Raw genomic sequence first — 72,089 nt, forward strand, 5'->3', positions numbered from 1 at the left:
ACCAATGCACCAAGCACTTTCATGCAGCTCATGAATGAAGTATTGAAGGAGTTTCTGGGTAAGTTTGTCATTATTTACCTACATGATATTTTAATCTTTAGTAAGAAATTGGAGGAGTATTTGACGCATATTCAAAAGGTGTTTGATAAGTTGAGGGAATAAAAGTTGTTGATAAACTTGAAGAAGTTCAATTTTGTGAAGGAGTTGGTGTACCTAGGATTTGTAGTTTCATCAGAAGGTCTAAAAATGGACCCATAGAAAGTAAAGGCTATCCTTGAATGGCTTATTCCAAAGAGTGCTACAAAGGTAAGATCTTTTCATAGACTATCATGTTTTAATAGAAAGTTCATAAGAGGTTTTAGTAGTATTTGTGGACCCTTGACTGAAACAATGAGAGAGGATAGGAAAGAATCTAAGTGGACTATAGGAGAAGATAAGAGTTTTAATATGTTGAAATAGAAAGTTACTTAGCATCATATTTTAGCACACCCAGATTTTAACAAGGTGTTTCAAGTAGACTATGACGTTAGTGGTGGTAATGTTGTTAGAATATATAGTCCACTAATAGAACTTGTTGGGGGGGGGGTGTGGGGGGTGGGGGTGAATTAGTTATCCAACTATCATCACAAAAATTAACCTTAAACAAACCTAACCATGTGAGTAACATAAATTTAAGCCACAACAAGATACTCATATACAATTAACACTAGATATGTTACTAGGAAAACCCTTGATTAGTACCCACAAGATGATGTACTAATATAAATATTTCTTGTTAGAGGATAGAACCTATTAGGAGTCTATTAAAACATTCACTAAATATGAGTCCCTATTAGGATACTTTGAATCCATGTTAGGAGATTCCAACAGTGTTAGGAGTTGTGGAAGATAGCTAGACCCAGTGCCCAATAGCTTCAAGGTTAAGATCAAAGAACCCATTATCCAAATGATCTCTATATTATTCCTTGTAGAATAATAACATTGAAATGTACTTCCTTCCTCTATCTATGTCCTATCAACTAGCCTCCTAATCCTTTAGACCTTGTAACCAGATCTCATACTATGCATCCAATGATCCCTTGGATTGCTTACACACATCCAATAAGCATTCTTTTCCTTCTCGCTCTGCACACTAATATTTCATATTCCACTTGATCTTCTTCTTCAAGATACATTAAAAATAAGAAAAACAACTTTCTTTTATACCTTATCTTCATAATAATTCCTTGAGTCGGCCTTGAGGCTTTCCCAATCAATTAAAATAAGATAAATAATTAATTATGATAGCATAGTCAGCTCACAATCTATACCAAACTTTACACATGTGAAACCATGTCTTATGCATATTTTGGCATCATCCTATGACTTTCCTCTATTTATTATGTCATCCAAAAATATTAAAATGATAAATAAACCATAAATAAACAATCATAAAATTTCCTAAAATAAAAATTACCATCTCCTATACCTTTGATAAATAAAATCTTAGACAAATACCTATCCAACATTGTATACCAAGTTCTAGGTGCTTGTTTTAGACCATATAGTGCTTTCTTTAGTTTGCATACAAAACCTTTGTCCTCTATGAGAGGGAATCCATTAGGTTTCTCAATGTAGACTTCTTCAAGTTCTCCATTCAAAAAAGCTGAATTGACATCCATTTGACAAACCTTGAAATTATTGCTTGTAGCATAAGCCAAGAACATCCACACTGCTTCCATTCTTGCCATAGGTGCATATGTTTCTTCATAATCTATGTCTTCTTGTTGTGAGTGACCTTTGCAAATAAGTTTATCCTTGTTTCTCACAACTTCTCCTTACTCATTCATCTTATTTCTAAATACCCATTTGGTTCTTGTCACATTCTTGTCTTTAGGTCTAGGAATTAATTCCCATGTCTCATTCTTCACAATCTGATGAAGTTCTTCTTTCATATCTTGCATCCAATAATCATGTTTGCATGCCTCATCTATGCTCTTAAGTTACACTTGAGAAATTAGACACAATTCCTCATTGACTCTATTCCTTGTCATCACACCTTTATCCTTGCTTCCAATTATCTACTCCGAGGGTGATTCTTTGTCATATTTATGTTGGAAGCAGGAGTTGACATCTCAACTCTTATCTCTTCCGTAGGTTTAGATCTCTGATCTTCTCTATGCTTGACAAATACATCATTCTACAAGTCATTGTTAGTCTAAAAAAGAACTTCAACTTTCTATTTAACAAGTCTAGAATTATCCTCTTCTTCATCATGATTATAATCTACCATCTTCTCTTTAGTACCAAACTTTTCATCAATCCTTACATTTGTGCACTCAAATATTGTCTTAGTTCTATAGTTGAAACCTTTGTATACTTTAATTTTTAATGAGTAACCAAGAAACATACCTTCATTGCTTCTAGGATCAAACTTACCAATATCATCATCTCTCTTAATGTAACACTACTTCTAAATATTCTAAAATATTTGATAGATAGTGAATGACCAAACCATAACTCATAGGCTGTCTTGCTCATACCTTTCCTAATTTGTACTTTGTTTAGAGTATATAATGCAGTGTTGACTTCTTCTTTCCAAAATGCCTTCGAGACATCATTCTCAAATAACATTGCTCTTGCTACTTCTCCTATTGACTTGTTCCTTCTTTTAGCATTCCCATTTTGTTCAACTATTCTAGGTGAAGATATTTGTCTTTTGATTCAATTCTCTCCATAGAACATGTTGAATTCTATAGATGTGAACTCTCCTCCTCTATCTGATCTCAAACATTTAGTCTTGACAATAGATTCATTTTCAACTCTATTCTTGAATATCTTAAATTTCTCAAAAGCTTCAGACTTCTCTTTAAGAAATGTTACCCACATCATCCTAGTGAAATCATCAACAAAAATCATAAAGTACCTTTCATCATAGAATCCTTTGGTTCTTGTAAGACCACTCAAGTCTGTGTGAACAATCTTTGATTTCTCTATCATAGAGAACTTCATGCTAGGAAAAGATACTTTCCTTTGCTTAGCCAAAATACATTCCTTATAGATAACATTAGTAGGCTTAATAATCTTAGGCAGATCTCTTACTACAAATGTACTACTAACTTTCACAGTATTATCAAAGATTATATGACAAAACCTTTTATGTCATGACCAACTATTGTCAACCTTTGTAACCAAAAATGTTATTTCAATAGGATTCAACTAAAATACATTACCTCTAGATCTGGTTCTAGTACCAATCAACTTACCATCTTTTTCTTTGATAATGCAAGTCTTCTCTATAAAATGCAATAGATATTCCTTGTCTACCTACTATCCAACACTTAACAAATTATCTTTCAAACCATCAACAAAGAAAACATCATCAGTGCTAGTTTTACCATCAAGAGTAATAGGTCCAATCCTTGTAATATGATAGGCTAGATTATTGCCAACTCTAACAATACCTCCATCATGATTTTTGAACTTAACAAATTAGTTCATATCACCAGTCATGTGATCTGAATATCCACTATCAATTATCCAATCTGATTTCTTCTCAATTTCAGTAACTAGAGTTCTCTCTTCTCTTATTTCTCTATCAAGGTCATCTTCCTTGATAAAAACAAATCCTAATTCATCATCACTTTCACTTTGATCTTTCATCATACTTTTTATCCTCATTTGCACATAAATAATTTCTATCCTTATCTCTTCTAGGGTTAAATTTTCCTCTAAAATTTTTATCTCTTTTAGGACATTTAAATGCATAATGACCATATTCATCAGAAATCCAACATTTAAAGATTTTCTTACCATCTTTCTCTCTTCTTACCAGAAGGGCTATTCTTTTTCAATCTTCTTATCTTCTTCATATCTACTACTACTAGAAAAGTATCCTATTGCACTTGTACTTCTTGATAGTTTAGGTCAAATTTTTAAAGCACTAAAAGTTTTTTCAACTTTGGCTAATCTCCAGATTGTCTCATTTTTTCTTCTATAAATTCTAATCTCCAAAGAAATGTTTCTTTGTGAAATATTTGGTGAAGGGCATAACTAGCTGAATCATCTTAGCTATTTTCTTAAATGGTGGTGTTAAAGTTTTTAAGATCTCTCATATAACCTTATCATCTTCTTTAGTTCTACCAAGAGTCTAGATTCCTACAATAATTTTTGATATTCTTCCTACATAGCTTCTTATAGATTCATCTTCCATCATCTTCACATCTTGAAATGCACAAATCCAAATTTGCAATTTCATTATTTTTGCATAAGCATCACCTTCAGAAGAAACTTCTAATGCTTTTCAAATTTCATGAGAAGTTTGAAGTGTCTTTACCTAATTATATTCATTCTCTAGAAGAGCTAATAGTAGGGCTTCTCTGGCTCTCATGTTACACATGAATAGATCTCTTTCTCCCTCACTGCATTCCTCTAACTTTGATTCTTCAACAATTTCCTTCTTAGCTTCCATCAAAAGCCAATATCCTAGACCCATGCATAGAAGAGGAGTTTTCATCTTTTCCAAATATTTAACTATCCTTCCTAAATATATTTTCCATCAATCTCAAAAATTTTTAAGCCTTATCTTAAAGGACTTAATGCTCAAATACGAATTGTTAGAATACATAGTCCACTGATATAACTAAGAGGTGGGCGGGAAGGTAAATTAGTTATCTAACTATCATCAAAAACATTAACCTTAAACAAACTTAACCATGTGAGCAATATAAAGTAAAAGAACGACAAGATAATCATACAAGATTAATACCATATATGTTAACTAGGGAAACCCTTGATTAGAGGGAAAACCTTAGTGGGGATGGTACCCATAAGATGATGTATTAATATAAATATTCCTTGTTAGAGGATAGACCCTATTAGGAGTCTATTACAACATTTAGTACATATGAGTTCCTGTTAGGAGACTTTGAATCCCTATTAAGAGATTGCAACCCTATTAGGAGTTGCAGAAGATAGCTGGACCCACCTCCCAAACAACTTCAAGGTTAAGATCAAAGAACCCACTATCCAAATGATCTCTATATTATTCCTTATAGAATAATAGTACTAAAATGTACTTCCTTCCTCTATCTCTATCCTATCAATTGGACTCTTACTTCTTCAAATCTTGTAACCAAACCTCATACTATGCATCCAGTGATCCCATGGATCGCTTACACACATCTAGTAAGCATTTTGCTCCTTCTCACTCTGCGTACTAATACTTCACATTCCACTTGATCTTCTTCTTCAAGATACATTATAAATAAGGAAAATAATTTTCCTTTATACCTTATCTTCATAATAATTCCTTGAGTCATCCTTGAGGCTTTCCTAATTAATTAAATAAGATAATTAATTAATTACAATAGTATTATTGGCTTAGAGCCTATACCAAACTTTACACATGTGAAACCACATCTTGCGCACATGTTGGTGTCATCCTATGACTATCCTCTATCATTATGTGGTTGTGCATCTCTTCATTACATCTCAGATGAAAGATAGTGATAGATCATCATAACTCTATTTTTTGATGCTCTATTTCTGCACTGCTTCTAGTAAATCAAGTGTAACTTCTGTACACTATTGAATTAGACTTAGTCCCCTTAACCAAATCATTAGGAAAACCTCAAAAACATGTCCTCCATTGAAAATCATCTAAAACATCCTTAGCTTCTATGAATCATAAGATTACTGACTTCTATTCTTCCAGCCTTAACAAAATTACTGCTATGTTGATATTAATGATAAATATAGTCATGAATGTAACATATCAATACTATCCAATGCTTAAGGTACTCCCCTAGTGTAGTATTTTTAGCATTCATGATAACAACTGCAATAAGAGTTGTTTTGAGAAAAGAAGGTAGACCTAGTGCTTATTTTAGTGAGAAGTTGAAAGATGCCAAAAGAAAATATTTTGTTTGTGATTAGGAATTTTATGCGATAGTTCAAGCACTAAAGAAGTGGAGACACTATCTTCTTCCAACGGAGTTTATTTTGTATACTAATCATCAAGCTTTGCAATATTTGAATAGTCAAGGAAAACTAAACCAAAGACATTTGAAGTGGGTTGAGTTCTTGCAGAGGCATACTTTTTTTTGAAACACAAGAGTGGGAAGTCTAAAAGAGTTGTAGATTATCTTAGTAGAAGATAAATTTTACTAACAAAGATATAGATTGAAGTGGTTGGGTTCAAGGAACTCAAGAATTTGTATCTAGAGGATCTTGATTGATAAAGCATGGAAGGCTTGTAAAGAACCTGTTGCACTTGGTAGGATGAAGTTGTTGGATTTCATAATCCAAGATGGTATGTTATTCAAAGGAAGTCAGTTGTGCATTCCTAGAAGCTCAATGAGAGAGAATCTCATCAAGGAGAAAAATAGTGGAGGATTGGTTGGAAACTTTGGGAGAGATAAGATCATTGCATTGGTTGTTGAGAATTGTTACTAGCCACAACTACAGCAAGATGTGAACCAGTTTGTATAGAGTCTTAGAGTATGTTAGATGATGAAAGGAGTGAAGTAGAATACAGCATTGTATTAGCCATTACTTGTACTAGAGAAGCCGTGAGAGGATGTCAACATAGATTTTGTTCTTCAATTACGAAGGACTTAGTGAGGGCATGATTCTATTTTTGTTGTGGTTGACAAGTTTTTAAAGATGACACATTTCATTCCTTGCAAGAAGACTAGTGATGTCGTTTATATGGGAGAGTTTTTTTTAGAGAAGTGGTGAGGCTACATGGTCTGCCAAAGAGTATAGTTTTAAATCAAGACACCAAGTTTGTTGGGTATTTTTGGAGTGCATTGTGAAAGAAATTGAAGATAGATTTGAAGACCGGTTTATCCATAGACTAATGGGAAAATAAAAGTTGTGGATCACAGTTTGGGAAATTTATTGATATGGTTGGTTAGAGACAAGCCAAAAGGCTGGGATCTGAATTTCCCATAGTGAAATTTGCATATAATAATTCTATCAATTAGTGTACTTGTAAATCACCATTCTAGATTTTATATGGGAGCAATCCCAAAAATGCTTCTAAGTTGATGTAGTGGATAAAGGAGAGATAAGTAGTGTTGAAGCAAAATAATTTGTTGAACATTTGAAGAATATCCATGAGGAGGTGAGGAAACACATTATCAAGATGAATACACAGTATATGGCTAAAGCAGACATGAAAATGAGGTATAAGGAATTTCATATTAGAGATGATGTCATAGTTCATTTTTTAAAGGAGGATTTTCCAGTGGGTACATATTATAAGCGAAAATGAAGAAGTTTGGACTATACAAGATAGTGAAAAGGCATGATTCTAGAAATGTCTATGAACTGGAGTTGCCTACTAAATTGAATATTTTACGAGTATTTAATATTTTAGATTTGTCAGAGTACCATGAAGTAGGTTATATGGATGAAATTGTAGAAGTGGAGTGGAGTATTCCAGTAGCTAGTTTAGCTACAAAAGAGGTTGAGGAGATATAGGATAGTCATGTTCGCAAAAGTACAAGGAAAAAAATTTATGAAGAATACCTAGTCAAATGGAAAGAGATGCCAATAAAAGATTCATCATGGCTAGCAAATGAGGAGGTTAACAATCTTGGTTTTCCTCTTAATACTTGAGATGTGACAAAGTCACTTCTCAAATTACCTCGAGTGTTTGATGCAGGAGAATCCTAGGTGTAAGAGCAATCTTACATCACCCAAAAATATTTCCTTTTAGTTGTTTCAATAAGGATTGTCTTAATGTAGAGTTGTTGTCTATGGAGGCTTTCTACTTAGTGAGTTAATCATACAAGCTCAAAATGTTCTAATTTTAGAGGTGAAGGTTCATTTTAGTTATATCAATTTGTTAGTGGAGTTCCATGGCCATATTATATGTAGTTGTGAGGTTGTTATAGATTTTCGATGTGTAATTTTTGTATAAAAACTTCAAGCTCAATTTTGAAGGCCTTAGAGGCCCCAGGTGAGGCCTTAAAACTCGATAGATAGGCACTTGCATGGATTTGAGCTTGTAAATCATGAGATGAGGTTTATGAAAAGTGGTTATAATAGCCAATTGGAGTAATGATTGAGAATTATGGTCTTCCAAAGTTGGGCCACCCAAAATTTTTAAAATAAATGAAAAAAGTGCATTTGGCCAACTCTATATGTATTGTTAGGGTCTGTTGGCCCTAGGTATTAAGTTTGAGTATCTAGAACTTTTGTGGGTGGCATAAAATTGCATATTTAAGAAAGGCCCAAACATTGTCTAGGACAAATTTGGGTGATAGTTTATAGCTTTATCTTGTAGATTTTTGTAATGAAGGTGCCCATGTGGGTTATCATATTATTGTTGTTTCTTTGTTTTTGTTGTGTGTTTATGGTATTAAGGGGAGCACGCTTCATCATAATGACTCAAAACATATCTAATCAACTCATTGAAATTTTTTAATAGATTAACTATATGTGTTAAACCCTTCGTAACTAGATATCAAAATTTCTCTTTTAGTTACCTTCATGACACATCTTCAGATATTCCTTTTTAATATCAAAATCTTCAGTCAATATTACTTGGGAAGGAATCAATGATAGGTCCTACTTTGTCAATTTTCACCACCTTCAATGGATAGAGCTTGTACTCAGGTTTGGGCTCCTATGTAATCTGAATTATGATAGGGGTGTTAATCTTAGCTTCCACTATGATTCTAAAGATCTATTACCTTCAAACTTCATTTTTTTTTCCACAAAGTTCATTGCTTAGGTCAACTATGACTCAACTAGGGTTTGCAATAGCTCAAATTTATCTTCCACAAATTATCACAACAAGTAATTCACATAATAGATAGAAATAGGCACTTGGATTCTTCTCATACAATCACTCTTCATTTAAGTATAATTTAATGTACAATGAATAGGTTAACAATGTATTTATTTGTCAAAAATTCTTCCAATGACTAGTTATAAAAACATTTAATGTGGTTAATCAATTTGACTTCCTTTAGTGACATTCTTCTTCTTACCGACAAAAAAACTCCCCCTCCCTCCTTCCCTCTCTCTCACACTCATCTCTTACTAATTTAATTATATTTAATTATGGAGAGAGATTTAATGTCAAAGTTGATGAAAATCATTATATATAATTATTGAGAAAGAAATTATATGTACCACTAAAAGCGAGATAGTGCATTTAAAATTTGAAGACATTAAAAATATATGTTTGACTAAATCATAGAGCACATTCTACTAATATAAGTGGGAACATGATTCCTTTAGAGATAGGTCTTATTTTTATAAGGAATTTCTCATAAGGATAAAGGTCTTATTGAAGGATGAAGAAAATTATTAAGGTAGAAATATTGTCCACTTTAGAAATAATGATTATAATATTGAATCATGAGATTTTTGGTTGTCGTCTTGACCAATTAATAATTTCTAGGATGAAGCTACATAACAAAACATTATAATTATAATAGTTATTTTAATGATACATAAAAGATTGAAACACAAATTATAATTAAAAAAATGTGATAGTTTACATACACATTTTTTTACATTTGTGAATTTTTCCATTAGCCCAAATATGAAAAATGTAGCATAATATCTATTAGGAATGAGTATATTATAATTTTAGAAAGCACCCTAAAAATAAAGAGAACAACCAATCTAATTTTTTAATCATTGGGAAACTTTTTTTTATTCTTTTAAAATATGCTTAAGTACCTTAAATGATTATTTATTTTAATATTTATTTATTGTAACACAATAGATCTTTTCTCATTCTAGTAATTAATTTTCTAGTGAATTGATTTTTTAGTCATATAGAAGTTTTATAAAGAAAATTTAAAAAAAAAATTATATCCAAGTTTTATAGTAAAGAAATAAATAATGAAAAATTTAGTGCCACTCTTCATTATTATTATTATTTTTGGCTATTATGAGTATGCCAACAAATAGATTGGATATAACCCACTCTTCCAATAAAATATTTCTAGTGAGATGTTAATTTATGAAAAATATTAACTTTACAATTCAAAGTGTTTGTTTTATAATTGATTTGTGTGAGAAATTTCTAATAAAATTCATAAAAAATAATTTTTTGTATAATTTGAAATGAAGATTTAATAAATTTAGTTTTTCTACTTATTTTATCTTCTCTTTGATCACTATTCTAAATATAAAATATAAAGTTTCATGTTATTAAGAAATATTCATCATTAAAAAAAAAAAAGATATTAAAATTGAAATAATACATAACATAAAAAATATTTTTTAATAATTTATTTTGCAACAAAAAAATATTAATATTAGAAAAACATTGCACAAATTTAAAAAAATAAATAAATCAAAAAGAATATTTAAATAATCACAAAAACTACCATTTTAATAAGTTATAATAAAAATTTCATACAAGATATATCCGTAAATTGATAAGTTGCCGTATGATAAAAAAAACCGTTTTGAAGACCTCAATTATCAGTCGTCTACAATTATATCTATGGGCGATTATTAGGAATACCGAACAAGCAATTTTTAGCATGACCATATATTTAAACCAATCATATATTTTTCGTTATAATCTCTCCATCTTTAGCAATCAATAAATATATTTAAACCAATCATATCACACACAGTTACAAATCTCAGATCACTGAAAAGCAGACCCGATTGAAGAGTCTCCAGCCTTTGTACTTGTAGTAATCTTCGTAATAATATATTGCTAAACAAATGTTCAAAATTACAATATTACCAAACAACATATGTTTAACGCTTCTGCATTAATCAGATCCTATTCGGTACAAAATAAATTCTTAGATTTACGCCCTTGAAATCCAACCTGTTAAGCAGGTTCTATTGAGAATACGTATCTAGGAGAATTGAAATGTATTAGGAAATCCTCCAATATAATCCAGGAATTATATAATTTATTGGCTACATCCACACAAAAATTGGTCACCTTTAAAAGCGATAAGAAGTTGTGAACGTGATAGAATTAATTATGTTGAATTAGTTGATTAGTTACAAAATGTTATATTTGCAAGCATTTAAGGAAAACTAGAATCAATTGCAATATTCTGAAAAGCTGATCCATAAAACAGGAGAGTAAGAATCATTTCAACCCATATAAGAAGGCCATCTTGCAATTTTTAAATAAATTTTAATTTAAGATAAAGTTATAAAAAAAATTTTAATTTAATTTTTAAAAACAGTAAAATTTTGATTTGATGTCGACATAAACATTGACATATAAGAAGGCCATAACCGACACAGTCAAACCATTGAACTGTCGCGTGGGACATATAACTGGATGTTCTATGAGATCTTAAGATAACTTACAAGCTTGCTTTCAAAAAGATATTGGATAAAACTATCCGTCAAAGTAAAACACTTGTACCTTGATTTTAGGTGAAAGCACAACATTGCAATCACACTGGCAAAACCAACTCCAAAACACAACCCCACTGACACTGCCCACCATCGATCCATCTCGTCTGCATCTCCATCTGCATCTGTCACTGCTGTGTTGTTCCTTTGTGCTTGGCCACCTATTTCACCCCGACCAGATCTCATTGTTCCATTTTCTAAGGGCCAACCGTGAAGATCGGAGTTTCCCAGATAAGAAGAAGCCTCGAAAGTCGCAAACTGCTTCCCCTGAGGTATAAACCCAACAAGGTGGTTGTGTGAAAGATTCAAAACAGAAAGGAATGTGAGATTTGCAAGATCTACTGGAATGTTGCCTGACAACATGTTTCCTGAAAGATCTAGAGACTCCAGGTGAACCATACCTCCCAAGGATTGAGGAATGATGCCTCTTATATTGTTGTTAGAAATATTGCGAGCAATTAAACCCTTCAGCTCTCCCATTTCCTCAGGAATGCTGCCTGAGAGTTTGTTGTGGGAAAGATCCATAAATTTGAAGGCTTGGACAATCTTAGGGTATCGAGTAGATCTTCCTTTAATCCAAAGTGTTATTTGATTCACTAAAACTATTATAAAATCGGGACCAACATCAAAGCTTCCAAATCCCCCATCCTCGCCCATCTCTTCTTCAGTACCACTTCCAAATCCCCCAACGTCGCTAATCTCTACTCCATCAATTTGTGCCTGATTGGCCATAGCATTCAACTTCCCCAAATTCTCAGGAATAGATCCTGATAAATTATTATGAGATAAGTCTAGAATTTGAAGATTCCTGAGGCTAAGAACCTCCGGTGGAAAAATGCCATGCAATTTATCGAAACCCAAGTTGAGAATTCGTAAATCTGTTAGTTTTCCAATCGCAATTGGGATGCTTCCTTGAATTTTATTATTTCCTATGTCTAAAACTCGGAGCTCTGTAAAATTTGCAATAGAAAGAGGAATAAGACCTTGCAATTTGTTTTGATTCAGATTTAGTGTCTGAAGTTAGGTCAGCTTTCCTAGCTCTTCTGGCATCTCTCCTTCCAAATAATTTTGAGCCAAATTCAAAATTATCAGATCAGAGCATGTCAACAGATTTGTAGGAATGACATCAATCAGCTCGTTTTTTGACAAGTCCACAAATCTCAATTTGCTATCGGCAAAGCATATACTCTGTGGGATAGAACCAGTGAACCTGTTCTCTGACATGTCTATAGCGAGAATCTCTGGAAAACATACTGGGGTAGAACCATGAAAGCTACTGTTATGCAAGTCTACAATGTACATATTTTTGGAAATAACAGGGGGCAGAGAACCTTCCAGGTGGTTATGCGAAAGATTGAGAATTTGAAGTCTGGGAAGATCCCACAACCAAGTGGGAATGCTCCCACAATGTTGTTATCGGATAGGTCCAATGCTAGTAGTGAATATTGTGTGGACAAAAATGCAGCAATCTCCCCTTGAAGATTACAAGATCTTAACTCCAAGTACTGCAGTTCCACAAATTGCGGAATCCAACTTGAAGAGATATTAAGTCTAAGCTGATTTTCAGAAAGCTCGACATAATTGAGGTGAGACATTTCTAATACGGAAGGAGAGATGCCGGTTAAACTGTTGGAGCTGATGGACAACGTCTCTAATTTGACAAACTTTGAAATGGCATCTGGAATTGTTCCAGACGACTGATTGTTATTAAGGTAAAGGAGTCTGAGGTACAGGTGTCTACCAAAGAATGAACAAAACAGTTGCAAATCACCTGTAAAGTTATTGTAGGAGAGGTCCAAAATCTCAAGCATTGAAAGATTTGAAATGGATTGAGGAATTTCTCCTCCTAGATGGTTATGTGACAATTCAACTTCTCTGAGGCTTGAACCGTGCAAGAAATTAGAAGGTAGGGAGCCATTGAGATCACATTCGCACAGATCAAGGGAAACCATGGACGAGGCATTCTGAAACCAAGATGGCAATGAGGAATGAAATGAATTTTCTGAAAGACTGAGGTGGGATAAATGAGTGAGGTTTTGGAGATAAGGAAAAGCACCTGAAAGTCCACAATCATAGAGGTAAATCTCCCTAAGATTGGAGAGGCTGTTAAGAGCGTCACCCCAATCCTGATCAGATGCCATTGAAAGATCCACATAGCCCATATTCAGGTATTCCAAGCTTTCCAAATTTCGTATCCATCCTGCAAACCTCCCACTCTCCATTTCATGTGCTAATGGACCCTCATTTCGAAATTTATGTGCTAACAGATTCAGGTGGCGCAAGGTTGTGATGTTGCCCAATTCCGGAGGAATCTCACCTTCCAATTCAGCACTCGCCAAGTCAAGGAATGTAAGCCTCTGAAGTTTCCCCAGCTGAGGTGGTATGAGAGTACCATTGAAGGGATTCCCGCTCAAATCCAGGTAGCGCAAGGTTGTAATGTTACCCAATTCAGGGGGAATCTCACCCCCAATTCTAGCAGATTCCAATTTAAGGAAAGTCAATCTCTGCAGTTTTCCCAATTGAGATGGGACGACAGTGCCACTGAAGTCATTGCTGCTCAAATCCAGGTGGCGCAAGGTTGTAATGTTAGCCAATTCCTGCAGATGCCAAGCTGAGGAAAGTAAGCTTCTGAAGTTTTGCCACCTGCGGAGGGTCAGCCTTAAACATCACACACTAAGGAAGAAATTAAGTCTGGAAAAGTAAGTCAAATTTTGACTATTTAACACTTTTGCACTAGGAATCAAGCTTTAGTGTGTGATGTTTAAGTCATTCGCCTGCGAAGGTATGGCAGTACGATTGAAGTAATTTAAAGTCGAATCCAAATATTGGATATGCTGCAGCTTGAACAGCGAGGGATGGATCTTCCCCTGCAGAAGAGATTGCCGGTCACGATTAAGGGTTTTGAGGTCGAGGGAAACATGGCATTGACAGCAGTTGAATTTCTGCCACGAACTTAGTCTGCCAGTGGGATCACGAAGGCCACCTCTAAAGTCGAGAAGATAGCTTTTTTCATCATCTCGGCATGCGCTGACAAGAGAGAAATTGCAGAGCAGGAATATCGTGATTGCAATGCATAACTTGAAGGGAGACATGCTTGCATTGGAAAGCAAAGCCGTTGGGCTTGGAGATGAATAACAAGAGCTCTATGACGCTGTAATGACGAAGAATAGATGCAAGTTTCTTGGTTCTTTTAACATCCGAGTCTTCTCTGCCACGCGCCGTCTGTTTCAAGTAAAGGACTTTGTTCCCATTTTCTGCATTTTCTTTAATGCAGAATGGACTTTCTATTCATCTCTACCGCGTGTTTCAAGCGCCTTTGTTTCCATTTTCGGTATACGACTGTGATACCTAACCCTGGGGTCCCATGGGGGGTTTGGGCTCTATATTTAAGGAGCTGGAGGTCCCATGATAATATTTTTATGGGTAAAGCTTAATTAAGAATCTTTTCCCATTAACTAGGAGCCCTTACTTTTTAGTTGAGCGGATGCAAAAGAGGGGGCTGAAAATAGCCCCTATTGTTTAGGGAAGAATTTTGCCACTTGGCAAGAACCTACCTTCATTTTCCCTCCAAATTGAAATCATCCCACCCAAAATTCAAAAAACAACAATTTATTTTTTGAATATTTCCTTCAATTCAGGAGCTAATTTTTTAAAGCAGATTTATATGTAATACCCATGAGACCGCTCCCTTTTAAATGTTCCTAAAAAAGCTCAGCAACACCTGCGCTATTTTTAAGCAAGCGGGTGCCCATGGGACCCCAACCTAAAGGTTTGTTTGGTTCATCGAATTTAAAAAATTCGAATTTCTACAACCCTTGGTTTAGCCAAATGAAGGTTTTACATATCTTCATTCCAATTTTTGGGATTTTACTGAAACATGTTTCACTCAGAAGATGCATGTGAAGTGCGTAAGCTTAGAGTTGAAGGCAAATTTCAAAAAATAGTCCAATCTATTGTTTTTACACTCCTTAGAAAACAAAACTAAGTTTTGATTTTCAATTCCTACTTGCTAGTAGGAAGTTGGAAAATCTGATTTTGAGGCAAAATTGGAAGTCCTATATGCTAATTCCATTTTGCAAATTTTGAAACAAATGCACAAATTTTTAAATCCAGATTTTGAAAAAGCCAATTCCTGTCATCTTCCAAGAACCAAACAGACCCTAACATATTCTTAATTTCTAAAGTGGAAGTCAACTAAATGTCTCAACAGTGGTGAGTAAAGAGAGTAATCACCAACCAAAAAAATTAAAAAATAATTAACTACTAGTACATTTTTTATTGTCTATAATAACAATTATGGAACGGATAATAGAATCCTTTTTTCCTAAACTTGAATATAAATTTTTTATTATTTATTTTACGAAATGTTTTAAAAGTCCTTGTTTGGTGGGATAAGCACATTTCATCAACAATAAAATATTATGTTAAATAATATTTATTATATTAACTTTTTTAAGGGGTCATTTTGTGATTTTAAGAAATTTAAATACATTTTTTTTTTTGGGCACAGGTATATTTTTTGATACACTTATTTAGACTATGTTTATGTTTTTGATAATGATGATTTTATTGAGATCGATAGAAATGATATTCTAGTAGTGATATGGATTTGTCTGAATTGAGTTGGGAGAAAATTTTATCATCATCCTAAACATAAACATATTGATTTGTTTGAGTTGAGCTAAAAGAAAACTTCATCATCATCCTATACATAAATATATCAATTTGGCGGAGTTGATCTAACATAAAACTTCATCATCATTCTAGAAATAAATGTAATACTATATGTTATTAAATTTTATGTAGCATATATCTCTCTCTATGCAATATGTTATAATTACCTAATGTATGTGCATTAATTTTAAAGTAGAGTTTCAAAAAAATTAAGAATTATTACACAATACACTATAAAATAAATTGAATACACATTAAATATTAAATATCATGCACATAAAAGTAGATATAAAATATTATAATTCAAGAATTAATTTGTATTGATTAACATATTAATTTAATATGCTAACAAATATTAATCTTCCAATACGATTATATAACATACAACCAAATGAATATATATTTAAATATCGATAATATCCATATGGGATGATTGCATAGGCAATTCCATAACACACTTTTATTAGTGATGTCGGTTATATTTAAATGCCAACATTTTATTTCAACTTGCAAATTTAATGTGTTCCTACCTTATTTATTTATCATTCTTTTTAACATTCATCCATGATTGTACCTACAAGATTAGATAAAATACAGGGTTCACTTAAACTAAAGAAAAAGGTAGTTTTAAAATAGTTAAATAAAATATGAAATATGCTCAATTACAATTAATATTTAAAAATTAAATAATCATAGTTTAATCAATAAAAATAAAGTTGAAAATAATAAAATGCAAGTTAATAAAAAATAAAAAATTAAAGAAACTAATATTAAAAATGATATAAAATCTAATTTTCATTTTTTCTTTTAATTTTAACTACTTACACCTCCTAGATATGTTGGTACATTAATATTTTTATTATAAAAGTTTCAATTTACAATTTCTCTCAACAACTCTACTACATATTATACAAGTATTTTACTATAAATTAATATTAGTGAACTATTTTTATTTTTTATCGTTAAATGACCGAAGTTTAGATTCATTATTGTTATTTTTTGTAATTGTTTATTTTATTTGTTAAGTGAATTTGAACCCAAGACCTACCACATGAAAGGATCACAAGTTACCCTTGTGTTTTAGGCTCTTGTCTAATACTAGTGAAGTATTAAAGCCATATATTGATAATAATAAAATCTACAATTAACATTAAGTAAGTGTTTGATTCATAATTTATAGCATATTACTTTAAGATAGTGGAATTATGTTTTTCCCTTGAAACTAATATAATTTTTGAAGTTGGGTTTCATTTTCTCTAAAAATATAATTGAAATACATGTGAAAATAAATATGCTATTATTGACATGCGTTAACCTAAAAATATCACATAATTTGAAGGCTAGCAAATAAATTTTCATTACCTCATTTGCATCACACATTAGATTTGAAGGTTGGGGCCTAAAGCATCTCTAAAAATTCAAGATAAAAATTGCAAGTTCACTTTGGTGTGTCCCTAGAAAAATTGAATGGAAGTGAGGGGATCACACACAGCAACAAAAATAATTCAAAATGATAGAAGAAATGACAAGTCTATGAGGTTGAACCAAACTATTGCATGTTAAGTTTAATTAGGGATTTTGCACCAATATTGGCCTTGATTGGCCTAATAGAATTTAATGTAGTAGCATATCAATATACATATACATTTGACTTGTAATCATCATATATTACACATCTATTGGAAAATTATGTCAAGTTATCTTCTATAGATAAAATTAAATAGGACCCTATGATTGATTGATGAGAAAACATCCATTATTGGAATTGTAGTATAGAAAGCCATTTATTTTGTAAGATAAATATCACTCAAGTAGTTCATTAAAGATTCAACTTACTGTCAAAATCATTCAATGAGTTTCATTGTTGTGCTATTTTACTACTATAAAAATTGACAATTAATCATAGCATGTGAATTCCATGTAAAATAGTCAAATAAAAAATATTTGATAAATTAGCTACTCACGAGTCAATCAATCTCTAGTTTCTCACAAGTTTGAACTCATGTTAATAAGTTTAGATCATGTTCAATGGCAGAGTTGTGTTGGTTTGCCTTAGTATTTAGGCTAGCTTTTTGTTAGTTAAACCCTCTATTTATTTGACGTGATTGTAAGGTATTGAAATATGAAGATTTAATGTGATTCTCTATAGAAGAATTAATGAAGAGAATTTTGAGTTTCTTTGTTATGTTATAGCAACATGTAAAGAATTTCTAATTTAATATCTCTTCACATTTATAATGCTTATTGATCAATTATTTATAACCCTTCATCACTTGTAGGTGAGTTGGTTTTTCCATGAAAGATTTACGGGCAACGAAGAGGATTCTTGGGATGGATATAATGAGAAATAGATAGAAAAGAGAAATTAGATTATCTGAAGAAAAATATATTTGAAAAGTTTAATATGTCAAATGTCAAATCAGTTGCCACTCCATTGGCTAATCATTTTCAGTTGTGTTCAAAGACGTTTCCTTCCACTTTGGAAGAAAAATCTAAGATGGATGGTATTCCTTATTCTTTAGTAGTGGGGATTTTAATGTATGCAATGGTTAGTATGCATCAAGATCTTGCTCATGCAATAGGAGTCATCAATGGTTTTATGAGTAATCTAGGCAAAACTCATTGGTAAGCAATTCAATAAATTTTTTGATATTTGAGAGGCACTTCCTCTCATGATTTATGTTTTAATAGAAAGACTCCTTATATTTGTTGATATGTTGATTCTAATATGGCTAGAGAGTTAGATAAAAAAGGAGGTCTACAATAGGCTATGTGTTAGCTAGACTTCTTGTAAGCAACAAGTTGTTTCTCTTTCCTCTACCAAGGCTGAATATATTGCTTATTGAGGGGGCTAGAGAGTTGATATGGTTACAACAATTGTTTGGAGAGTTTGTATTTCAACAATCCAACTTTACTCTATTTTTTGATAGCAAGAGTGTCATTCCTTTGGCTAAAAATTTAGCTTTCCATAGTCACATGAAGCATATAGAAACCAAAATTCACTTTATCTATCATGCTCTTGAAGAGGGAAGGCTACAGTTAGAGAAGATTGATATAAAGGTTAATCCGACTGATGCATTTACAAATATTGTACCTCAAGAGAATTTCAAATTCTATAGAGCTTCTCTCAGCATTGTCACGACATAGCCATAAGCATGTAGGGGACATCTCTATGGAACATTGATTGGCCTTCAAGTGGGAGATTGTAACAGTTTTGGGAGAAGAATATTATAACAATTCTAATTGTTTGATGGTGGAGTCCAATTATTGTTGTCTCTTCATCTTCCATGCCCTTTCATCTTCCATTGAAAGATTGAAAAAAAATGTGTATAACTAGTTGATTGTTGTTGTAGCATTGTAATTGTGATTTATCTGAATAAGAGAAATTCCTCTGCTTGAAGAGTGGATATAGTGGAGATTAGCTGGATGAACCACTATAAATATGTGTGTTAAATCTTATGCATTATTCATTATTTGATTTAGGTTTAGTTCTTATTTAATTTCTAAATTTTCTTTTGCTCAACATTGATAACAATTAAAACTTAAAATAAAAACTACTTGTTAAATACCAAACATAATGAATGTTAATAATGACAATATAGAAAATCTCCAAATCATCGCGACACAACACATGAACAAAAAATAATTATAAACCAATTGCAATATCAACCTACATAAATCTTGCATATATATTCAATTAGATTTCATTTTCTCTCTATAAAAGGATACATATATATACTCTTCTGAATATATTATTATTCACACCATAATTGTTCTTAAATGATATTTTTATATAGATGTAGTAAGAATATACATTTGAAGGTTTTAAACAAAAAATAGAGATAATGTTAAATAGAGAGTGAAGAAAATGAGAATATATATGTCAAGATTATTAAATAGAAAATAAGATTTTAATTTTTTTTTCTAATTAATATTTTTATATAGATTTAGTAAGAATATGATTATGAAAATTTTTAATAGAATATGTCAAACATAATTGATAATGGAGATTTTAAATAGAAAATAAAATCAATTTAAAATCTTCATAAATCATAATAGAATAAAATTTATAAATTATCTTTTGTATTTTGACATTTTCCTTCAAGTTCCTTTGAAGTTTTTGATTGTCTTAGAAAGAGGCTTCTGGTCTACATTTGGTGATTTCTTTCTTCTTTCTATTTCACATTCTCACTAGAACAAAAAAACTCATTATTTCGGGTGCACAATTTTGCATTGAAGTGCAAAGTATAGGGCCACTAAATAAAGCTTTGTGGTGAGACATGAAAATTTTGTAGAAAACTACAAGCTCTATTCAAGAATCAATTTTTAAAAAGACCTATATATAATGATGCTATTGTTTATCTATAACATTTATGATTGAGCAACACAAAATTCATTAGATTATATTTTTATAATCACTTCCATGTGCTTCTTGTTAGTTGCATGGTTATTTGCTCCATTCTTGTTTAACCAATCAAGGTTTGAATGAAAAAAGATTGTTGATGATTGAGAATATTGGAACAAATGGATAAATAGTTGGGGTATCATTGGTGTGCTTGCAAATAAAAATTGGGAATTTTGGTTGGATGAGGAACAAAATAATCTTTCATGGACTTGATTTCTTGACTGAATATTGAAGAGTTTTCTTTCCTTAAGATTCCTTTTTTACCAATATGGAATATGGTTTGCTATACAATTTATAATTAGAAAATGGAAATTAAAACATAATTGTAAGCACTTACCTGCTCTAACTTTTTAATTAAAAGTTTTTAATTTTTAATTTTTCTAATTTTCTTTTAATATTTTCATCTAAATTTGTAGAACTTCTAATATAATATATAAGTGTGATGTGTATTTTTTTAATGAATAGACATTTTTCCATAAATTATAATTTAAAGATACATATTCACAAAAAAGGGGCCATGAGATACTAGATCACCCTGTAGGTTCAAACTACACAAGGCCAGATTAATAGCTATATATATATATATAAATATATATATAAGCAAAAAGAAAAATGTCTTCAGGTTGCAAGAGCAGTGGTAGCTGAAGGTGGGTCCTTATCATTAGAACCCCAGAAGTCCTTGGAGTTGGTGGTTGGCTTAGGGGGAGCCCAACTATCATCAATAGTAGCATCATCATCTTTATCTCCCTCTGGCCTAGGAAGAGAAATGGCTAAGTTCAATCAAGGGAAATCCCATTTAGGGTCTTGTTGCACAGATGGCCAACCTACATCAGGGGCAGTAGGAGGAGCCACCACAAACCAACCTGAGCTCAATCTCCATGGAGGTAAGGCTGAGTGGTGATGGCCACCAAAATCACCACTGGGAGAGCAATGATGAGGTTGTGACTGGTGAGTGTCTGAGCAACATGTAGATCTTCACTAACCTCGCTAATGACCACAAAGAGGAGTGCAGTCACCAGATAAAGTATTTGGAGGCACACAAGAAATTGTACAAGGTGCATTTCCCCAATAAGCTAATAACTCTTATAGGTGAGCCACCTCGAGCACAACTTTGTTAGTTTGTACTTGAATCTATATCATGACATTATTATAGATATGTGCTTTAGACTACATAGCAAAATATATATCAAGAAAGTTGTGAGAGAATAAAACAACATTGCGGTCCTTCCAAATACTAAACATAATCTCCATTCTAAAATTATAAGAAATATCTATATTTTTTTCTTTACTTTTTATTGAATTTGGTCAGGTAAGGTTTTTCTTTTTGTAATAATGAGGTTGCAAAACTTATAAATGTAAATAATTTTTACATGTGAAATTGTACATCTATATTATTTTGGTAACTTTTTATTCCATTTGATTGGATGGTTTTTGCAATTAATTTTCTTCTATAATAATGAATGTTTCAATCAAGTTATACATCTATATTAATAACATTTTATTCAATTTGATTGGATGAGATTTTTCAATGAATTTTATAATATAATATTTTTGTTTAATGATGTTATTTCAAAGAAAATTAGGTTGCAAAAACTATACTTTCCTATTAGCTCAATGTTACATGTGTAAAAACATGGTGCTAGTTATTATTTAATTTTAAGAATATTTAATTTCATTAATTAATAATTTTATAACAATATAAACTTTCAAGATCTTAATTAAGCCGATAGGCTTCTCCTATGGAGCAAACACTCTAAAATAAATGCTTTTCTTTTGTCTCATGCATAGTCAACAGTCTCACACAAAATATAATTAGAATGTATTTGTTTATCGCATTCCCTGTCATTTACAAGAAATTGTTTAAGATTGAGCCCACTAATGACTTAGTCTTATGAACGACGAGTGAGATTCTCCACATCATGTGCACTTCTCCATTGTTTGTGCCTTATTTAGGTCCTTGTTATCCTTTGCTCATTCAAATATTTTGCAAATGAGTAAGTCTTAATATTCTTCATTTATGACACTTTCATCGTATATGACTATCCACTGAGTGTCTGACACATCACCTAGCATGTAAAAAACATTTGTGCTAATTTTCTATTTATTATTTAATGAAAAAGCTAGGAATGGCTTTTTCCTTCTGTAAGGTTGATTAATCATGATGCATCTTAAATTAAATACTATAACCAAAAAAAGAAGGGTGATGGGAAGGAAGGTAGGCTTCAAGGCACCATCAATTTCTCCTCTCAATTCTTCCACAATTCTCCCATTTCCTCCACACTTCTACATAGGGGAGATATGAAAATGTGTCTTGTGTTAAACAGCAACAAAGCACAACTGTGTAAGTGGTATGATGACGTGTTATCTCCCTTTGTCATCTCAATTTTCTAATTCCAATGAAAACCACTCATTTCACAATACTCCAATCTCTATGTATCCATTACTGCATAGGTCCAACTACTGAAAAATAATGACGGATCGTAGCTTTTCCAAAAAAAAAGAGAGCACGTGTGAATGAAAACTTGTAGTGTTTTCAATATCGCGGACTACACGTAACAACTATGGGAGAAAGTGTGCAATCTTTGGGAAAATAAAGTCTCACATAGAAAGGCAGAGAGGCAAGGGGATGGAAAGATTTGTACTTAAGATGGATGAAGATTTGCCACTTGTAAAGCTAGTAAAGCACTATTTTCCTACAATGAATGAGTGTTGGTGGAGATCATTGCTTAGAATCATCATCGAACAACTAGAAGGAGATGACTAGAAGAAAGAGGCTATAAAACCTTACAAGATAGCTTGGGACTTAATGAGCTTTGTGGAGAGTTAAAGTACATAACAACCCAACATTATTGATGTGACTCAAGTTTTCAACTTCGAAGCTAATATGGTGAGTATTGTTGCTAACAATGAATTTATAAAAAATTGAGAGAGTGCACAAGGCATCTAGAACTAAAAATGCTGGAAATGCCTTTCAAGAATTATTGAAAGAAGTTGAGAAGTAGCTAAGAGACCACAAGCTACTAGAAGTTGATGAAACTAGTCAAGACATTGAAAGAGCAGATGGGCTCATTTATGAGGGACCACAAGATTCAAACAACTGGAATGAAATTGTACCAAGTAGCATACATAGAGTATGCAAACGACTTGAAAGACGCAATTCCATCAATATCAAAGAATTATAGATCTACTTGATAGATGTTATCACTAATTGCTTAGAGCATTTGCTTAGCATTTTGGTAAGGAACTTTAAAGAATGGATGTTAGAACACTAGGAAGATATGATGTGGGACGCAATTCACATAGTTGGTAAGTGCAAGCAAGTCATGCAGGAGTGTGGATTGAAGCCCAAATGGAAGACATCAAAGCAAAAGGTTCCTGAATCCATTGACATATAAAACAACTAAAAATTTGAAGTCCATTTATTTCAAAAATGGCATTTGGCTATGCTTTTCTTTGTCTGATCTATAACTGATCTACATAGATAAGTCCAACATGGCCATATCTATATATACCCTGTTGTCCCCTTACTATGTCAAACTTCATTGTCTGGGCTTCAAATTTATTGCATTTGTGTAATGTAAAGATGTTTGAGTCAAATTTATAGACATTCTCTGTTGGAAATGATTGAAAAGATCATGAATGAAGAATAATGGAATTGGTAAAGAATGTTTTCAATCATTGTTTTGTCATTGATGTCAAACTTGCTACTTGTAGGAATGACAACTACTTTAGTGATCCAAATACTATCAATTGGTTGATTGACAAGGAGGAGGAAATCAATAAGATGTAACTAGTACACCTAGAAAAAGGTTGAAGTTATGATGTTGCAATGAAGTACAAGGATCAGCTAAGCCATTGATGAAATAGTGTATTGATGACATACTCTAAGACACAAAGAATGGACACACTAAAACACATCAAAGATGTAAGGTTTAGCTAAGTCATTTGTAAAGCTTTACTAAGTTCATTAGAGAGAGTCGAGCAATCTAGTTAGTGCCAAAAATATTCTCAATTGAAGCCAAGAAAAGTTCAACTTTAGTGTGTGCCAAGTGAAGATCAAGTGCCAAGTGATCTTCAAGTGCTGAGCAGCCTTCAAGTGTCGAGTGAAGATCAAGTGTCGAGTGATCTTCTGCCGAGTAAAGATCAAGTGCCGAGCATGACATAGGAGTTGAGTAACACAGAAGGAGCTGAGCAACAATAAACCAATAATGCCAAGTTGCTGCATTATTTTGAAAAGTCAAAGATTAGCCAAATTTGAGCCGACATGGTTGTTATCTAAAATTTTGTGAACCAGATAGAAGATAAGAATGATGAGCTGGTGGCATAGAACACTATGTGAAACATTTTTTATGAATAAAACTGAATTCCAGACAAATTTTCTAGATGAAGATGAGATATGGGATAGATACACTGTATCCTACCTAATCTATTGAAACCCTAAAAGTTGGAGAGGGAGAATAGAGAAGGAAAAGTATTGTATATTTCTATTTAAGGAGTCATAAGGTCATGAAGAAAAAGGTTGGTCAAGCATGAAGTGCTAAAGAAGGTACTAAGGAGTAAGAAATCACATAAACTCTATTTCGATAGATGACCATAGAGATGATTGCATTGGTATGATGAGCAAGCAGACTCAAGGAGACAAAGCTTGAGAGGAAGACAAGCTATTAGAGCCACAGTGATTGAAGCCAAGCAAAGGATTGAACTGAAGTGTGATCTGAAATCTGCAAGATATGTTGTAAGTTGTATCAGATCAAAAGCCATTATTGTTACTCTCTAGCAATTGTAACAGTTAGTATAAATCCTATGGACTTAGGTTGGTTTAATAGCCATGTTGAAAATCCTTTAACAGGGTGACATTCCAAGTGAATGTTCCAAAGTCCTTTGACCAGGCCCATTCCTAATAGTATGGTAAAATCCTCTAACAAGGTCACATTTAACAATGTGTTGTAAGCCTTTAACAGGGCATCACTTCAGAAGAGTGAGAATTGAGTAGCATGTTACAGGTGGTTTTTTCCCTAATTGGGTTTCCATGTAAATCACTGTGTCATGTGTTGATCTTGCATGCTTTATTCCTGCATGTTGATTTGTTGTAACTTGCTAAGATGGTTGTTTTAAGCTTGGATGGATGAATAGTTTAATGGGCTCACTATAATTAGTGAAAAAATATTATTAGGGCATTTAGACCTTGGATAATTGATTCACCCCCAGCTCTCAATTATTCTAAAGAATTCTAAAAATTCCTCTGTGTTGTGATATTTGTAGTGGTGTATATTTGATTATCGCCCGAGATCTCTTATTGGAATAAAAATTGGTAACCTATGCTTAGAAATATGTAATGGAGTTTCTATCAATAGACTACACATTGTTCTAATCTGTGTCCATTATTTACATATTTATGTTGATTAGTGTTGGGATCTTTCTTCATTGTTTACATATAGGTATTATGGAAAAAACATCACATTTCATTTGTTTTATTTAATTAATAAAGAATTAATAAGGTCAAACTTGTGATTTAAAGATTTTTTTATAATTTTAAAAAAATTATCTCAAAGGAAATTATAATTCTTTCACAAATTTAAATTGTTAAATTACCAAAGCATTGTAAAGCTTAATATTTGATCATCTTATTTAGTCAACAAATATCATTTTCCATAATCATTTGACACTTACCTTGACATCCTAATAAGTAAAGTTCTTAGTAAAGTCTTTTTTTTGTGATGATGAAGTAGTAGTGATTGGTCAATCAATGCCCATCTCTTGAGCAAACAAGCCCTCTCTCCTCTAAGTTTGTAATCCAAATATTCCTAATAGGAAGGCTGCTATAACATTCCACCTTAGATGAGTTAAGAGTATCCCCACAGTAGAGAAAATGTACAAGGACCAACCCTTTTTCTTAGGAGCGTAGATCAATTTCTTGGGGGTGGGTTTATTCCTCATGCAAATCTGAAAATTTCCTTGTCATTGAAATTATCTGCCTTTGGAGATCTGTGTATTCCATGGTAGAAAAGTTTGGACAAAAATTTGTAGCATATTTCTTGCTCGGATTGCAATAGTCTCAACAAGTTGGCGATTTTAAGCAAAAACCTACTTTCAAATAATCTTCTAAAATTTGTCTTTGATCTTAATTATAACATGTGGTACTCGAATCAAAACAAGTAGGGACTCATAAGTTTTACCCATACAAAAACATAGTATTATCAAATTTGGCACACTTACTTTTACTTACATATAATACATATATCAAACATCATGGATGCTTCTAATGGCAATTTACAATTATATTGATAAGCTACTATTCACCTTCACAAATACCTTTGTTGTTAAGAACTTTTGGACCATCCTAACCATTATTGTTTCATGACCAACAACCCTATATATCATAAAAAAATTATGTTGAACCTTTTAGTGATCTATGCAATTTCATACAATGATAATATTCATAAAATACTCTATCAACTTATCCCTTGAACCTCTTACAGGTACAAGTGCTAGTTATTAAATACAAATGTGAATGTTGGAATTGGTAAAGCATGATGCACATAAATGGAAGACAAAGTTTGGTAGGCCATAGGCATTGGCATCTATGTCAACTTTCCTTTTCGAGTAGTTCTTTCAATGCGTCAAATTTGTCAACATGTTAGAGTCTCGTGAACAAAATGTGCATTGAATTTGGCATGAAGTGAACAAAGTCACAAGGTCGTGCCCATTTATCGACTTAGAATCAAGCCCTAGGTAAATGATGCATTCTATGTGTCTATATGCCGACATCATCATTTTTCCTTTCACAACACTTGCTCGTTCAACCTTTCACAACACTTCATTCCACTTCAACACCTTTGGTTGAACAATTTTATCTTTTCAAGTAACGCCTATCTCAGAGGAATTCCTAACTCCATTGCAAATTTTTCAATGTTTCAATGGTTGGACCTTTCATACGATAATTTAACATAGGATTTATTACCATTTGGATCATTCATAGGCTTTCTTCCCTCAGGCATATAGACCTCAGTAACAACTAATTATTTGGATAAATTCCTCAGACTATTTCTGTCATAACCCATTCTTTCTAAAGCCAAAATAGTCAACATCTAAGTTTGAAATTAGATTGGTGAGAGGAGATCGGATATGTGGGTTATTAGTTCCTGCCGTGTAGGAAACTATTGCGAAGGGTCTTCCTTAACTCATTATTAAACTTCTATTGTATAGCCAATATCTATCGCCCACACATGCTATTTTACGTTTCTTAATCTTCCACCACTGGTGAAGGTGCTCGATGTTTACCACTGATAGGGCATATTTATGCATCCACAATTTTCAAGGCGAGAGAAGAGGGAAAAATTGAGGTGCACAGCTTTGTTATTTTACACTTTTTAGTACAACGAGGTCTAGGGCAGCCCGTTGCCACGGGGTTATCGAGAGCACCACCTGGCTGTTAGGGCCTCCACTCCTTCATGTAGGTGTGATGGCTAGCTCTATCTTCTGGCGGCAACAGACCACTATGGCAATTACAAAAATGGAGTGTTATGTGCAAAATACATAAGATATGCGTATTAGAGGAATACACACTGATGTGTAGGCCGCTCAGAGGTATTGTAACCTTTTATCTTATTCTGCTACTTGTAAAAACTTTGCACGATCCGTTGTTGCTTTCTTCTAGTTCTATTCTTTTATCGCCGGTGGCATTTGGCATTAGGGTTTCACGTCGAACACTATTTGTTCTCGAGACTGTTGACATTTCTCCTTCTCTAATCATTTCAGAGCACCCCACAATTGCTTAAGTCTTCAAGCAGGGAGACTCTAATAGGTTTCAATGAGCCTTCAAATATAAATCTTTAACCCTATAAAAAAGTGACTAATATGTTTTTTAAAAGAGCAATGATTCACCGAACCGAAAATGCAGACAAATCCCAAATCCATTCTAAAATTTTGGGCAAGGCTTAGAAAAAAAAAATAGTGAGAGAACCATAGTTTGTATAAATTTGAAATGGGTAGTCTGTCCCATCAAATTTGCCCCACTCACCATCTACCACTGAATTTCAACGCACTTTAAGATTCTGAAGGGAATCTTGCCCAAATTAACACTGTAAACTTTCAATGATTCAACATTCAAACAATTTGTAAAAAATATCATGTGTGGACTGGTTGAGGGTTTGAGACTGAATATTTTGGTTTAGGGTACTACTTGATAACTTTCTCCAGGGATGATTTTTTGAACCTAGCAAAAGCACAATCACGGATAATAGCATTCACATATAAGAGACTAGTTGCAATGACCCTTTACATTCAGATTACTCATTATTGTGATGCCACACAACCTTGTATTTGTTGATTTTAGTTATCAATTGTAGGATACAGTAGATAATACTTTTAAGAACATGCCTTCAGTTCCCTTTGACCTATTACTGAATATTCCACTTTAAGAGGACCTCCACATGTATAGAATGCAAGAAGCTCAACTTACCAGAGCCAAGTTTCTATTGTAAGCGATACTCCAAATTAACTCGTAGGTTGGGGATTTAGACTGCCTAAAAACTATTACACTACAGAGATTCCAGCACCATGGAAATCCCAGAAATACTCAAATCTGATTCCATCTATAATTTTGGCACATGTTTTCTGTATATAACATTTCCAACAGGATATTGGTCAGTTTTCCTTCTTTTTCTAATAAGAATTTCACAAAATAGTTTGCTTGGTAATTTGAAATTTGAATAAACAATTTCAGATATGGCAGTTCACTACGAAGAGCTTTTTCAAAGTTGGAAAACCCTCAAATTTTAGAATGGAATTAGTGTCTGAACTTTTCTCTTACCAATGTCAAACCAGCAAAGCTTTTTATAGTCCATTTTGTAGATTCCAATAAGAGAAAGCGCACTAATATCCAAGAAAAGAACAGGCTACTATGCTATTTTTTGTCCATCGGTCCCTCTAGGGCATAGATCTGAGAGCCTATGATAACTCAAAAGTAGAAACTTGGCATGCATAGATCTGAGAGCCTACGATAACTGAAAAATAGAAACTTGGCATTTTGGGTTTAACTGCAAGATTTGAGGTGGATATTAACAAAAAGATTAGGACATAGAGTCATCGAACAATTATATTAGACTGATTTGCACATACCCAAGTTGATGTCAATGCAACAAGACTACTGAAATTCTTGAAATTTAACAATATCTCTAGGAATCATATAGTGTATCCACAGGTAGGATGTACTTTATCTCTTGTATGGTATGATTCCATTGCTTTCGTAGATGCCATTACAAAGTAAAATTCTATTGAGACATTTACAATATTGAGGAATTTTCAATATTTAATTTTATTATTTGCCAATTTCTTCAATTCATGTTCCTGTAAAAGAATTGATTACCCTCGGTCAAAGTGGTAATAAAATGGGTGGTTGCTTTTGAAATTTGCAATCTTGACAGTCTTGGCGTCTTCACTATTCCAAATTTGCAATATGCCATATTTGAGATTGAGGAAAGTGCAATGGCTTGTCTAAATCTAATAGTTGAAATCTAATGTCTAACCTAGGATCTATGTTGTCTGCCTGTGCTGGTTTAAATTTGTCTGATTATTAACATTTCAACCTATTTTCATTGAACTTGTTTTTTCCAATGGAAATTTTGAACTCACGAGAAACATTAATCTTCAGAGTGTCAACTTATGGATTGCATTTTGTCTACATGTGAAAGTGCAAATAATAGATTGGCTTAGATGATGTATCCCAGAGTTTGTTCTTTTTAGATTGAAGTGTTGCTCATCCAGAATTTAGCATCGTATGTCTTTGATTTTTATACTCAGAGGCCATTGTCAATTCTTCCCTTTTCAATCATTTCGCAATATACTTCTTCTTAAATGTTAAGGCATAGGACTTGTACTTTGTTGTTTGAGGTGTACCTCACTTAGAATTTTGTGTAGTATATTTTAGAATTGTACAAATTTGAAATTTTAGGGTTTCTATTATTTTACCCTATGAGTCTATTATGCCCTTGTGTTGCAATTTTTACAATGCAACCTAAGAGAGCATCACCTTACCGAACTTTAGCTCACCCTAATAAGAAATTCCATGACTAATTTTCTATCTTTAAAAATAATTGAGATTTTGGGTCTCAATAAGCTATGCTAGCTAGATAAACATCTATTTTGGTGATCGGTTAAACTAGAACCTCCTGTTGTGTATATAAAAAATAATTGAACTTTTAGTAACATGATCTCCTAAACTTAATATGTTCACTTCCCTTTCTTTTTTTCTTGCATCAGACAAACCACAACCTTATTTTTCTATTGTTAACCTTAGACTTGATGATTTTTATCTGAAAACCTCTTTGGTTGAATCTAAATTCCTTTCTAGATCTTTTGGATTAGATGAAGCAAGAAAATCTTCTCTTATGAAGAAGATGAATTTTTCTCTTCTTCTTTGATATTTGCTTCCCAAGTCAATTGTGTCATATCAAATTCTTTAAAACTGGTATCTTCTTGGGCCTCATTTTGCCGAAAAGGTAGGCTTTTATCATCAATTGTTTGGACCTTTTTCTACAAATATTCTATGTTTTCAGATGAAAATTCTTATCAAAATTCTCATTTGATGTCAAGCAACTCTCTTTTGAACAATCTACAACCTAAAAATTCTAACAAAGGTTGTTAACAGCTTGCACTATATGTTATCATTGAAATACCTCATAAACTTCCATACAAATGAAGGGTACACAAAATGGTAAATGCAACACTCGGCTACTTCATCAAAGGCCTAAGCAAAAGTTCCTCCATCTTCTTCCTGCATAATAGAATTCTCATAACAATATAACAATTCTAGTTTCCAATAAGTTAATAAATTAAAAGAATACAATACTTCATATATTTGTGTTAGGATAGACAATTCTCCATAAAAACTAAAAAAAATAGAACTAAAATTATTGGTCCAAAAGATAACTAAAAAATTCTATCTGAACCTTTACCTACAAAAGAGTACATGAATAGGTCATCAACCTTACATACCTCCGATAATTCTTGAGAAGGAACATGTCCTTGTTCCCTTTCTAATTTGATGAGGTTGGATAATATGTCTCCCTACAATTCATTGCCTTCCTCTAGCTCCTTAACATTACCCCTCAAGATCTCAGCTATAGAGTCTCTTACTATTGCTTCAGTTGTTTTCAAGCTCTTCTCAAAACCCACATTGAAATACCTCATAAGCTTCCATACAAATGAAGGGCACACTAAATGATAAATGCAACACTCAGCTACTTCATCAAAGGCCTAAGGAAATAAGGCCATAAAGAAATTATGTCCATGGAAAACTCAACGAGGACATGTTGGAGATCAATTGATATTTTCCTCTCTTTTACTTCTTCAAGAAAAGGTAAGAGTTTCTTCTATAGATATTTTTGCAATAGTTTTAAACATCCATCTTTATTTGCCACTGCTTACTACCATTACCATGGGCTTTCTTTGGCACTTCCACAACTCACCATCTATAGTAAATAGACCATGGCCAAAACACTATTTCTTTCATATTTTCTAGTAGCCAATCGACCTGACTATGTTCTCATATTTAGCAACAGTTGCATTGTGTTTTTAGATCTACTTTTTGTTTGTTATTTGAAAATGATCAATGTAGCATATATAGACATATTGGCTTTGGTTCATCTCAAATTAGAGAGTATTATGCTTCCAATTAGGCTAAAAGATCATCCACAAGTACTCTTGACAATTTCAAATTTTGAGTAGATTTACAAAAACTAGAAAATCGGGTGTTCTTTGTTATCGTGTATGCTATCTTTCATTTACATTAATTCTGGATTATGTATTTATGCTTTGGATATATGTTATTCTTTCACTTATTGTTTTGAATAGATCCTATACTACAACAAGAAAAAACACATAATAAATAAGGATTGCAACTTTCTGTATATCTTTTTTGTTTTCCTTGATGGTTAATGGAACACATATTTGGCAATTGTTTCTATTTTACTCTTGGAAATGCATCAGTTTTGCTTGAATTACATTCTATTTATATGTGACAAAGCTTCATTCCCCAATTTGGCAACTTTTCAAATGTTTGGCACCATAGTTTGTTGTGCACAGTGCAAAGACAAGAAGGTAATATTGATTGCACCTTACAAAGTGATCTACTCAAGCAACATTTCCCAGAGATCACAACAACCCCATATGACCAATACCAAAAAAAATCTCAAAAATTGTATACGAACTACACAAAGTCCAACTCTATGGCACTTTCACATTGGTTCTCAAAAACACCATTATGAAGATTGTAAAGCATTAACCCAAGGGCTGCAAAACTTAAATCATTCACTATATAGTAGTGTGCTAGTCCCAATAGAAACCTTTTTAAACTCTATTTTACATAACATCACTATGCACAAAACACTTGCCCTCAATTTTTGTATGGCATATGGAATAGCTAGTATGGTTTAATGAACTAAAATGATGAACCTTTTTGTATGTATCACTCTTTTTCTTTCATTTTATTATCATGGCATATATCTTTAAATGTAAACATGGATCTAAAGATTTTAAATGGTTTCTTGTAGAGTATGGTTTAATGAGCTAAAATGATGAACCTTTTTTTGTATGTATCATTCTTTTTCTTTCCGTTTATTATTATGGCATACATCTTTAAATGCAAGCATGGATCTGAAGATTCTAAATGGTTTCTTGTAGAGTTTTTTTCCTCCTTTGTATATAGACAAACCATGTAATTGATGTGCTCATCCTTAAAAAAAAAATTTGATTATTTTGTTCCAACAGTGGATCAAGGGATTTGTATTCAATATTTATTGTTTATGTTCCTTGCTCAGTATCTTGGTCTCTTTCCAATTTGAAAAACTCTATTTGTTGTATGGTCTATATATTGTTGTGCATGTCCCATTTTCTATTCAATATATGAATGCAACTAATAGTAACTTTATGTTGCTATGCATGTCCCATTTTCTGTCCAATATATGGATGCAATTTTGTTCATTGAAGTTTCAGTCTAAAATTTCAAAACATTTAGAGTGAAACAAATTTCTTTCAGCTTTAGAGCTTTTTGACACCTCACATTATCCATCTATTACTTTCAGCTTAAGGGCTTCATTTAGTTGGGTTTGAGTCTTTTCATAGCTAGAGTGTGTTCACCAAACAAAAGATCTTATTTCCTTCTATTATTACCTAATATAATGGATTTTCTGGGATTGATTTTGGTTCATATCTTTTACACAAACTCCCACTATCATAGTAGAGCTAATATAAATTTTTATATATTTTTTAGCAATGTCAAGATGCAAAGAGAATAAAAGGAAAAAACCAAAAGCTTCTTAACCGCAGCGATTTCTCATAAAAAAGTGTTCCTATTATCATTTATATCTAGTATAACTTTTCCACACTTAATTGCCATTGATATTGGAGGTTTTTGTCATAAAAATCTTGCATATATGAACTTATAATATTCTCACATATATGAGGTTACTGCTCTTGGTACATAAAATTGTAAATTACGATTGGGCAATAATACATCTGCTCTTAATGTTCGTATATTATGATGCCTCAAGTCTTATTGTTGATAAATTCTCAAATCTAGTAAATTTTATAAGTTATTTTCTAGCTCTTCTAAACACAAGCCTCTATAAAATTGGATTAATTAATACCACCAAGCTCTTACGGAAATTGGATTAATTAATACCACCAAGCTCTTACAGTTCTCTTCAGTCTAGTCTAGAAAATCTTGAAAATTTGATTCAACACACTTCAAACTAACATCAATATTACCATTTCTTGCCATCATTTTTTAAGTCATTGAATGTTACAACACCAATGAGGTGCTTGAGGGTAGTATTTACATTGAAGCATTTAGCTTCTGCAACTATTGTTGCAATTGTGTGGCATGAACAGACTATACTCTAAAAGTAATTTGCCTTTAAATCTGATACATAATCAACCTTATCTCCCTCTATCCCTCTTTCCACAAGGTAGAAACTAAGATGCTTTGTGGCTCTTGTTTTAAAAATGCTTCTTTTACAAAGTAAAAGTGAATTAATCAGTCATTACAATTTCAAAGCTTTCTTTTCTTGCACATTTGGACCTCAGTAATAACATATTGTTTGGAACAATTCCACATACTACTTAAATTTTTTTTAAATTAGAAAAGTTGTTACTCAACTGAAACAATTTGAATGTTCTACATTGGAAACAACTCACTTCAAGGAAGTGTTTTTTTTCTAAAAATATGCTTACACTTAGTATTGCCTCAAGTTGGCTTATGTAATTCATTCAATTGGACTATTTGGGGTTGGCCATCCTTAAATATCACACACTAAGGAGAAAATTAAGCTTGAAAAACAAAAGTCAATTGGGACTATTTAACACTTTTAGTGTTGCAATGAATCTTAGTGTGTGATGTTTAAGCCATCCGCTTGGGATTAAGGTCTTGTAATCTGTAAGGTAGGGTTCCAACATTTAGAAGTAGGTTCCTCTACTTGGTGAAATATAATTATCTCTCATGAAGGTTTAAATTTTTTTTTGTTTGCGAAGTTTTCGTCATTAATTTGTCTAGCTCCTAAGAGATTTGACTAACAATATCAAAGGTCTTGTATAAAAATCTCTAACAAGAATTGATTTTAATGGTACCCCATGGTGTGCTTATCTTTACTTATGTATTGAGGATCTTGTAGGAGTTATTATAATGTTGTATGTGGTTAATTGGATACATAAGACTTATGTTGCTATGATATATATATATGATCATTATTTGTGTTTAATTGATGAAACATATGGATAAGTGCATCGAGTTGTTGATTACAAAAGTGGCTATATGGCACAAATTAATGTTTTTTTCTTAGTGTGTTCATATTATTTGAGTTTTTAAATTTTTAAGATATAGGAAAACAAGCCTAAATTAAGGAATTAAAAAAAAAAAGTCCATAATACACTCACATTATAAGAATTATATCTATTTGCATTTCCTTGTAGCTAGCCCCATTTTTTTATGTGAAAAATTGAGTTGACAACAAGTTGAAGAGTCCATAAATCATCAACACTTGAGTGTGTTTTGATCTAGATTATAATTTCTCCAATGTTTGGACTAATTTCCATTCGTGCATCAAATAGGTAAGAATTTAATGTTTTTGTTTGAATTTGAATTGGGCTAGTGTTTATTTAATTAATTTTATGACATATTCTAAAAATAATCCTTGATGACAAAAGAAAAAAGGATAATCTCATCTTGAAAAGCAATGCAGAGAGAGAGAGAGGGGGGGGGGGGGGGGGGGGAGGCGGGGGGAGAGAGAGAGAGAGGTGGGATAGATCTTAGGAAGGAGGATATTTAGCATTTAAAATAGACAAAGATAGCTATGGGGGAATGAAGACGAGAGAGGGAAAATGGAGAGAAATACATATATCTATATAATAATATGCACACATATCTATGTATACATAGATATACACATGTCGTATATGTATGTAGATATATCTATATAGGTAGGAAAAGTTTCCAATCATTTTTTTCTTTAGTACTCATACGAGTTTTGTCAAACTAAGACTTGTGCTTTTAGTTGTACATAACTTTGCACATGTTACTTAGAAGTAGGAAATATACATTTGGTCTTTCAAAATGTGTGTAGGTTTTATTTAGTAGTAAGGAACATGCACACATTAGTTGAATAATGATGCAATATAATACTGTTGTATCCCTAAAGGAGATGACCAAACCCCCCAACAAATATGACACAACAGACAAGATACAATTGAAAACTAACTTATTTATTAACAAAAAATAGAATTCTAGGCCTTGACAAGTCACCAAAAAGACCAACCTTGCTTTGATGCCATTTGATGTAGTACATGACTGGTTTATCTCCAAAGGAGATGATGAAACCCCTCGCAAATACAACACAACAAAAGTATAACAAGATAAAACAAGCTCCTCTATTAACAACAGATCTTGAATTACATCAATTGAACATCATACATGTTAGTTGTGGTTGGATATTTCACTTATGTGTGAGATCCTTCTCGTGTAGAGATGCATCTTGATCAGCCCATAGAATTGTAGGAGCTGATTTTGATATTTATCATTGTTTTATTACTAGGCTCATATCTCATCTGATTCACATATGTAATCAATTCTTGTCATTTAGAAATTAATATATTTTGTTTGACTGGTGTTTTGGTGACTATCTCAAATTCTGTGTACACTATCATCACTTCCCTCCATCTTCCCTCTTCCCCGTATGCTATCAAAACCCCACTCCATCTCACTTCATTGTACGCCATTCCTTTGTATGACACACTCCCTCATCTTATTTTACATCTCCTCTTCACCCATACCCCTTACAACACATCCCCAAGTAATCATCATATGACACCACTTACCAACTACCTTTGCAAGTCTCTTTACTCCCAGATGACTGTATGAATATCCCACATCACCGTGTAGTATTTCGTCTCCATACCTTCCATGTGTGAATGGAAGATATCCTCCATGCACCATAATTAGTCTCATAATCTTCCACCATATAGAAAACACCAAACATCGTACAAGTAAGGGACATTACAAATGCTAGTGGATATAGGGAAACATATATGCACATGTATCAAGTGTTAAATAGTCTAAAGGACTTATATTTCCATTGAGAATAGGTGCATATAAGTTACACCATAGACAATGCCCATTACAAACCAAAATAAGAAAAACTAAAACCAAAAGTAAACTTGAAGTCATTAGTATCACCAAAATTTGAATCAATGAAGCTCACAATCTTAATAAAACTGGATATATAGCTAATACCAGACTATGTAGTGCTATGAGTGTACCTCAAGCTACATTTGGTTTCCTTCCCCTGAATCTCATGAATATCTAAAGAGAAATAAGAGACAAAACCAATTACAAAAGAAATATCATTTGATAATTATCATGTAAAGATAACACAAATTACAATTGTACTTAATAGCCGAGTCACTAGTGAAAAATATAATTAATTTATATTTTAAGAAAAAATTATTTTAGGTAAAGACTCATTGATATGAACTGGCATGAGTTGATTAAGCCGATAGGCTTCTCCTTTGGAGGGAACCTTCTACCATAAATGCAATTTAGTGTCTCACACTCAAACCATGTCTCACATCCAAACTGGGGGTATTTTTTTTTTATCTCACTTGGTTTTTGCTTGGTTCTTTTGACTTGTTTAGCTAATACTTTTCGTTTGACAAAAATCATTGGTTCTATCTTTGTTGTTCCACTTCCACTAGTAAAAATCATCAACCAAAATAAAACACGTCTATCCTTCTACCATGTGATGTGGCAAATATTGTTCTCTTAGTTTCATTTGAGTTATTCTATTTTCATTCTCATCCTCTATATAATTCTTCCTTCTCTCTTTGCCTTTAGTGTTTGTGAGCTTAAGTGAAATATTCTTGGAACTTTGTTGAAAATTTGGGTAGAACATTTCATTATGGTTTATGATGATTGATTAAATATTTTATAAAATTAAAAAATATAAAGTTTTAAATATAAAAATAAAAATTATAGAAAAAATAATGACTATTAGTCAAGAAAAATATTCAACATATTCTAATTTTAAAAAAAAATTCTAATTTAATTTTTTATATGAATGTTTCAAACATTTTCAATAATTTAATTTAAACTAGAGAATTATGATTTTTTTAAAATTAGTAAACAACTATAGCCTTTATATTATATTAGAAGCTTTGAAATTTTTACAAAGTTCTTCGTTCAAGTGGGTACTGGTAGGAAAGAACAAAGTAAGAAAACCTCTAGTCTTTCCTAGGACCGAAGTCCTTTATTATAAAAATTCTAAAAGAGGCATACCCCAGTATATGAGATTTAGTACATTTGCAAGTTGAATAATACATTGACTATAATTATTTTTCTTTTTGGGTCTTTAAGCATATCTTTCAGGGTTGAGACCTACTTGGTGAACATGGGACTATACTCCTTTCTTTGATTGTTCTTCTTTAGATATTGCTTTGATACTAATCCGCATACAAGAAAAACTAACTTCCAATATGGTGTTAGTAGCAAGAGCCCAAATGCTTACACATAATATACAAAGTTGTGGATTAAAAGAGCAGAAGTTGGGGTTACATAATTCATCTTTAACACATTACTTAGTGATCATTTTGCTTGTTTTGTGGATTTGTGATGCAGGAGCATCTTGCATGGAAAATTATTGGAAAAAAAAAAAGTTGAAAAAAAAAAAAAAAAATCTAGAGGAGAGAGAAAGTGACAAAAATTAAAGGAGAAATAATAAAAAAATAAAAAATGAAAAAGGAGAAAAGAAAGGAAAAGAGTATTTCTATTTTCGAGGTGCATAGGTAGCATAATAAAAAAATAAAATAAAATAAATGGTTGTCATTCCATTTATCGAGGTGTGTAGGTAGAATTCTAGAAAGTTATGAATATTGTAGAAAGTTGTGGATAATGTAGAAGGTTGTGAAAGTTGTAGAAGGTTGTGGAAGAATTCTAGAAGCTTGTGGATAAGTCATGCATTGGGTGGTAAATGCCTATTTAAGCAAGGCATATGAGCATTTCTAATCAAGCTCAAGGGGAAGCTTGAGGAGTAGAAGCTCAAGGAGTAGCTTGAGAAGTGGAAGCTCAAGGAGTAGCTTGAGAAGTGGAAGCTCGAGGGGGAGAAGCTCGAGAAGGAGAAAGTGAGGAGTGAGTTTTCCTGAGTCTGTGGACAAAGCGCCGAATGTGAGGCAGTTTACAGTAGAATTGTGATGGACTTGTGAGTGTGTAGACAAAGCGTCGAATGTGAGGCAGTTTACACTTGGATCTTGGATTAGGTTTGTGAGAAGAGCTAGTGACTATGGTTTAGAAACAAGGATGTTTTTTGGTGGCTTGCGAGCACAAGTTGAGATCTTGGAGGTTTCTACCAGAGTGTGGATCTGGACTAGCTTGGGTTTGGATTAGATCTTGAGAGATCTTGTAAAAATGTTATTGTAATTACTATTGTATCTTCAAGTGTAATAAAATTGTTTTGTCATCTCGTTGTCTCCATATTGTTGCATTCTTAGTTGTGAGTTGGTAAGGATGGTGTGGCCCTTCGTTAGTGGTATCAGAGCATACCTTCATCAGTGGTATTAGAGCAAGAGATCCTGAGTGTACAAGCAGATTGCCGAAGTGTGAGACAATTTGTACTAGGAACTTGGTTGGGTGAAGTTTATCAGAGCAGGAGTTCCTGAGTGTACAAGCAGATCACTGAAGAGTGAGGCAGTTTGTACCAGGACCTTGGTTAGGTGAAGTTTATCAGAGCAAGAGTTCCTGAGTGTACAAGCAGATCGTCAAAGTGTGAGGCAGTTTGTACCAGGACCTTGGTTGGGTGAAGTTTATTAGAGTGGGAGTTCCTGAGCATGTAAACAGATCGTCGAAGCTAAGGTAGTTTGCACTAGGACCTTGGGAGGACATGCAGATTGATCGATTGATGTAGAGATGGAAGACTGAACTTGTTGAGCCATGATTGTGGAGATCTTGTGGATCGCAAATTCGTTGTCCTAGACTTGTGACGTGGTTCCTGATTGTTCGTGTGAGGTGGCAGGTTGCGATCTAACTTGCAAACAATTCAAGGTTTTCACAAGGAGCGTAGGAAGGATTTGTTGCAAAGGGTTTATGAAGATCTTGGGAGATGGCTCCAAGAGGATTGGACCCTAAGATGACTGCAAAAACCCATGATATAGTGGAGAGGAATTTTTCTAAGATGATTTCTCGATTGGATGCTAGATTGGTTGATCAAGCTAAGAAGGCCAAGGTGGAAGAGGTTGGTTTTGTGGATCAGTTTGTCAAGCCTACTACAGAACCTATAGAGAAACTAGAGGTTTTTGTTGAGGATATTCCTAACCTTGTTGATGTTGGGATGGAGATTGGTTCTCATGATCAATTGGTTGAGTTTGACATGGAGATTGTGGAGCACTCAGTTGTGGATGATCCAGTTGTTGTTGGTGGTGACTTGTATGTTGCAGAGCATCTTGTTGTGAGCAATGAAGTTGCTGATGTTGTGAGTGTGGAATGTGTTGATGGAGATCTACATGTTGATGCTGATGCAAACCTTGTTATTGCTGGTATGGATTCACTAGTTGTTGATGTGAATGAGAGTTTTTTGTTGAAGCATTATGTTCAGTTTGTTCCTGGGAATGAGCATGTTGATTGGATGGTTGAGATTCTGGTGTTTGATAGAGTAATGCAAATGCGGAAGATTTGCACATTGGTTTTCTTGTCCCCGTTGAGGTGGAAGCCTTTGGTGAAGATGAAGATGGTTGTAGACCTTTCTTTTTTGGTATCAAAGTGTGGGACACACTTTTCTATCTACCAGGGGAGTCTAATGTAGGAGCATCTTGCATGAAAAATTATTGGAAAAAAAAAAGGTTGAAAAAATAAAATCTAGAGGAGAGAGAAAGTGACAAAAATTAAAGGAGAAATAATAAAAAAATAAAAAAAGGAAAAAGGAGAAAAGAAAGGAAAAGAGTATTTCTATTTTCAAGGTGCATAGGTAGCATAATAAAAAAAAATAAAAAAAATAAATGGTTGTCATTCCATTTATCGAGGTGTGTGGGTAGAATTCTAGAAAGTAATGAACATTGTAGAAAGTTGTGGATAATGTAGAAGGTTGTAGAAGTTGTAGAAGGTTGTGGAGGAATTCTAGAAGCTTGTGGATAAGTCATGCATTGGGTGGTAAATGCCTATTTAAGCAAGGCATATGAGCATTTCTAATCAAGCTCAAGAGGAAGCTTGAGGAGTAGAAGCTCAAGGAGTAGCTTGAGAAGTGGAAGCTCAAGGAGAAGCTTGAGAAGTAGAAGCTCGAGTGGGAGAAGCTTGAGAAGGAGAAAGTGAGGAGTGAGTTTTCTCGAGTCTGTGGATAGAGCGCCAAATGTGAGGCAGTTTACAACAAGTTTGTGATGGACTTGTGAGTGTGTGGACAGAGCGTCAAATGTGAGGCAGTTTACACTTGGATCTTGGATTAGGTTTGTGAGAAGAGCTAGTGATTGCGGTTTAGAAATAAGGAGGTTTCTTGGTGGCTTGCGAGCACAAGTTGAGATCTTGGAGGTTTCTACCAGAGTGTGGATCTAGACTAGCTTGGGTTTGGATTAAATCTTGAGAGATCTTGCAAAAATGTTATTGTAATTACTATTGGATCTTCAAGTGTAATAAAATTGTTTTGTCATCTCGTTGTCTCCATATTGTTGCATTCTTGGTTGTGAGTTGGTAAGGGTGGTGTGGCCCTTCTTCAGTGGTATCAGAGCATACCTCTATCAATTTGTTAATAATTAAATGTATTTCTTGCTAATTTCTATTATCCAAGTTTTATACTGGTCATATCTAATCAGCTTAATACGAGGCTCTAGCTAGGCTACTAAGAAGTTTAAATCAGTCATACATTACTGATTGGAAATTTTGCTAAATTATAAGATTTTTAAATTGCACTTAGTTTTCAGCTTAACTAAGTTTTTACTAAACATTAAAGGATGGTCGTTTTAAAATCCAAAATTTTGAATTGGTGAAGAAACTCATTCCAGATATTGTGAGTCAAAAGACCCTTTTAAGTAAAAAAGGTCAACTTATCGAGCAAAGCTATTAAGAATAATTCAAATATAGGAAGACACCAGAAAGGGAATGCATAATCAAACTAAACATGTTATTGATGAATAGAGCATATTCCCCCAAAAAATAGAGTAACATAACTATAATTTGTATTAGATGTTAAAAGGTTACAACTTATACGTTACACCCAATGCTTGACAAGCAGATCTATACCAGATATCTACATGAGAGTACAAACTAGAGAAGGGAAAAATAGGAAGCCCAGGTGAATGAAAGGCCCAAAAATAGAGGAAAGGCTTGATAATACCTAAGATGGCAATGAAGCCATATAGCAAAATGGGATGACAAAATATAAAGAAACATCCTGCTAGCGACCGAGAGGAGAAAAATTCGGTGTCCTGTAGAATAGAAAAAACTTTTGGAGCTACCAATGATCTAGCATTTATCCATCTTTCTTCTAAAATACCCTGATAATTTCCACTACATCCTTCAAATTCTTACTCTTGAAGCCCAACATTAATTTGAAGGTGATCTTTTCCTTTCTTGATTTGTCCAAATTAGGGAGGCATAATTCCAAGGCTATAAGGTTGTCGAATACAACTCCCTAGCTGAATAAAGGAGTTGAAGATGTTGAGATAGTGATGGAGCCAAGCCTTGCTGGGGCCTTCTATGATGCCTCTCCATCAAAGGAGAAAATGGATGTTGGCTTTCATTTTCAGCCATTCACGAAAGAAGATGTTGTTCTCCCAAATAACCAGAGAAAGGCAGCAAGGGACTATGACTAGGTCAAAACTCCCAGGTGGGTATGCCATGTAAAATTTAGGTAGAGGGACCTTAAGCTTGCCACCAATACTATGCACTACTTGTTCAAGACCTTCCATCCAAATTGGGCTCTAACTAGACATCCTACAAAGGCACCTACAAGGTTTCTATTGGTTCTCCATGAGAAGTAATAATTGAATACTCCTTCCGCTAGTGAGCAGCTAATGGCTACCCTAGACATATCATCCATAAGGTTTACTAACTAATTCCATCTTTTGGGTCTCACATTACCTCTAAAGATCGTACTATGAACCTCAAGGGCATGGGACAGGTAGATATTAGTGTCCATACTACACCTGGAACTAAGACAAAGTCTACAAGATGGAGTAAGAATGAGCCAGAGAGAAACAAAGAAAAATATTAAACAAGGAATTGGGCATAAAGGAAAGATCTAGAAGGGGAGAAAATGCTGACATCTGTTGACAACCTCATGATGAGAGCTGATTTTTGATGAATGGTTAATGATTGCAAGGGATTGCTAACTAATTTAAACTTGTCATAATTTAAAGATAAATGAAAGGTGCTAAGAAATGCTCATGGGCTTGATGATCATATGATGACTTGCTACAAACAGGGAGGGATAGAGATCATGATTAAAACTAAGTTTAGGTTGTAATTATATTATCAAATTTTGGGGCTATTAATAGGATATTATCTCATCAGTCCCTTTATTTTTTAATTGATCTGCATCAATGTTACCTTCTCTATATATGTGTTCAAATCTGACATCTTCAAAATTTTCCATCAAATTGAGAATATTCTCTATTTTTAAGTTTAATATCCAATTTGGTGTACTTTTTAAAAGTGTGTTTAAAATGATTTGGGAATCACCTTCAATCATAATTTTCCTGATATTTAATTTATTGCTAAATTAGTCCCTCATGCAATGCTTCTAGTTCCGTAATGTTGTTGCTAGTTATGCATAGGGGTTTGGTTTCTAGATTCTTCCTTGATTATACATACAATTCTTGCTGACCCCAGAGTGCCTCTTGAAGCTCCATAAAAATTTAGTTTTTTCCATCCTTTGGGTGGAGGTTCCCACTTCCATTAACTTCTAGCTTTATAATTCTTCTTTTCATAGGAGAGCGAGGGGTTGATTAAATGCTGCCAATTATTTTTTATTTATTAATCCCATTCTGAAAATGAGCCTTTTTTTTAATAAAAATTCTAAGATTATTATTCATAACTTCAATTATACTTGCTTCAATCTTGTTGAGAAGAGATGCTGAGTTTAACTCTAAGTTATTAAAAATTTGTTTCTTTCTTTGTTTCCATATTTTCCAAAATAGAATAATTCGAGTGATATTCCATAATTTTCCATACACTTTACTATTTTAAACTTTGGACCAACCCAAAAGATGTTCTTGCCATTCCCCAGGTAGAGGGGAGGTCCAATTGAGTTTTTTCTTAAGCTTGTCCCAACATTCCTTGGTGTATTTATAGTGATAAAATATTTTTTTTGTTGTTTCTAAGTTCTCTTTACAAAGTGAACATCTTGATGGGCCTTCAAAGCCCATTTTCCTAATCCCATTTGCTATTAGAATATGATTTTGAACTATTGCCCATAGGAAGATGCCTGCCTTAGGTAAGCCTATAGGGTCCCAACAAAGATTCAGGGGTAGGTTTACTTCTTCCCATCTTTTTGAATTGATTATTAGCTTGTATCCTTCCTTAACCTTGTATGACCCATCATTTGAAGCCACCTAGATAACTTTGCCTTCCTTGTCATGAAAATTGATAGGGTGGTCTTTGAGAATTGCCTCTAGCTTTTCTTGTTCTTTTAATTGGAGACCCAAGTTGGCTAGGGATTTCCATTTCCATGGGCTTTCTTCATTTGAAGGATCATTTTTCATATAGTCATCTACTTTGGTTCCCTATACAGTTGATAGAATGTTTTTAAATTGGTGGAGAAATTGTAAAAATCTAGGTGGGGGAGTCCATTCCAAGAGTCTTCCCAAAATAGGGCTTTATCCCCTCTTCCTATGTCCCAAGAGATGTACTTAGTGATCAATGGATGGAATTTTTGTATAAAGTTCCACATTATTGAACCTTTGGGGGGATTTTTAGTTCTAAGTAGAGAAGTACGATCTATTGCATTCAAATATTTTCTATTAATAATTGGCCCATTTGCTATCTTTTTCTTGGTACATTTGCCATACTTGTTTAGCTCTTAGAGATTCATTTTTCCAATCTAAGTTTTTGACTCCTAACCCCCCTACTTCTCTAGGCCTACATATTTTGTCCCACCAAATAAGAGCAACTTTCATTTTTTCTTCTATGCCTTTCTAGAAGAAATCGCTCAGCTTTGTTTTTATTTTGTTATTTATGTTCTTAGGTAATTTTAGACATGATAATTGGTAGGTTGGTAGCTCACTGAAAGTACTACTTTAATTTTGGTTGTTCTCATAGATTTGGTTAACCATTTACCTTTCCAAGCTTCTGTATTTTTGTTTATTCTTTCTAGAATGTTTTCCCATCCTTGGTTCTACTTTGTACCTTTTCTAGAAGTATGCCTAGGAACTTGCTTGGGAAGGTATTTTGATATCCCAAATCATTATAGATGTAATTTTCCTCTTCTAGTGAGGTATTAAGGAATTTTTTTTTTGATCTTTCTATGTTAATATTTTGTCCAAAGGCTTTGGTATAATTTTCTATGATTAACTTCTAAGTTTTCTACTTCTATTCTAGAACTAATGCCTAAAAGGATAGTGTTATTTGGAAATTGTTGGTGGGTGGTGTTAGCAATATCATTTGCCACTATTATTCCTTGGATTTTTTCTTCTATCTGTGTAGTTTTAATTGTTCTCCGAAAGAAATCTGCCATGGTGATAAATAACAAAGGTGAAATGAGGTCTCCTTGTTGGATTCCCCTTGAGATGCTAAACAAACCTTCTGGTGATCCATTGATAAGAATAGAGATTTTTGGAGTTGAGATGCATTGATCAATAGATGATGTTGATCCATTGATGTGAAAATCCAAAATCTTCTAAAGTTTTAGATAGGAATATCCAATCCATCTTGTCATATACTTTTTGAATATCTAGTTTCATTAGCATACTTGCCTCCTTATTCTTTGATGCTGAGTGGATTGTTTCTTGGATAATAGAAATTCTGTCTAATATGGATCTTCCTGGTATAAACCCTGTTTTCTCTTCCAATATGAGTTTAGGGAGGAATCTTAAAATGCTTAGCTAGAGCTTTTGAAAAAATCTTATAAATCGTATTACATAGAGCTATTGGTCTAAAGTCTCTAGGTTCCTCAGCATTACTTTTTTTTGGAATTAATGTGAGCAATATATGATTGATCTTTGTAAATAGAGCCCCTCCATTTCTTATAGTTTTGATCGCTTTCCAAAGGTCTTCCCTAATAATTTCCCAACATTTTTTAAAGAAGCCTGCTTAGAATCCGTCTAGTCTAGGTGATTTGTTAGGGTTGATATTTAAAAGAGCATTTTTTATTTTTGTTAAGGAAAAGGGTTTTTTGAGGAATTTATTATTTTCTTTTGAAATAATTTTAGGAATAACTTTCAGCATCTCCTTTTGGGAAATTAGATTTGAGGAGTCAAAATTATTAAGAATATCTTTAAAATAATCTATAAACTCCTTCGCAATTTTGGTTGTGTCAATTTCCATGTTGCCCTCTTTGTTTTTAATACTCATGATGCTTTTAAATGCTCTATTTTGTAGAGTGTTGTTGTGGAAGAATTTTGTATTTGTGTCTCCTTCTTCTAGCCACTTTTCCCAAGATTTTTATTTCCAAAATACTTCCTTATTTGCTACGATGTCTTCCTGTTTAGGTATAGAAGTTCTTTTTCTTCCATGTATTTTATATTATCCATTCCGTCTTTAATTACTTCTAGGTTTAGCTATTTTAGACTTTCTTCAATGTCTAGTTTTTGTTTGAATATATTATTAAAGTGTTTTTTAATCCATTCTAAAATTTTCTTCTTGACCAATTTTGTTTTAGACACAAAACAAAACATTTTTAATCCTTTAACTTGTTCTTCATTACACCAATTTTTAACATTTTCCATCAAGTTTTTATCTAAAAACTACATTTTTCCACATTTAAAAGGATTTCTAATAGGTTTAGAAGGTTCAATTATATCTAATGTTACTGGGAAGTGATCTGAACCTACTAATGGCAATATGTCTACTTTGATTTCCATGTTGATTGTTCTTAAATCTCCTTTGAAAAAGAGTCTGTCAGGTCTCTATAGTATAACTAAAATCTTTCCTCATGTTGTTCCATGTGAATATCCCATTTTTGGTTGGGATGTCTATTAATAAGTTCTTTTTTTCCCATTCTCTAAATTCCCTTATAGCTCACAAAGTTCCTTGGAGTCCCCTAGATTTTTCTTCTCTTGTTATTGTTGGATTGAACTCTCCCCCAATGAAAAAATTATCTTCTTGGTGATTTCTTATGAAAGAGTTGATCTCATTCCATATTGCTACTTCTTTTTTTATTTGGGTGGGGCCGCAAATGTTTATTAATATGAACTGGAGGTCGTTTCTTAGGCTTGAAGTTCTATATCCCATCCAATTGGAGTTAGTGGATAACATGCTAAGAGGTACCTTTTAGGGGTTCCAGATTATTCTCAACCCTCTTGCAGCTCCATTTGATTCTTTTAGTGTTGATTTCCATCGTCTTAACTTTAGATCTGACATATTTCCTTCGTTTGTATTTAATTTTGTTTCTTGTATTAATATAATTTCTTATTCAAATATTGTGAGCTTATGCTTAAGTAAGCATCTTTTTCTAGGGGCATTTAGGCCCCTAGCATTCCAAGTAGGGATTCTCATTGGTCCTTGGGAAGGATCTTCCCCTTCCATACTCAGAGAATTTTGCTAATTTTTGTTTTCTCCTTGGCTTGACCTATTGCTTCCCTTAGTTATTTGAGAGATTTTCTTCCTCTTTTAGCTTTATGTTTTCCAGAATTAGGAGTTTTGAGGCCTTCTTCATTGATGGATATTCCCAAATTATTTAGATTTATTTAGCTCACTAATTTCAACTAACTCTTCTATTTCCTCTATTACTATTTCTCTAAGCAACTAGTTTGCTACTAAGGTTTCTTCTTCTTCTAGATACTTCCTTTCTTCCTCTTTACCTAAGATTTCTTCTTCTTCATTTGTCTCGATTCTCTCCTCCATGATTCCAAATTCTTCCCATTTTTTATTGTTCTCATCCTAATCCTCTTTCTCATTTCTTGTTTGGCTGACTATTGTTTCGGTATCTTTTATAATTATTTCTATTTCTAGGGGGATTAGTAGTTCCTTACCAAATCCTTGTTCTGCCCTGTTATTCTCTTCCTTCTCCATATCAAATATATCCTTACTATTTGAAGTTGTCTAGCAAAATTTGTAGCTTTTTATCTTGGACTTTTTATGAATGGTTTGTTGGAAATGATTGAAAAGATCATGAGGGAGATTGTTGGAAATGATTGAAGAGATCATACATAAAAAGTAATGGAACTGGTAAAGAATGTTCTCAATCATTGTTTTGCCATTGATGTCAAACTTGCTACTTGCAGGAATGACAATTGCTTTAGTGATCCAAATACTATCAATTGGTTGATTGACAAGAAGGAGGTGATCAATAAGATGTAACTAGAACACCTAGAGAAAGGTTGAAGTTATGATGTTACAATGAAGTACAAAGATCAGCTAAGCCATTGATGAAATAGTGTATTGATGACATACTCTAAGACACAGAGATTGGGCACACTAAAACACACCAAAGATGTAAGGTTTTAGCTAAGTCATTTGTAAAGTATAACTAAGTTTATTAGAGAGAGAGTCGAGTAAGCTAGTTAGTGCCGAGTAGGATTCAAGTGCTGAGAAACACAAAAAGTGTCAACTGAAGATCAGACGTCAAGCAAGATTCAAGTGTCGAGTAACATAGAAAGTGCCGAGTGAAGATCAGATGCTGAGCAGGATACAAGTGCCGAGTAACATAGAGGTGCTGAGCATCAGTAAACCAATAATGCTGAGTTGCTGCATTATTTCAAAGATCAAAGATTTGCTAGATCTGAGCCAACAAGGTTGTTATCTAGAATTTTGCGAATCAAATAGAAGATAAGAGTAATGAGCTGGTGGCACAGAACACCATGTAAAACATTTTTGGAGAATACAACTGGACTTTAGACGAAATCTCTAGATAAGAGCAAGATATGGGGTAGATACATTGTACCCTACCTAATCTACCTGAAACCCTAAAATTGGAGAGGAAGAATCGAGTGAGAAAGGGACTCCAGATTTCTATTTAAGGAGTCATAAGGTCACGAAGCAAAAAAAAGCAGGTCAAGCATGAAAGCATAAAGTGGTGAAGGAGATACTAAGGAGTAAGAGAGAACAGTTGCTCTGCTTCAACAGATGACCACAAATATGGTTGCATTGGTATGATGAGTAAGAAGACTCAAGGAGACGAAGCTTGAGATGACAAGCTATCAAAGCTGAAGAGATTAAAAGCCAAGCAAAGGATTAAACTGAAATGTGATATGAAATCTGCAAAATATGTTGTATGTTGTATCAGATCAAAAAGCTATTATTGTTACTCTCTAGCAATTGTAATAGTTAGTTTAAATCCTATGGACTTAGGTTGGTTTAATAGCCATGTTGTAAATCCTTTAACAAGGTGACATTCCAAGATAATGTTCTAAAGTCCTTTGACTAGGCCCATTCCTAACAGTATGGTGAAATCCTCTAACAATGTCACATTTAACAGTGTGTTGTAAGCCTTTAACAGGGTAGGCTTTTAATAGGGCATCACTTTAGAAGAGTGAGAATTAAGTAGCATGTTACTGGTGGTTTTTTCCAAATTGGGTTTCCATGTAAATCATTGTGTCATGATTTGATCTTGCATGTTTTATCCCTACATGTTGATTTGCTGTAACTTGCTAAGATAGTTGATTTAAGCTTGGATAGATGAAAAGTTTATGGATTCACTATAATTTGTGAAAAAATATTATTAGGGAATTTAGACCTTGAATAACTGATTCACCCCCCCCCCCCCCTCCCCCTCTCAGGTATTCTAAAGAATTCTAACAAATGGTATCAGAGCTTTGCTACTAACTTAGTTTAAAGGGGCTAGAAGCAGGAAAAGATCAAAATACCTAAGAGGGAAGTTCCCAGCTCAACAAAGACAACTTTGTTGCATGGAAAAGTTTGATGAAGCTACATCTTGGATCCATAGGAGATTATGCCCAAAATTCAATTTTTATTGAACATATTGATCCAATTGGTACTCTTACTACATAAGATTTGAAAAAGAAACAGGAACACAATCAGACAATGCTAGAGATTTCTTCAGCACTCAACTATGCCGAATTCAATGATATCAAAGGATGTGACACTACATTTAAAATGTTGAAAGCCCTATTAGACATCTATGGAGGAGATCAGAATGTCCAAAGAGAAAAAAGAGAAAGCCTTAGAGGAAATTTAGATGATATGAAAATGGAGGAAAGTGAGAATGTTTCTCAGTATGGCGCTAGAATAAAGAAAGTGGTAAGTGCAATAAGATGTTTAAGTGGTCAATTGGATGAAGATACCATTAATAGTAAGTTCTTAAGAACCTTTCTCCCTATCTATGCTATTAGAGTATCAACAATCCAAGAACTAAGATGTGTACTAGGAAACAATCTAAGTTTAGAAGGTATAGTGGGTAGACTCACTGCATTTGAATTATCTAATTTTGACAACTACAGACCTGAGAATGTTGAATCTTCTTTAAAGGCCAGGCTATCACTGAATGATGCTGAATAGGTGAAATCAAAGAAAGGAAGAAAAATGAAACATGTATCTAGTAATAGTAGCACTGATGAGGAAGATGTGGAACAAGTGGAAGCATTACTAGCTAGAAGATTTCATAGAGGCAAAGGAAAATTCAAAGGTAAGATGCCTATCATTTGTTTCAATTGCAATGAAGTACGACATATTGCTGCAAGATGTACACAGAAAAAGGATTACAAGGAAGGCAACAAGTACAAATATAGAAGAGAAGATGATAAGAGAGATTACAAAGAAAAAGGTAAGAAGTGCTATATTGTTGAAGAGAACTCTAATGATAATGATGATGAAGTTTTTTATGTAGCCATGAAGGACCAATCTGATGAAGAAGAACCTATAGCACTGGTAACATGTATGAACAAGAATGACAGATGGATCATAGACAGTGGATGCTCACATCACATGACAGGAGACAAAAGTAAGTTTGTTAACTTTACACAGTATGATGGAAATAGTGTTAGATTTGGTAATGATGCTCCATGTCAAATAAAAGGAAAAGGCTCCATTAAGCTTACAAAAAAAATTTCATGTGATAATGCATACTATGTTGAAGGACTAAACTACAATTTGTTGAGTGTCTCACAGTTAGGCAACGTAGGATGCAAAGTAAAATTTGGAAACAAAACTACAAAAATCTATGATACTGATGGTGAACTAATAGGAAAAGGAGGTCGAACAAGAAGTAATCTGTTTTACCTTGATATGGATGATGTTTCTTGTTTTGTTACAAAATTTGATGATGAATGGTTATGGCATAGAAGGCTATGTCATGTCAACTTTGACAATCTGGTCAATATCAATAAAATGAAGAGAGTTAGAGGTTTACCTAAACTGAAGAAGCCTGACAATATCATGTGCAAACAATGTCAGCTAGGAAAGATGACAAAGTCACATTTCAAAAGTAAAAACTACACATCTAAAAAAGTACTTGAGTTAGTCCATACTGACTTATGTGGTCCAACGGAAGTACAGAGCTACAAAGGAGATAAATATATAATGTTGTTTGTTGATGACTATTCTAGGACGATGACTATTATGTTCTTAAAACAAAAATTTGATGCTTTTCAAATGAATAGGAAAGAGTTTGAAATGCCTGAGATCAGACAGAGGTGGTGAATTCACATCAAATAAATTTGAGATATTTTGTAATGACAAAGGAATCAAGAGACAAACTTCAGCTCCTAGAACTCCCCCACAGAATGAAATTGCTGAAAAAAGAAATAGATCTGTGATTGACTGTGCCAGAACATTAATGATGGAAAAGGTTGTTGCTTTAAAATACTAGAGAGAAGCTGTAAGTGTAGCTGTTCATACATTGAACCAAGTACAAGTCAAGAAAGGTACAAATACAACACCTTTTGAATTATGGTATGTGTTACCACATTTTTTTTGCCCCGCCAAATTTCAAAATTCAAATTTTACCCCACCCAACAGTCACCTCCCCAATTAGTAATATTTTAATACCCATAGAAATATTGAAAAATACCAAGTTCTGAACCTTATAATATATTTTTTGCAGCCCATAAGTTCTCTGCCGTTAGATCAAATAGGATCGATGGTTGGTGCCATTGCGCTATGGAAAAGATGCATGATATTTACGATAGCAAGATGGCGCCCTGATGACACATTGCCATGGTGGGTCCACATTCAAAAAATAGGTTACAATGAAAGGTGGGTTGGAAAAGTTCTGCGGCGCTGTAGGCGCTATGTCGCTATCGCGTTTTGGCCAAAAAATTTGCATAGTGACATAGTGCCCGACGGAAGGGTCTGATGATGGGCAAGTTATGTCACTGGGAAAGTTAGCGGCAGGTGAGCATGTTCTGACAGTTGGAAGTCTCAAAAAGTGGCAAGGCGCCATGTCGCCAATAGAAAACCCACGAGTTTTCTATTGGCGACATAGCACCCAAACAAAAGATCAGATCGACGGCAGGAGTGATTAGACAGTTGGGTCCCATTTGCACCTCATCTACACAGTCAAAAAGCTTGGTGCCATGGTGGTGAATCGGAGGGAGCCACGTGCAAATCAGAGGACATGTCATTAGTTGGGCGCTATGGTGCTATGGGAATTTGACCTCAATTTTCTTGTAGTGACATGGCACCTAGTCGACACATGGCCACTCCATGGGGTCAAGTCTTGGATCTGCCAAGTCGATGCTTCAAATGGCCAACAAGGAGGTGCCAAGTGTATGTGTTAGAGCACAGTGCTTCATGGGCCTAGTGGTTCTTAGAAGAAATGATGTGCAGAGTATGATGTGGTTCTGATCATCAGATTGAGACTGATCTATAGTGTGCGCCATCGCGCTATGAGGAACTGCCCAGGAGATAACATTGGTGACATAGCACCCTGGCACCACGTGTCTTGGTGGGGCCATATTTTCATGTAGCCAGCATAGTAAAGAGGGGCAGATCTTTCATGGCTATCAGATCAAGTCAGATCGATGACAGGCGCCATAGCGCTATGGAGAAGTTGTGCGAGATTTACAATAGCGAGTTGGTGCCTGGTGGACATGTGTCCTCGTGGGACTAGGTCTCGCCAAGGAATGTATGCTAAAGATGGCTAGGTGTCATTCGAGCATGGCATGGTTGCTGAGGTGGCACTAGGTATGAGGGGCCCAGGGTAAGAAGCAAGTACCACACATGACGAGTCTTCGCAATCGTCAGATCTATAGAGATCAATGGATGGCACTGTATCGCTATGAAGAAGTTGCATGATGTTTACATTCATGACATGGCGCCCTGATGACACGTGTCTCACTAACCCAGTCGAGATTGATGGTCAGCGACTAGCAGTTAGTGTAACTGTCACAGTTAGTATTAAAATTTGAAGGGGTGGTGCTCTTAATTCAATAGGGGTGGTCAACTGCGGAAAGACTTCCAGGGTGGCAAAAGTAAAGAGTATCATTGGCCCACATGGCCCAGCTGGCTTGTAGAGCCTGGTTGACTATTTGACTTTGACAGATTCATGAGGCTAGGAATGATAAGAGATCAAAGTTTTGTTGCGAATCTGATCGTGTGATTAATTGCCACCAACTCAGAATACCAGGTGTAGAAAGACACTCCATCCATCCAGTCGATATTTCTACTACGTCAGGGAATGTTGTGGCACTGTTCCTATCTTCTCCAGGCTCTCTCTTAGAGAAATATCAGATTTTTGGGTACGCAAACCATTTTCAAATCAGATCTTTGATTGGATTCCCAGGGTGAGAAGTTAATGTCAGTAGGTGAGAAGTAAATGTAATGCAAAAATCCTCAATTATGCCTGAATTATAAAGGCAATTTTGTGATCTTTTTCTAAGGGGGGACTACTTCTGATTTCTTTGCTACTACTTGCAGATCTGCAGTGTAAAATTCCCTTTGTCTCTGAGCTATATAACATTCTGTATCATCTCCTTCAGCCATCAATATGCATGTGCATCCATCTTGCCTCTCATTGGTGTATTGTTGAGATCTGTGGCTTGCACATTGTATCTATTTTTGACCTATTGGATAATATATAAGTGAAATCCTCCTTTTCCTTGTGTTATTTAGTTTGGTTTCCTGATTTGTATGTGGCTATTGATTGACATAAGTCTGACTGTGTATGTCTCTTGAATGTTATTTTGGTTTTGTAGTGCATATATGGGCAGAAATGAATCTGAACACTCTATTTTGGTGCATCACCTCCTTAGATTAGACTAGGTAGAGTTTTTTTCTGCATCTCCTTCTTCCCCTTTTCCTTCTAAGAGTAGATATGTGCGCCCCGATAGTAAGAGGAAGCCGGCCTTCTCTGGAGGCTCAACCTCGTAGTTCAAGTCCCATAGCTTGGAGGTTGTTTCCATGTTTCACTAGGTTGTCCTCACACATAGGCCTTGGACAAGGGTGCAAACCTAAGTGACAACAGTTTTTGGCATGCCCGGTGGGACTCTTTTCAAACAAAAATTTAAAGTCTACTGGTGTCAAGAAGAAAGGGTTTCAAAGATTAATGCTGAAGAGGTAGTGCTGGCTTTAGTATTCAAGCCTAGAAGAGGCTAATTCTTCAAAGTACTTGGCGACTCTGAACATCAACAAATCTGGTTCCAGGCCAAAGTTGCAGTGATTCATGCCCAGAGCTAAAACAAGGGCATCTTCTAGAGGTAAATTTCAATATCAAGAGCTTTCTCTTTCTAATCTTAGAAGAAGGAGGGCTAGAATTTATTATCACCAGTTAGGGGTGTAATAATAGTTAATATACCTGTAAGATCTATCTCTACTCCTTCTACAGTTTGAACTCAGCCTAGATTGCCATCAACACTCATCAATAGAGCACTTGTTTACATGACACAACCAAGAGTTCATACTTTTGCCACCTTTAATGGTGGAAGTCCTCTATTGTTAGCCCAAAGACATGATATACCAGTATCTGCACTAAAAAGTATACCTGATTTTACTGGTGAAACTTCCATCTCCCCCTTAGAGAATATCCAAGAATTAGCAAATGTGTGTAACATTCATGGTATTACAGAGGATGATGTTGCTGTCAGACTTCTAGCCTCATCTTTAAAAGAAAAAGCATTACAGTGGTATAGAGGCTTAGCTCATGGTTCCATAACTGATTGGGATGGGCTAGGAGCAGGATTGTGCAAACATTTTGAGGATAAAAGTGACTATCTGTCACTTTTAGAGCAGCTGACTACTATTAAAAGGGCCCCCCATGAATGTATGATTGATTTTAACTATAGATTTCAAAAGACACAGGATAGAATACCTACTATAGTGAAACCTACCCCTGGAAATGCCTTCTTGCATTACCTTAGAGCTTTTAATAGTGATATTGCCACTACAATCCAAACTATGGGAGGAGATACCTTGCCTAATGCTTATGAGATAGCCATAAAAGTTGAGAACATCTTGATACAAGGAGGAAAATTGGCTCCAAGGCCCCCTATGCCTTTCTCTCCTGATGTTCCCAACCACCAACCAACAATGGCCCCTCTTCCTACAACTTCTACATCACAAGCCCTTACTCCAGTCCCTCAAGCTTCCACAACCTCAAATGGGATAGATGAACTCAAAGAGATGCTCCAAGGTCTAGTGCTGAATACAAATGAAAGAGAGAAGACCCTAGATAAAAAATTGCAAGAGCAGGGGAGGGAGTTGAAGGACCAAGCGAAGAGATTAGAGGATAGTTTTTCTATAATACAAAAGATGAGTAACAAGGTGGCCACCTTAGAAAGGTAGCAAGCTCAAGGTGGCAAGCCTCCCTAATTGCAATATCAAGCTCCAAATGGTGGTAGGTCTCCTAATCAGTGGAATAGCTCTTTTGATCAGGGTAGGAAAAATAGTCATGCTTCTGCTTCAAGCTCAAATTAGAACAGAGCTATAGTCCCTCAAAATAACTTGGCCCAAGATCAAGATTTCTATCCTTCCTGCAACTATTCTTATACCTATTGCATGTGCCAGAAGGCAGAATGTTATTTGGCCCTAACTGACCAAGAACTTGCAGCAAAGCAATCATACAAGGAGGATCATCCCAAGGAGGCCTCATATATTCAAGGACGTGATAATTGCTCTTTCATGAATCATCAGATTGAGGAGCATTGTAATGTAAACCAGGATTCCGTTGCTCATAACACTAGAAGTAAGAAGAGAGCTATGGAACATGCTGCCCCTCTTTCTCCTAAGCAGGCCTCAACTTCAAGTGATACACATCATGCACATGCAGCAAATGAACAAACAAGTACTTCACAGTAGCAAAAGCAAGATTCTAGAAAGAAAGATGCAAGTGATCCTTATGTTGCCCCATCTCAACCTCTTATAAGTGCAGCCCCCAAAGTTTCTACCAAAGTTCCTAATACACCATTCACTGTGGTAGAGCAAATGAAGAAGACCAATGTGAATATTTCTATGTGGGATGCTGTTGCTACCATACCAATGCAGAAGAGGATGTTGCAGCAAGAATTAGAGAAGATTGAACCCAAGGATCAGCCATCTACCATGGAGAGTGTCACAAGTCTAGTACAACCGGAAGGGGATGTGGAGACAAGTAAAAAGGTTAGACCTCCTCCATTCTATGTTTCTCTGATTATAGGGGGCAAATTAGTCCACAATTGCATGATAGATTCATGGGCTAGAAGTTCAGTAATGCTTAGGTGTGTTGCTGATGCTTTAGGAATGAAATATGAGCCCATTGTTAGGGATGTGTTACAATTAGATGGTAGTACTACCAAAATTGTAGGCATCCTTAGGAATGTGGAGATGGCCCTACATGCATACCCTGGTTGCACTGTGATTCAAGACATATCTGTTGCTAAAGTCAAGCCCTATTTTGCTATATGTCTTTCAAGAGACTTCACTGCTCAAATATTGTATTCATATCTACTGATTGGTCATATATGTCATTTAAGACCAGATATGGAGCCAATGCCTCAATTAGAGTAGAACCTCAAGCCCTTCATCACACTGAATCTTACAACCCCAATCCCATCAACATGAATTGCCCTATTCTAGAGATGGATGAAAATGACATAGTAAACGAGCCTGCCACTTCCATAGCAGAAATTCCTGATTTCTTCTTGGATGAATGGGCTAATGCATATCAATTTGAGCCTATGTTAGAGACTCTTGAGACATGTCTTAGTACATATTGTATAATAGAGAAAGATGCTCAAGTTCCCAATTTAATTGGGACTAATGATGATATAAATGGAATATGGAGTATGTACTTTGAAGGCTCAAGGAATAGAAATGGATTAGGGGCTGGTGTTATGCTGATCTCTCCTGCACAAATAAGATACTACTTCTTGTTTAGGCTCCAATTCAGTTGCACTGATAATGTGGCCGAGTACGAATCTTTGATTCAAGGTCTCTTACTTGCCCAAAAAAGAGGAATTCAAGCCTTGAGAGTATATGGGGATAGTGATTTGGTAGTTAACCAAGTGAGAAATAGGAATATCACCAAAAATGGCTTGCTCAAGTCTTACAAACACAGAGTCTGGGATTTGCTTGAGGTCTTCAATGCATTTAATATTCAGAGCATTCCTAGGAAAGAAAATAAACATGTTGATAGACTTGTAGTAGTGGGTGCGTCTTATGATGTACCAGTGAATCTTGAGGGAGAAAAGAAGAAAAAAATAAGGGTGGTAGTGAGGCCTACCATCCCTGAAAACAACACTCATTTGCAGGTGTTCAATTCTGATGAGAAAATTGTGAGTTTCTTGCAGAATGAGGCAGAATTCTCAGATAGAAACCAGTCAAGACTGCAAGATCAGTATGGTGATCAGATCATTCATCTCAATTCTAACAAGTTGCCCAAGGGTCTCATTACCTTGGAGAGCATCTTTAACCCTAATGATCAAACAAGAGGAAAAGGAATGAATCTAGCTGCAAAAAAGGATGATTATGCCCAAGTTACAATTGCTGATGGAAAATTTTTGAATATGGGGAAGGTATGTTCTAAAATTGAGCAAGAAAACTTCATCGATCTATGTCAAGAATTTAATGATGTATTTGCTTGGACATAAGATGACTTAAAAGGATTTGATCCTAGTTTGTTTTAGCATACCATAGATTTAGTTGATAAGGCCAAGCTAGTAAGGCAAAAATAGAGGCCAGTGAATCCTAAGATTGAGCCTCTAATGAGAAAAGAGCTATCCAAGTTGATAGAGGCTAATATAATATTTCCTATCAAGCACTCATCATGGGTAGCTAACCTTGTCTGTGTAAGGAAGAAAAATGGAGAAATCAGACCATGTGTAGACTTTAGAGACCTCAATCAGGCTTCTCTTAAAGATCACCATCCTCTCCCTTCCATGGAGCAAATTCTATCCAAGGTCAGTGGGTCAAGGAGATTCTCTTTTCTTGATGGATTTTCTAGATATAACCAAGTATTGGTTAAAGAATCTGACATATAGAAGATAGCATTTACTACTAAATGGGGTACCTATGCTTATTGCAAGATGCTATTTGGACTAACAAATGCAGGTGCCACATTTCAAAAGGCAATGGAGATGGCCTTTAAAAAATTAATTGACAAGTTTGTCCTAGTATACCTTGATGATATAACTATATATTCAAAAAATGTAGAAGATCATTTTGATCATCTAAGATAGGTATTTTTAAGATGTAGAGAGTTTGGGGTTTCCCTTAACCCAGCCAAGTGTGTCTTTGCTACAAGCCAAGGGAAATTATTGGGACACATTGTATCTAAGGATGGGTTGACCATTGATCCAGAAAGAAAAAAGGTAATACTTGCCCTTCCTCTTCCTAAACACAAGAAGGGGCTGCAAAGTTTCCTTGGTAGGATAAATTTTGTAAGAAGGTTTATTCCTAATCTTGCTACCATGGTGAAACCTCTTACAACTATGCTTAAGAAAGGTATGGTCTTCTCATGGACCAAGGAAGGGAAGAAGAGTTTTGAAGGAATCAAGGTAGCCATAGCCTCAGCCCCTACTCTCATGAATCCAAATTTTGAGAAAGATTTCATCCTTTACACTCTAGGTGGTGAGTCAAGTGCCTCTGCTGTCTTGACTCAAACAAATAACAAGGATGAGGAGCAGCCCATAGCTTTCTTTAGTGAAGGGCTCAAGGAATATGAGGATAAGTACAACTTTGTTGAGAAGTAGGTCCTTGCGGTCATTAGAGCCTTGAATAAATTCAAACACCTCTTATCCCACAATAGGATCCATTTGTTGGTGCCCCATGCCAGTGTAAAAGACTTCCTGTTAAGCAAGGATATCATTGAAAAGAGAGCTGGATGGATCACTAGGGTAATGGAATATGATGTGGATATTCAGATTACCAAGCTGGTAAGAGGGAGACGATTGTACAAAGAAATGTTATCAGACTAGGATTCAGATGAAGAGGCTGCTATGGTAATAACAGAGCAGTAGGAGGAAGGAAATGTTAATGGTCCAAGGAGCTAGATAAATGACATGAAGAACTTCTTATCAGGGAATGGATACCCTCAGGGATTGGACAGAGCTAAAAGAAGACAATATAGACTGCAGTCAATTCCCTATGTTGTAATTGATGGCATCCTATTCAGAAGAGATTTTAATGGGACCTTGTTGAGATGCATTGAAGAGGATCAGGCTGAGAGGATGATTAAGGAACTTTATGATGGCCCTGATGGTGGCCATTTCTTTGCAAGAACAACTGCCATGAAGATCATGAGGGCTGGTTATTATTGGCCATCTCTGTTCCATGATTTTTATGGATATGTCAAAAAATGTGAGAAGTGTGCTTTCTTTTCAGGCAAACAGAGGCTTGCAGCTCTCCCCCTTCATCCTATTCAGATGGATCAGCCCTTTACCCAGTGGGGGTTGGATTTTATAGGCCCCATTAATCCTCCATCTAGTGCAGGTCATAAATGGATTTTGGCTGCTACTGATTATATCACTAGATGGAAAGAGGTAGTTGCCTTGAAGGATGCCACATAACCATCAGTTGTTGAATTCCTTGATGAAATTGTATCTAGATTTGGTGCTCCTTCTACTATCATTTCAAACAATGCCAAGTCTTTTGTTGGAACCCAGATTTGTGCATGGGCAATGAATCACAATATCTACTTGAGAACATCATCAAATTACTATCCCTAGGGTAATGGTTTGGCTGAGTCTTCCAACAAGAATCTGATCAGAATCATGAAGAGGACAATCGAAGACAATCAGAGGGTTTGGCATAAGAAATTAAGAACTACTCTGTAGGTTGATAGGATAACACCCAAGAGATCTATTGGGAATTCACCTTTTGTGCTGGTATATGGCAGGGAGGCCAGACTCCCAATTACATTGGAATTCCCATCCTTGGAGTTGGCTCATCAGCTGGAATTGATTGAAGATAATGCCATGTCAGTAAGAATGGTAGAGTTGATTGAACTAGAAGAAAAGAGAAATAAGGCTATGCAAACCCTAGAGATACATCAGCAGTAGCAGATGAAAAGGAGTTTTGATAAGAAAACTAGGGTTAGGACCTTCAGAGAAGGAGATTTAGTTCTAAAGTGGGATTCTAACAAAGCAAAACCAGGAAGACATTCCAAGTTTGACCCACTATGGAGTGGCCCCTATTTGATTGCCAGTTGCAAACAAGCTAATGCATTTCAGTTGAACAGGCCAAATGGAGATATTTTGCCTAGTTTAGTCAATGGGATCTATCTGAAGCCCTGTTTCTAAAAATTTGTGGATCCATGTACATAAGTAGTTTAGTTCTTTTTGTTGTTTCCTGCTTTTCAATAAGTGCGCGTGCACATGGTTCTCTCTTTGAGTTTCTAGCTTCCGAAGTTTTAACAGTTTTGAGGTTACAGAGGTAGAGCTAGGGTTTTCAATGTTTTGATTTCCTCATAGGAAAGTTAGGGTTTTTTGCAGTTCTCAGATTTGTACCTTCCAGATGCATAGTATTTGACTCCATAGCCCAATGGATACATGAGGCACTGGTCATGCATCGAGCAGGCTCATGTCCCCCATGAGTCGGTAGAATGTTACCACATTTTGTTTGCCCTACCAAATTTCAAAATTCAAATGTTACCCTGCCCAACGGTCACCTCCCCAATTAATAATATTTTAATACCCATGGAAATATTGAAAAATACCAAGTTTCGAACCTTATAATATATTTTTTGGAGCCCGTAAGTTCTCTGTCGTCAGATCAAATAGGATCGACGATTGGCGCCATCGCACTATGGAAAAGATGCATGATATTTATGATAGCAAGATGGCACCTTGATGACACGTTTCCATGGTTGGTCCACATTCAGCGAATAGGTTACAATGAAGGGTGGGTCGAAAAAGTTCTGCGGTGCCATAGGCGCTATGTCACTATCGCGTGTTGGCCAAAAAATCTACATAGTGACATAGCGCCCGACGGAAGGGTCTGATGGTGGGCAGGTTGCGTCACTGGGAAAGTTAGCGGCGGGTGACCACGTTTTGACAGCTGAAAGTCTCAACAAGCAACAAGGTGCCATGTTGCCAACGAAAAACCCATGAGTTTTCCATTGGCGACATAGTGCCCAAACAGAAGATCAGATCGACAGCAGGAGCAATCAGACCGTTGGGTCCCATTTGTACCTCATCTGCATAGTCAGAAAGCTCGGTGCCATGGCGGCAAATCAAAGGGAGCCACGTGCAAATCAGAGGACATGTCATCAGTTTCTCGTAGCGACATGGTGCCTAGTCGACACGTGGCCACTCCGTGGGGTCAAGTCTTAGATCTGCCAGGTCGACGCTTCAAATGGCCAACAGGGAGATGCCAAGTGTATGTTTCAGAGCATAGTGTTTTACAGGCCCAGTGATTCTTAGAAGAAATGATGTGCAAAGTACGACATGGTTCTGATCGTCAGATTGAGACTGATCTACAGTGGGCGCCATCGCGCTATGAGGAACTGCCCGAAAGATAACATTGGCAACATAGCGCCCTAGCGCCATGTGTCTTGGTGGGGCCATATTTTCATGTAGCCAGCGCAGTAAAGAGGGGCAGATCTTTCATGGTTGTTAGATCAAGTTAGATCAAGGGCAGGCGCTATCGTGCTATGGAGAAGTTGCGCGAGATTTACAATAGCGAGTTGGCGCCTGGTGGACACGTGTCCTCATGGGACCAGGTCTCGCCAAGGAATGTACGCTAAAGATGGCTAGGTGTCATTCGAGCATGGCGCAGTTGTTGAGGTGGCGCTAGGTATGAGGGGGCCAAGATAAGAAGCAAGTACGACACATGATGAGTCTTCACGATCGTCAGATCTATAGAGATCAATGGATGGCATTGTATCGCTATGAAGAAGCTGCATGATGTTTACGTTCATGACATGGCACCCTGATGACACATGTCTCATGGTCGGCAACTAGAAATTAGTGTAACCGTCACAGTTAGTATTAATATTTGAAGGGGTGGTGCTGTTAGTTCAATAAGGGTGGTCAACTGCGGGAAGACTTCCAGGGTGGCAAAAATAAAGAGTATCATTGGCCCGCATGGCCCAGCTGGCTTGTAGAGCATGGTTGACTATTTGACTTTGACAGATTCATGAGGTTAGGAATGATAAGAGATCAAGTTTTGCTCCGAATCTGATCGTGTGATTAATTTCCACCAACTCAAAATGAATACCAGGTGCAGAAAGACACTCCACCCATCTAGTCGATCTATCTACTATGTTAGGGAATGTTGTGGTGCTGTTCCTATCTTCTCCAGGCTCTCTCTCAAAGAAATATCCAATTTTTTGGTATGCAAACCATTTTCAAATCAAATCTTTGATTGGATTCCCAGGGTGAGAAGTTAATGCCAGTAGGTGAGAAGTAAATGTAATGCAAAAATCCTTAGTTATGCCTAAACTATAAAGGCAATTTTGTGATTTTTTTCTAAGGGGGGACTCCTTCTGATTTCTCTGCTACTACTTGTAGATCTACAGTGTAAAATTCCCTTTGTCTCTGAGCTATATAACATTCTATATCATCTCCTTTAGCCATCAATATGCATGTGCATCCATCTTGCCTCTCATTGGTGTATTGTTGAGATTTGTGGCTTGCACACTGTATCTATTTTTGACCTATTGGATAATATATAAGTGAAATCCTCCTTTTCCTTGTGTTATTTAGTTTGGTTTCCTAATCTATATGTGGCTATTGATTGACACAAGTCTGAATGTGTATGTCTCTTGAATGTTATTTTGGTTTTGTAGCGCATATATGGGCAGAAATGAGTATGATGATAACAGCAACATGTACATCAAATCAGAAGAAGGTAAGGATATTATTGTATCTAAAATATTTGTGGATGACATAGTTTTTGGAGGAAAGGAAGTGCTTTGCAAAGGTTTTGCTAACAAAATGAAACATGAGTTTGAGATGTCTATGTTTGGAGAGATCAAATTTTTTTTTGGATCGCAAGTACATCAACTAAAGCATGGTATATTTGTAACACAATCAAAGTACATCAAAGAGATACTTAAAACATTTGGATTGGAGGAGTCCAAACCAGTCAACACACCAATGGCAATAGGAAATAAGCTATCCAAAAATGATGTATCAGTTGAAGTCAATCAAGCAATTTATAGATCCATGATTGGAAAACTACAATATGTTGTACATAGCAGACTAGACATAGCATTAGCAGTTGGAATACTGGCTAGATTCTATGCTAATCCCAAAGAAAATCATCTCATAGTAGTAAAAAGAATAATGAGGTATCTTAAAGGAACTGATAACTTTGGTCTATATTACAAAAAGAATGAGAATTTTGAGCTCAATGCATATACAGATGCAGATTGGGGAGACAACATTGATGACAGAAAAAGCACAAGTAGAGGTGCATTATTTTTAGGTAAAAGGCTAGTTACTTGGACTAGCAAGAAACAAACATGCACCTACCAGTCCACTGCAGAATCAGAATATGTGGTAGCAACAAGCAATTGCACAAACATTGTGTGGCTCACACATCTATTGAAAGGAATGAAGGAAGAGATAACCAAACTTGTGACATTGTATTGTGATAGTACAAGTGCTATAAAAATATCCAAGAATCTAGTAATGCATGCAAAATCCAAGCATATTGCAATCAAGTATCACTATGTTAGAGAATTGGTAGAAGACAAACAAGTGAAATTGGAGTACATTCATACAAAAGAACAAACTATAGATATCTTCACAAAAACATTGCCCAAGGATGCTTACAAATATCTTAGAGGCAAGTTGGGGGTAATGCCCCTAACTCAAGCAGTGTAAAGCAACAAGGAAGCAACCCTACATTAACAAGAACAAATCATTGAAATATCAGAAGAATGATGCAGAGGATGATAGCAGGAGCATAAACTCTTAATCAGTCAAAAGCATGATGACAGAGGGAGAAGACATCAGAGCCAAAGCTTATATTTATGCTACATCTTTGGCATTTATGTCAAAGAGGGAGATATATGTAGAAACTGATCAAAACAAAGCAAGAGGGAGATATATATGAAAGAGGGAGATATATGAGATTAGTAGTAAAGATGCAGCAGTCAAGAAAGAAGAAGAAAACGTATATAATTTTGGTGGTAACTAAGTTGATGAATTGATTAGTTCAGTTTGGTTTGCCATCAATACCAAAGAGGGAGATTGTTGGAAATTATTGAAAAGATCATGAGGGAGGGAGATTGTTGGAAATGATTGAAGAGATCATAGATAAAAAGTAATGGAACTGGTAAATAATGTTCTCAATCATTGTTTTGTCTTTGATGTCAAACTTGCTACTTGCAGGAATGACAATTGCTATAGTGATCCAAATACTGTCAATTGGTTGATTGACAAGAAGGAGGCAATCAATAAGATGTAACTAGAACACCTAGAGAAAGGCTGAAGTTATGATGTTACAATGAAGTACAAAGATCAGCTAAGCCATTAATGAAATAGTATATTGATAACATACTCTAAGACATAGAGATTGGGCACACTAAAACAAACCAAAGATGTAAGGTTTTAGCTAAGTCATTTGTAAAGTCTAACTAAGTTTATTAGAGAGAGAGCCGAGCAAGCTAGTTAGTGCTAAGCTGGATTCAAGTGTCGAGTAACACAGAAAGTGCCGAGTGAAGATCAGATGCCGAGCAGGATTCAAGTGCTGAGTAACACAGAAAGTGTCGAGTGAAGATCAAATGCCGAGCAGGATACAAGTGTCGAGTAACACAGAGGTGCCGAGCATTAGTAAACCAATAATGTCAAGTTACTGTGTTATTTCAGAGATCAAAGATTCACCAGATCTAAGCCGACAAGGTTGTTATCTAGAATTCTATGAATCAAATAGAAGATAAGAGTAATGAGCTGGTGGCATAGAACACCATGTAAAATGTTGTTGGAGAATACAAATAGACTTTAGATGAAGTCTCTAGATAAGAGCAAGATATGGGGTAGATACATTGTACCCTACCTAATCTACTTGAAACCCTAAAATTGGAGAGGAAGAATCGAGTGGGAAAGGGACTCTAGATTTCTATTTAAGGAGCCATAAGGTCATGAACCAAAAAAAGGTAGGTCAAGCATGAAAGCATAAAGTGTTGAAGGAGGTGCTAAGGAGTAAGAGAGAACAGTTACTCTGCTTCAACAGATGACCACAAATATGGTTGCATTGGTATGATGAGTAAGAAGACTCAAGGAGACGAAGCTTGAGATGACAAGCTGTCAGAGCTAAAGAGATTAAAAGCCAAGAAAAGGATTGAACTGAAGTGTGATCTGAAATTTGCAAAATATGTTGTAAGTTATATCAGATCAAAAAGCTATTATTGTTACTCTCTAGCAATTATACTAGTTAGTTTAAATCCTATGGACTTAGGTTGGTTTAATAGCCATGTTGTAAATCCTTTAACAAGGTGATATTCCAAGAGAATGTTCTAAAGTCCTTTGACGAGGCCCATTCCTAACAGTATGGTGAAATCCTCTAACAAGGTCACATTTAACAGTGTGTTGTAAGCCTTTAACAAGGCAGGCTTTTAATAGGGCATCACTTTAGAAGAGTGAGAATTAAGTAGCATGTTACTAGTGATTTTTCCCAAATTGGATTTCCACGTAAATCATTGTGTCATGAGTTGATCTTGCATGTTTTATCCCTGCATGTTGATTTGTTGTAACTTGCTAAGATGATTGATTTAAGTTTGGATGGATGAAAAGTTTATGGATTCACTATAATTTGTAAAAAAGTATTATTAGGGCATTTAGACCTTGAATAACTGATTCACACCACCCCCCCCCCCTCTCAGTTATTCTAAAGAATTCTAACATGGTTACATTGCTCTAATGATTTGGTTCTACTATTGGAAGTGTGATGAGTTGAGTTTGATCCTCTTCATTTGCTATTTCCAAATTTGTTTTTTCTTCCTCACCTATCTTTCCATTGGTTACCTAATCTACTTCCAAGTGTTGGTCATCCTTCGTTGATTTCCCCTATTCTTATTTTTTGTTTCTTATGTTATTTTCATTACTGATTCACTTTGTTTTTCTAGAGTATTTCTTATTGTTGAATCCTTGTTAGTCATAACTTTATGTTCTAAGTTGATTTGTTTTTCTATGAAGAACTAATCTTCTATATCACTTTTTAGGAAGAGGACCTCATAATTTAATAGATTTAGTTTCTTGATGCTAAGATCTAGTTCATCTAGACTTTCTTTTTTCTTCCTGCATTTTTCACATTTCTAAAATTCTAAAAGTTTGATTTGATTTTCTTTAATTTTCTTCAGTTCTTTTTCTAAATCCTCTTCTTCCTTTGTATTTATCCTTTCATTCTCTAATTCTACTTCCTTAATCACTTTTTCTTGCATTCTATCTTTGTAGCTACCCCTGTATTTCCTTTTACTATTGTCTTCCTTTCTTTCCCAATCTCTAATTTCCATTAATGAGTCTTTAAATTTATTCTTGACATTTTGAAGTCTAGTCCCATTATTCCATTTATCTCTCCTTAATAATAAGTGAAGGCTAAGTTATAGATAGATCTATTGGTTATTACCTTTTTAGGCTCGATAGTTGGTTGATCTGTCTTCACTTTAATAAGGAATTTGATCTTACTTGGTGTTTTTTTAGTTTTCTTTAATTCCTATTAATTCTCTTAAGGTTTTCCCTATTCTTGCTAAAATGTCATAGTCATTTAATTCTAGAGGAATGTTTTTGCATTCTATCCATTTTGTTGTTTTTGTTTTTGGCATTTATTATCTTCAAAATTTTGGTACCCATGTTATAAATTCTGTTGGGAATCCTTTATAAAAGTAGTTTGATATGCCTACTAATTTATTTCTAAATTTATTATCTTAACAATGAACATATAAATAGGGAATTACTTTACTTACCTGGGCACTATAGATCCTGATAATGTTCTTTATTAGTTTTTCTTTGAGTTTTTTTTATCCCTTCCAAATCAAATATGCTCCTAGGTTAGAGAATTCTTTCCATTTGATCTCACTTGCTTTATTACTGATAATAATGGTGTTTATTTATTTATTAGTTTCTGATTAGGGTTAATCATTCAAGATTCATCTAGCTTGGATGGATTTTCTTGTTTTTTCTTGTGGGGTGGGATATAAACTAATGGTTTTGCAAAGTTTAGGGGTAATGTGATATGCTTCTTCACTATGGCTTTAGACTAGTGCGGATAGGGTTTAGTGATTCCTATAGGTATGTTGTCTACATTTGAAACCTTTGTGGGTCGAGACAAATCACATAGGCTCGAGGTGTTTATAATAGAAGTAGAATTCTCCTGTTTACCTCCACAATCGATATATTTGGTCTTTTTCAAAAATGCTACTTGGTTCTTTAGTCATTGATCTAAATAATCTTCAATGGTGCTTGGTTTTGAGATTAACTGATCATAGTTATGCTTTCTATTCTTCTAATTTTTGACTTGCTGCCATCCATCTTCATCTTTGTTCTTCTGGTTATTGATGATGACAACACTTCGATTTGTGTGGAGCCAAATTAGGGTTTCAAAATTATTAATCTTTCTAGTGGTTTTACTAGTTCCCTATTCTTTATGGTTTGTGGATAAAACTTTAAAATGATTTTGGACTAGAAGAAAGCTCTTCCCTATTATTTGATTGTGATTTGATGTCTTTTTAGGGAGATTCCATAGTCTAGAATTATTCACAGGGGCATCTGAATGATTTTCCCTTTTATTATCGAATCTTGTTGGGTGCCCTACTTTTTTCATGAATTTTGTCATTTTTGCTAGGCTTACTTCCAAATAACTAGAGAATTACTATTATTCTAATAAAAATTTAAATAATATTTACATAACTTAATATATTCATTATTTAAAATTTATTCCAAACAAAAATATCATATTCCCTATTATTAGATTTGAATTGATGTTTTTTACAATTTCTAAAATTATCATACCATTTTTTTTTTCAATCAACTTCATCAATAATCTAGAATAAATATGTTTATTTAAAATTTAATTGAACCAATTTTTTTTCCTATATATATATATATATATATATATACGTACTATTGAAAAATTTTTAACAAAAAAACTAAACCTCATATTACTTATCTTTTATTTTTTATATGATTATTAATAGAAATATTCTAAAGCAATTAAAAAAATATATTAAATTTTAGAAACGAAAAATAATATATATATTTTTAACTTATAAAAGATTCAATAACTAATTTATTAAAATTAATAACAGTCTTGAATAAAGTTTTAATTATAAATTTGAATTGATTTAATATATTAAAGATTTAAGGTGACTTATTTAGAAAAGCATTTGAAATATTTCATTGCTTAAGTCTATATTTGGACAAATACAAAACAAATTTATTATAAAAGTTCATAACAAATACTAGTAACCAACATAAAAGTTCACTCTTAATACTTTATAAGAAAGAATAAATGTTATTTAAAAAAATGTTTTTGAGAATTGGAAAATTAATTTGAATTTCAAATTTCATAAAGCTAAAAAAGATAAAAGGAATTGAAAACAATATAGTTTCAATCATAATGATCAAATAAATAAATATGTGTCCTTTAAAAAATGTTCTATTGGAAAAATATTCAACAATATAGTTAGAAGATTTACCAAGCTCAATGGTGGTTCTAACTTTCTACTTAGTGGAGGGTAAGGTAGCATCCCTTGTAGGGTTTTTGGTGTTGCCCCATCATGAGCCTATCTCAACATGCCAACAACCTTAATTGAAGGCCTTTGAGACCATAGAGACAAACATTATGCAAGTCATTAGCACACCATTTACTTGTTTATCTTCTGTTATTTTTATTATAATCAATGATTTGGAATCACACTTTGAATCAATTATTTTATTATAATCAATGATTTGGAATCACACTTGGTAATTCATCATAGGATGAAAAAGTTTAAAAAGTAACCCTAAACTTTGAAAGTTTTCACACTCATGATGAATCATGACATTCATTTTCAAATATTGCTAATAAAATTATTTTATACAATCATATCCATAAGTTAATCAATATTATTAAAATAGAAAATATCGCTAATAAATTCATTTTACACAATCACATCGATAACTTAATCAAGAAAATTATAATGAGTTTTACACCGCTTCAAAAACATGTCAAAAACTCACCTAAAATGCAAAAGTTAATCAAATCAATAATATGCGGTTTGTGAAAATGATAACTTCGGAAGTTGAAAATATAAGTATTGTGAAAATCTAATAGGCAAAGATAACTTGAGGAGTTAAAAGTATCTTTGATTTGAAGCACTTTCAGACCACTCTAGCCATTATTGTTTCATGAGCAAAAATCTCATAAATCATAAGAAAAATATGTTGAACCTTGCAGTGATCTATGTAATTTTAGACAATAATAATATTCATAAAATACTCTATCTTACAGGTACAAGTGCTAATTATAATTAAGAAAATTGAGAAAGAGTCTAGTCTTATCAACAATTTGATATGAGGAGGCTAATTTAATTACAAAGAGGTAAAATTAAGAAGAATACAACATATAAGTCAAGGGAAGTAACCAACGAACAAGGGAGATATTTTTCAGCAATCCCATTATCCATCTAGCAAAGAATAAATAGCATCGAAATCAAACCAGATAGCAAATTAGACATTCTAGTTTCCCTTATGCATTAATCCCTATTGCCATTATTGGGTGCAAACATTCCAATAACAAGTCAGAAATAGAAACATAATGCATGTGAATATAGAACAAACATCAATATACATTTAGCATTTGATATGATATCTCACAGTCAACGTGATATTGGAAAGAACGCCCTTAGAATTGAATAATTCAACGTCTGACATTACAGCCTAATTTTATTTAAGATCACTTCTAATTTTATTTAAGATCTCTTCTTTGAGTATGCTTCCTATAGTGGTGGCTATCCAGTCACAAATTTTTTTTTTCACCAACTTTTCATAACTTTTCAAAAGAAAATTAAGTGTATTAAGTGTTTTGTGTGGTAATGGGGAGGAGTCTGTCTCGTATATGTTCTTCCATTGCTCCTATTCTCTTCAGCTATGGCACCTTTGGTGGAGTGCTTGGGGTTTCTCTTGTAGGCATGCTTCCTCTTTGCCTGAGTTTTAGGCCCGCTTGGGAAGTGCTCCCTCCAAGTCTTCTCCTCTCCATGTTGCTTGGATTGTTGGCCCATCATTCTTGCTTTGGCATATATGGTTGGAGAGGAATTGTTGAATATTCCAAGATGTTTGGCTTGGTGTTTTGCATCTTTGGTGGAAGATCTTACATTCTCTTTAGGAAACTATTTTTGTGAAGTGTGAGCTAGATGGGGGTATGGATCCGGTTGATCTTGCTAGATGCAATTGCCTCAATTTTCATCTTCAGGATGGGCCTGCAACTCAAAGGTTTCCTTCTATGTCTAGGCAGCTTTAACATCAGAGGAAGGGTTGTGTAAATCGGGATGGGCAGTGGACTCCTCCTCCCTATGGAGTTCTCAAAATTAACACTGATGGTTCTTCCCGGGGGAATCCAGGCTTTGCTGGTATTGGGGGAGTGGCTTGTTGTAGTTCTGGTGATGTTAAATTCTTTTTCTCGGTTCATAAGGGTGATTTCACTAACAATCTCATGGAAGCTTAGGCTATTTTATATGCTATCGAATAGTGTTGCTTGCGGGGATGGAGTAAGATTATCTGTGAGTTTGATTCCCATGTGGTGGTGAACTTGCTTTCTTTGCAGGAGCTTGAGGATGTTAGTTGGCAGCTGGCCACTGTTGTTAATCAGATTATTCTCTTCTCTACCTCTTTTCAATTCATTAGGTTCATGTATATTCCTCGTGAATGGAATAGAGCTGCTAATTGTTTAGCCAAATGGGCTTCTAGTCATGATCTGAGTTGGAATATTATGGATCAGAGGCAACTTTCCTCTGAGATGGTGCAAGAATTTGATGATCTTGTTGCTCAGGATCGAGATCCTTGTTGAGCTCTCCTTGTTGTATTCCTTTTTATCTTAATAAATTTTTACCCCTCTTTTTCCAATTTGGTGGCTGCATGCATCCTACTACCCCAAAGAAGGTTGCAACCAATTAGGTATCAAGTATGAAAGGCTACCAACCAAATACTAAACTAATATAGTATTAACCAAGTACCAACTAATAGAAAACGAAATGGGGGTTATCTTGCAATCAAACATCAATTCTTAATATATTTCTACATGTTTCTAAACGCAGGTCCAAAAATAATATTCAATAGAGCATATCACAAATACATTCTGTACAAACAAAATCTTATATTTATTCTCTTAAAATTCAACCTGTTAAGAAGATTCTATTATGAATAAGTATCTAGGAGAATTGGAATGTATTTTGAAATCTTTGCATATAATCCAAGAAGCATATCCACCAAAAATTGGTGGATAGCATTTAGGAAAAACTATGATCAACTGCAACCTGTACAATGTTAATATTTGAAAAGCTGATCCATAAAATAAAAGAGATAAAGAATCAGCTCAACCCATATAACAACTACTTCGTGGGACTTCTAACCGTATGTAAGAAGTTAAATATAAAAATAAAAAATACATCAAGACCAACATAAAACTTTTATAAATTCAGCATTCAAAAAGATATTGGACAAAACTATCCATCAAAGTAAAACACTTGTACCTTGA

The 72,089-nt window shown here is 34.4% G+C and overlaps 1 pseudogene; it reads right to left on the reverse strand.

Moving 5' to 3' along the window:
* Window positions 1-11,274: 11,274 nt before the first annotated feature.
* LOC149544562 (uncharacterized) lies at window positions 11,275-14,438 on the reverse strand (annotated as a pseudogene).
* Window positions 14,439-72,089: the final 57,651 nt, after the last annotated feature.

This window comes from Cupressus sempervirens, chromosome 8 (genome assembly GCF_028749045.1).
Source record: "Cupressus sempervirens isolate cs-2001-9-10 chromosome 8, ASM2874904v1, whole genome shotgun sequence".
NCBI lineage: Eukaryota > Viridiplantae > Streptophyta > Pinopsida > Cupressales > Cupressaceae > Cupressus > Cupressus sempervirens.